Source organism: Rutidosis leptorrhynchoides, chromosome 8, assembly GCF_046630445.1.
Source record: "Rutidosis leptorrhynchoides isolate AG116_Rl617_1_P2 chromosome 8, CSIRO_AGI_Rlap_v1, whole genome shotgun sequence".
NCBI classification, from domain to species: Eukaryota; Viridiplantae; Streptophyta; class Magnoliopsida; order Asterales; family Asteraceae; genus Rutidosis; species Rutidosis leptorrhynchoides.
Window position 1 is genome coordinate 247,800,309 of NC_092340.1, and position 72,089 is coordinate 247,872,397.

General features: G+C 34.2%; 2 protein-coding genes across 2 annotated transcripts; both read right to left on the reverse strand.

The window, feature by feature from the left end:
- Positions 1-17,575: 17,575 nt before the first annotated feature.
- LOC139864085 (uncharacterized) lies at positions 17,576-18,010 on the reverse strand. The gene has a single exon (XM_071852669.1). It carries the CDS (start codon positions 18,008-18,010, stop codon positions 17,576-17,578), a length of 435 nt encoding a protein of 144 aa, XP_071708770.1.
- A 3,283-nt stretch (positions 18,011-21,293) lies between these two features.
- Positions 21,294-22,475, reverse strand: LOC139864086 (uncharacterized). The gene is made up of 2 exons (XM_071852670.1): positions 21,894-22,475; positions 21,294-21,815 (listed from the first exon to the last, which is right to left on the reverse strand). Exons 1-2 carry the CDS (start codon positions 22,473-22,475, stop codon positions 21,294-21,296), a joined length of 1,104 nt encoding a protein of 367 aa, XP_071708771.1.
- Positions 22,476-72,089: the final 49,614 nt, after the last annotated feature.

Below are 72,089 nucleotides of genomic sequence, written 5' to 3' on the forward strand. Positions count from 1 at the left end.
TTGTTAATGTTGTTAGTAAGTGTTTAGATGCAATGTATGCTTAATTACCTTCGAAACGGCATATCGTATGTGTAAATTGGATTCCCGAATCATAAAATACGTTTTACGAACTTGAAACTTTGAAAATAAACCTTTCTTGATCAATTGACGAGTTTTCGGTTATTGTAATTGATGTTTTTGCTTGATGAAAAGTGGTTAGTTGTATTCCTTGTCAAAATACCTTTCCAACGATATAAGATACTTGTTTTGGATGTTTACGGTTTAGGATTTATGGGTATTTGAAGTTGGATTCGTGCTTGAGTGTGAAAACTGCCAGAATTCTCTGCACAGGTAATGGCGCGGCGCGCCATACACCCGCGCGGCGCGCCAAAGTGGGCTGTCCAATTTTGTCAATTTTCGAATAATGTTTGCTATGCTACGCACCCCCGATTCACATGAGACTTGTTCTAACATGCTTATACATGAATAAAAACCTCAGAAAAATAGTTCGGGACCGAACCCGAACGTGTTGACTTTTTCATTGACTTTGACCGACCAAAGTTTGACTTTTTGTCAAACTTAACCAAATGATTATGCAATCTTTCTAACATGATTCTTTACTTGTATCTTGCATGAAACTTGATAATTTGATTCACATGCTATATAATCGAGTCATAACGAGCCATAGGACTAATTGAACACATTTCACCCGACCTTGTGTCGTAACCGGTTAATTGATACAACTTATTTGTTTAGGTCAAGGCTAAACAACTATCATGCACACGTTTACTTTGTGAAGTACTTTTATACTCGTGCACTCGAGGTGAGATCATAGTCCCACCTTTTCAACAACTTTTTATACTTTTAAATTGTGGGCTGAGAAACATATACTTTGTTACATTTTGTACTACTTACTTTTATACTTTGAACACAAGTACAAGGAAAACAAACATTCCACAGCGAGTTAGAACAAAAATCCTCAATTCGATTATCATTAGTTACACTTGCAGGGTGTAAGCGAGAACTTATATTGTGTGGCCATACGGGTTTGACAAACCCTCATTACGGACGGTTCGCTACCGTCTACGGATGAAATATATTTTCGAGAAACTGTGTATGTTCTAACACTATTGTGATGGGGTTCTATGGAAGGAAACGTTAAGTCTTGATAATTGGGTGCTCGTGAACAATACTTTTGGGATGCAAACGATTTTGATAATCAACTATGGGAATACTAAATCTTGTGGTTCAAAAACAACGTTTATTACAAACACCTATGATTTCACCAACGTTTTTCGTTGACAGTTTTCTATATGTTTCTCAGGTTCATACATGGCCATTTGATACATGCTTCCGCGTACACTCATACTTGCTTGGGGTCAAGCATACATGCATACACTCTGATTTCTTGCTTGGAGTCAAGCATACATACATGCATACGCTAGTGATAGCACCTTTGGATTCAAACATATTGTTTACATACTTACGCTATTTATAGCAACCGTGTCTTTCAACTTATATTATGTCGCAAGTTTATTTCATTTATACATTATACTTTTGTAAACTTAAACTTGTTGTCGATCCATTTGGTAAACTAAACTTTGTAAGTCTTGTACTTTTCAAATGAATGCGACATAATTTTGGTCAAACGAGTCTCATATAGGGACTACGACCACGTAATGGGACCTAAGTTAGCGGCGCCGTCAATGACGATTTTGTCGGGTCGTTACAGATGGTATCAGAGCGTTGGTTGTAGGGAACTAGGATATGCATTAGTGTGTCTGACAGAGTCGTTAGGACGCATTAGTGAATCTAGACTACAACCAGATAGTTAACCATTGCATTCTGACATACATTTGCTATAGATAGCACTTACTTGACTACTTGTGCATTATACTTGAATCATTCTTAGGCAAACTTCTTAATGGTACCAAGTTTTCATCTTACGAACTCGTATTCCGCCACTTTTTGGTAACACACGTAAATTCATGATTCATACACGTATGGATGACGATGACTTCATTAGTCACACTTGTTCGGGAACTCTGTCTCCCGAATTGTTATTTGCCACCGTTTCAACTTACTATCGGTTTCCCACTGGTGTTTCTTACTATCTACTTTTTGGTGTTACTACCATCACTACTCTAGGTGAGTATCGTCATCAACATTTATCACTGCGGTTGCGTGCTACTCGTTATCATGACTCGTTACTCTTTTCATACCTGAATACCTTATTGTCTGACTCGAACCACATTGACGTGAACAATCATTTATACACTTCCCTCGGAAAATGCATCTTCAGAGTTGCACAAATTCTTTTGATTAATACGAGTCACGTTAGAGACGTCGTTACACTTTGTTTATTTTAAATTTTCACGATTACACGAACTTGATTCTATGGAGTGATGTGGGAATGGAGGTATGATTTAGCGTAATATAACATCATTTGATCAACGTAGTTATATTACGGTAAGTCATACCAAAGTTCTAATGACACGTGATGGTGGTTGGACTCGATCAACCTAATCACCACCATGTGCCATGTACATGACTTCACTTTTCTTGTTTGGATATCCGAAAACTCCGAGAATATTGATAACAACCATACCCGGGACACATCTTCGATTATTGTCGAACCATATTTATGCTTCCGAATGAATGGAAAATTCTTTCAACTTCAAACATATGTTATATGCGTATACTATCTCGTCTTCGCACGGTTTCATCGAAGAACTACAATATGCTTGATATGCCCACATCGAGACGGAAATTTCTCTCGTATTACACTCGTACTTCCGTTTAAGGAAAATATTTTATCTAAATTCTCAATGGAGGGAGAGACTCTTCACGTTATACTAGTATTCGCCACGAGGGTGAATAGTCCTAACGAACGTTTTCGGAAACCGATAAATCTTTCGCGGCGTGAAATTCTCGAGAAACAGAAACTTGTTCTAACAAACATTTTCAAGTCCTAACAAACTTATTCAAATATACCTTAAAGAGATGTACCTCGTTTCGGATCGAGATCCTCGTTTCACTTCTAGATTTTGGAGTGCCTCACAAAAAGTCTCGGGACCACGTTTAGACATGAGTACCGCACATCAACCACAACCCGACGGACCGAGCAAACATACGATTCAAACCTTGGAAACCGTAATACGAATTTGTGTTATCAACTTCAAATTTACTTGAGAAAAGTTTTTGCCTTTAACCAAATTCTCTTACAACGATGGTTATCATTCAAGTCTTAACGTCACACTTTTCGAGGACCCGTATAGCCGTAATTGTCGTTTTCTTAAATTGTTGAACCGAAGTAGTTGACATGCAAACCACCGGACCCGGACTCATTCATGAGATAACCGTTATGATCGTTCAAATCCAAGAAAGGCTCAAGGCGGACCGTAGTCGCCAAAAGAGCTATGCCGATGTTAGACGTGGACCTCTCGAATTCCAAGTGGTTAAAAGCGTAACGTTAAAAGTCGCACCTTAGGAAGGTGCAATCCGTTTCGGGAAACGTAGGAAGCTAAATCCGCGATACACAAAACCTTTTAAAATCCTGGGGCGTTTCGGACTCGTTACTAGCCGTTTAGACTTTTCAACTCATTCGAGTCTCCGTACATCCCACATTCTACGTATCAAACTTAAAGACGTGCCTTGCAAAACCAGGACTTGTTACCCTCTTCGACGAACCTACTGTCGATGACAAACTTTCCTTCCTAGGAGAACCGGTTGAAATTTTGAATCATGAAACCAAACTCTGAAACAACGTAAAATCGCGACTGTCGAAGTTCGTTGAAATACCCGAAGGAGTACCTTCACTTATTCGTAGAACCGACAACGCAAGATCTCGAGGAAGAAACAACGACTACTACTTTCAACTAAATTTCGGGACGAAATTTCTTTTAAGGTGTAGGTAATGTAACATCCCGCATTTTTCCGTTAAATTATTTTAACGACCGTCTTTTTTTTTAGATAATATCTCCCGTTATCTAAATTCGTAGTTTCCGTTGACTAACGTTCATAATATTTCCGTTACTTAATTATAACATCACTCGTTTACTCGAGCGTTTTCAAAATATTCGTTTGGTTAATTCCCGCACCCGCTTTGAAACTTGAGGGACCAAAGTTGGCTAGTGGGCAAACTAGTTGACTAGGTCAACTAGTCAACCCACCACTACCACCACACATTCAATCCCACCTCTCTTTCTCTTTTTCTCTCTACTTCCATTATTGGAACTCAAACACCAAATTCACAAATTCATCATCCAAATTCGATCTAGGAGGCCAACATCAAAACAAATTACATTTTCGTGATTCTCTCTTCATCCTCTACATTTTGGTACCAATTTCATCAAGTTTGGGTAACATTTCTAAAACTCTAGATTTTCTCTAAATTCGTGTTTTATACTTGAAATGGTGTTAGTTAGTGTCTATGGCTCGTGTGTAACATGAATATATATTTTGTTTGCTCGATTTGTTGTTTTGAGTAACTAGTTTGAACATTTGAAATGGGTTTGCTTAATCTTGCATTTTGGAAGATTAAATGTTGTTTGATTGTTAAAGTTCATGTTCTAATTGTGTTACTAGTATCACTAGCTTCGTTTTGATGCGTAGGTTGATTAAGAAAACTTCAAACACATGATTATTGATTTTTGTGAATTTTGGTTAGGGTTTGATAGACTTTGAAATGAACTTTTGATGCGTTGAATGCTTGTTAATGTTGTTAGTAAGTGTTTAGATGCAATGTATGCTTAATTACCTTCGAAACGGCATATCGTATGTGTAAATTGGATTCCCGAATCATAAAATACGTTTTACGAACTTGAAACTTTGAAAATAAACCTTTCTTGATCAATTGACGAGTTTTCGGTTATTGTAATTGATGTTTTTGCTTGATGAAAAGTGGTTAGTTGTATTCCTTGTCAAAATACCTTTCCAACGATATAAGATACTTGTTTTGGATGTTTACGGTTTAGGATTTATGGGTATTTGAAGTTGGATTCGTGCTTGAGTGTGAAAACTGCCAGAATTCTCTGCACAGGTAATGGCGCGGCGCGCCATACACCCGCGCGGCGCGCCAAAGTGGGCTGTCCAATTTTGTCAATTTTCGAATAATGTTTGCTATGCTACGCACCCCCGATTCACATGAGACTTGTTCTAACATGCTTATACATGAATAAAAACCTCAGAAAAATAGTTCGGGACCGAACCCGAACGTGTTGACTTTTTCATTGACTTTGACCGACCAAAGTTTGACTTTTTGTCAAACTTAACCAAATGATTATGCAATCTTTCTAACATGATTCTTTACTTGTATCTTGCATGAAACTTGATAATTTGATTCACATGCTATATAATCGAGTCATAACGAGCCATAGGACTAATTGAACACATTTCACCCGACCTTGTGTCGTAACCGGTTAATTGATACAACTTATTTGTTTAGGTCAAGGCTAAACAACTATCATGCACACGTTTACTTTGTGAAGTACTTTTATACTCGTGCACTCGAGGTGAGATCATAGTCCCACCTTTTCAACAACTTTTTATACTTTTAAATTGTGGGCTGAGAAACATATACTTTGTTACATTTTGTACTACTTACTTTTATACTTTGAACACAAGTACAAGGAAAACAAACATTCCACAGCGAGTTAGAACAAAAATCCTCAATTCGATTATCATTAGTTACACTTACAGGGTGTAAGCGAGAACTTATATTGTGTGGCCATACGGGTTTGACAAACCCTCATTACGGACGGTTCGCTACCGTCTACGGATGAAATATATTTTCGAGAAACTGTGTATGTTCTAACACTATTGTGATGGGGTTCTATGGAAGGAAACGTTAAGTCTTGATAATTGGGTGCTCGCGAACAATACTTTTGGGATGCAAACGATTTTGATAATCAACTATGGGAATACTAAATCTTGTGGTTCAAAAACAACATTTATTACAAACACCTATGATTTCACCAACGTTTTTCGTTGACAGTTTTCTATATGTTTCTCAGGTTCATACATGGCCATTTGATACATGCTTCCGCGTACACTCATACTTGCTTGGGGTCAAGCATACATGCATACACTCTGATTTCTTGCTTGGAGTCAAGCATACATACATGCATACGCTAGTGATAGCACCTTTGGATTCAAACATATTGTTTACATACTTACGCTATTTATAGCAATCGTGTCTTTCAACTTATATTATGTCGCAAGTTTATTTCATTTATACATTATACTTTTGTAAACTTAAACTTGTTGTCGATCCATTTGGTAAACTAAACTTTGTAAGTCTTGTACTTTTCAAATGAATGCGACATAATTTTGGTCAAACGAGTCTCATATAGGGACTACGACCACGTAACGGGACCTAAGTTAGCGGCGCCGTCAATGACGATTTTGTCGGGTCGTTACCTTGTAAGACCCAAATATTTATTGTACATAATGTATTTTGGTGTACGATGTGTGTATGAAGTGTACGTGTTGCTTGCTCGAACGCTGAAGGAAACTGGACGTTGTCTGAAGTGGCAAGGTGTGTACGTATCTTTTCAACCCTAAATAAAGTTTGTGTTGATGTTTCAAAGCCTTACCATTGGAAAGGAAATCTTATTACGTTTCCAACAATATTTGATTCATCGAAAACGGAGCTACGGTCAAAAAGTTATGGCCAAAACAAGTTTCTGAAAACTGACCTGTATGTTGGAGCGGCGCTCCGAACCCGTCTGATGCAATTTTCAGCCTTTTTAATGGGCTTAAATGAGGGGTACTTTGGTAATTTCATTTAGGGTCGGTTTAGGGTCACCAAAACTGATCTAGAACTCCATTGGAGCTCATTTTCACTCATCAAACACTCTCATCTTCAAACCCTAGAGTGAGAGGAGAGTTTTAGAGAGAGAGAGAGCTCCAATTGGAGAAGAAGAAGGGTGTTTCGGGTCAAACCTCGGGTATTAAAGTTGTTCTACTCGTTAACGGCATCATTTTGGCGGTATTGGTATGTTCAAACTCCGAACTTCATCTTTGTAATTTGATATTCAAGTTTAGGGTTTTGAACTAGTTAGTTATAAAACTCATTTAGGAGGTGAAATGGGTAATTGTAACTAGTTATGGTTGATGTTGGTGGGTTTGGGTTGGTTAATGATTTAACCGTGTTTAAGACTTGTAAATGGTGTATAATCACTAGTGTTAGTGATTATTGGTGTTTTGGAAACCATTAGGGTTCTTATGGTTGACTAATTTTGACTAGAGTCAAAATTAGGGTTTGTTGGTGATTATGACTCAATTGCCGATTTAATAAGGTTTATAAACTTAAAAAGGATTAAGTTGAAGCATAGAACCGAGTTAAATATGTTTTGGTGTCAAAACTTGCTAATGGCGTGGTATTGACTTCTTATGGGTCAAATTAGGGTTTAAGTGTCATTTTGGGCAAGATAGGTGTTTAACACCTATGATTGGGTTTGATTGGCATATTAGGACCATTCTCACTTGTGTTAGTGATTATTGGTTAGTTTGGGCGCGGTTTGCGCTTGAAAGTGCATTTGGGTCGAAATTGCACTAGTTGTCAATTTGGATTGATTTGTATATCCACCCTAATTGTGTTACTTGTTATGTGATAAATGGATTAGGTACATTCCATCGGCGATTGCGGATTATTCGGTGGCATTCTTCAAGGAGACAAGGTGAGTGGAATATTTATACATGTATGTATGTGGTTTATTTACTCGTACGCGATGTGGGCCTTAGGCGCCACATCGTGAGTATTGGGCGTTGTGTCACGAGACGGTGACTTATTGAGGTTATGTGTGAAGAGGATTGTAGTGACCCGAACTTTTCCATGTTTATATATATTAATTGAGATTGATATTTACATGATTAAATGTTTCCAACATGTTAAGCAATCAAACTTGTTAAGACTTGATTAATTGAAATATGTTTCATATAGACAATTGACCATCCAAGTTGACCGGTGATTCACGAACGTTAAAACTTGTAAAAACTATATGATGACATATATATGGATATATATATATATATATATATATATATATATATATATATATATATATATATATATATATATATATATATATATATATAGTTAACATGATATTATGATAATTAAACATATCATTAAGTATATTAACAATGAACTACATATGTAAAAACAAGACTACTAACTTAATGATTTTTAAACGAGACATATATGTAACGATTATCGTTGTAAAGACATTTAATGTATATATATCATATTAAGAGATATTCATACATGATAATATCATGATAATATAATAATTTAAAATCTCATTTGATATTATAAACATTGGGTTAACAACATTTAACAAGATCGTTAACCTAAAGGTTTCAAAACAACACCTACATGTAACGACTAACGATGACTTAACGACTCAGTTAAAATGTATATACATGTAGTGTTTTAATATGTATTTATACACTTTTGAAAGACTTCAATACACTTATCAAAATACTTCTACTTAACAAAAATGCTTACAATTACATCCTTTTTCAGTTTCATCAATAATTCTACTCGTATGCACCCGTATTCGTACTCGTACAATACACAGCTTTTAGATGTATGTACTATTGGTATATACACTCCAATGATCAGCTCTTAGCAGCCCATGTGAGTCACCTAACACATGTGGGAACCATCATTTGGCAACTAGCATGAAATATCTCATAAAATTACAAAAATATGAGTAATCATTCATGACTTATTTACATGAAAACAAAATTACATATTCTTTATATCTAATCCATACACCAACGACCAAAAACACCTAAAAACACTTTCATTCTTCAATTTTCTTCATATAATTGATCTCTCTCAAGTTCTATCTTCAAGTTCTAAGTGTTCTTCATAAATTCTACAAGTTCTAGTTACATAAAATCAAGAATACTTTCAAGTTTGCTAGCTCACTTCCAATCTTGTAAGGTGATCATCCAACCTCAAGAAATTTTTGTTTCTTACAGTAGGTTATAATTCTAATACAAGGTAATAATCATATTCAAACTTTGGTTCAATTTCTATAACTATAACAATCTTATTTCAAGTGATGATCTTACTTGAACTTGTTTTCGTGTCATGATTCTGCTTCAAGAACTTCGAGCCATCCAAGGATCCGTTGAAGCTAGATCCATTTTTCTCTTTTCCAGTAGGTTTATCCAAGGAACTTAAGGTAGTAATGATGTTCATAACATCATTCGATTCATACATATAAAGCTATCTTATTCGAAGGTTTAAACTTGTAATCACTAGAACATAGTTTAGTTAATTCTAAACTTGTTCGCAAATAAAAGTTAATCCTTCTAACTTGACTTTTAAAATCAACTAAACACATGTTCTATATCTATATGATATGCTAACTTAATGATTTAAAACCTGGAAACACGAAAAACACTGTAAAACCGAATTTACGCCGTCGTAGTAACACCGCGGGCTGTTTTGGGTTAGTTAATTAAAAATTATGATAAAATTTGATTTAAAAGTTGTTCTTCTGGAAAAATGATTTTTCTTATGAACATGAAACTATATCCAAAAATCATGGTTAAACTCAAAGTGTAAGTATGTTTTCTAAAATTGTCATCTAGACGTCGTTCTTTCGACTGAAATGACTACCTTTAAAAAACGACTTGTAAATTATATTTCTGACTATAAACCTATACTTTTTCTATTTAGAATCATAAAATAGAGTTCAATATAAAACCATAGCAATTTGATTCACTCAAAACGGATTTAAAATGAAGAAGTTATGGGTAAAACAAGATTGGATAATTTTTCTCATTTTAGCTACGTGAAAATTGGTAACAAATCTATTCCAACCATAACTTAATCAACTTGTATTGTATATTATGTAATCTAGAGATACCATAGACACATATACAATGTTTCGACCTATCATGTCGACACATCTATATATATTTCAGAACAACCATAGACACTCTATATGTAAATGTTGGAGTTAGCTATACAGGGTTGAGATGGATTCCAAAATATATATAGTTTGAGTTGTGATCAATACTGAGATATGTATACACTGGGTCATGGATTGATTCAAGATAATATATATATCTATTTATTTCTGTACATCTAACTGTGGACAACTAGTTGTAGGTTACTAACGAGGACAGATGACTTAATAAACTTAAAACATCAAAATGTATTCAAAGTGTTGTAAATATATTTTGAACATACTTTGATATATATGTATATATTTGTTATAGGTTCGTGAATCGACCAGTGGCCAAGTCTTACTTCCCGATGAAGTAAAAATCTGTGAAAGTGAGTTATAGTCCCACTTTTAAAATCTAATATTTTTGGGATGAGAATACATGCAGGTTTTATAAATGATTTACAAAATAGACACAAGTACGTGAAACTACATTCTATGGTTGAATTATCGAAATCGAATATGCCCCTTTTTATTAAGTCTGGTAATCTAAGAATTAGGGAACAGACACCCTAATTGACGCGAATCCTAAAGATAGATCTATTGGGTCTAACAAACCCCATCCAAAGTACCGGATGCTTTAGTACTTCGAAATTTATATCATATCCGAAGGGTGTCCCGGAATGATGGGGATATTCTTATATATGCATCTTGTTAATGTCGGTTACCAGGTGTTCACCATATGAATGATTTTTATCTCTATGTATGGGATGTGTATTGAAATATGAAATCTTGTGGTCTATTATTATGATTTGATATATATAGGTTAAACCTATAACTCACCAACATTTTTGTTGACGTTTTAAGCATGTTTATTCTCAGGTGATTATTAAGAGCTTCTGCTGTCGCATACTTAAATAAGGACGAGATTTGGAGTCCATGCTTGTATGATATTGTGTAAAAACTGCATTCAAGAAACTTATTTTGTTGTAACATATTTGTGTTGTAAACCATTATGTAATGGTCGTGTGTAAACAGGATATTTTAGATTATCATTATTTGATAATCTACGTAAAGCTTTTTAAACCTTTATTGATGAAATAAAGGTTATGGTTTGTTTTAAAATGAATGCAGTCTTTGAAAAACGTCTCATATAGAGGTCAAAACCTTGCAACGAAATCAATTAATATGGAACGTTTTTAATCAATAAGAACGGGACATTTCAAGGATTATTTGTCGGTAGTGTCTCGTTAGGAGACTCTTAAGTCGGTGACACCTCACGGTGGTTCACGAGGCGGTGACCCTTAGTAGTTGGTTGGTGTTTCACAAGTCGGTGGCACCATAAATTGGGGAAGTGATTCACGAGACGGTATTACTTCATAGTGTCCACAAGTCGGTGACACTAGGTGGTGCTTCACAAGTCGGTGATGCCACATGGAGGTTCACAAGTCGGTGACCTCGTATGTATTGGCGGGTGATTCACAAGTCGGTGACACCCTATAGTGCTTCACAAGTCGGTGACACTTATTGGTGGCGCTTCACAAGTCGGTGATGTCACATGGCGTTCACAAGTCGGTGACCCATAGATATTGGTGGGTAGTTCACAAGTCGGTGACACCCTTTGGTGATTCACAAGTCGGTGACACCTTATGATGAGTCACAAGTCGGTGACATCATTAGAGTGAGACTCGACATTATTGGTCATCTACAAGTCGGTAGTGCCATAGCGGGGAACGGTATGTTATATTTATGCATTGTTGTGATTTAGTATATTATTGTGGCGATTTATATACTAACGTTGTTGCTAGTCGTATGTTTGGTGTTGCTAGCTCGTCTATGCATTTTGTTTGCATGGTATTGTAAGTGGATGCGTGTAGGTAAATTACATATGTATATGTATAAGTATTGCATTCACTAAGCGTTAGCTTACCCTCTCGTTGTTGACTTTTTTATAGATTGCATGGATGCGGAGGCTCGGGTAAGCAGGGACTAGTGGACTTGCGTAGTTGCTTTAGAAGGCTTGCTTTTGGATTGATTAGGATTGGGTAGCGTATCCCCAATCGCCATGCTCGGCCTTTATTTTGTATTACAAATCATGTGGTTGAAAACTTGTATTTTCGTACGAAAGTCGTAAAACTGCCGATGTGGGCCCGGTCTTCGTAAAACTAATTTTATTAATGGAAGGTGTTAGTTCTACATATATTAATGTATGGTTAAAATCGTTTTGTCTAAATACGTCAGGAAGTGGTCAAACATTTTCGCATTTCATGACTTTTTGGACAGGCCACTTTGGCGCGCCGCGCGGCCATATGGCGCGCCGCGCCATATGCTGTTCCAGCAAAAAAAAAATTTAATTGATATTTTCGTGTGATCGTTTGTATTAAGGGTTGGGATGTTACAAGTGGTATCAGAGCATGGTCTAAGGGATTTAGGTGACTTGAGATAGGTGCCTAGACTTAGACTTTTGTGTGTGCTAAATTTGTTGCGGGACTTGTAGGATTACGGATCGGAATGGGTTTAGTTAGTGCCTTGTTTATAGGTTAACTAACATTTATATTAGTAATGCGGATATTATTAATATGCTGTTGTGCTGTGATAATGATTCTTGTGTTATGTTTTGTTTGTGTTTGCGGTTGCATATATCATCAAGAGAGGCGGTCGTTGTACTAACGAGTCGATACGACGTGTATGCATAATAAGGACTTGCAAACCTTATTACGGGTGCAAATCGTGTCTAGCAAGTGATGTACGACGAGTGTTTAGCAAGATGGGGTGGTATTGTATGTGTGCTTTATACGTTCGTGATCTAATCGCTTTGCATTCCTTAGAATGGCGACGGGAAATGGGATCAAGACGAACGACGCTGAGTTTAATGCTAGAGTTACACGTATGTTAGGCGATTGTAGTAGTATTCGGATGTTAGAGCGTGTTCGCTTTCGTGTTGAAGTTGATGATCCATGAGGTTCGTCGGGTGGATGAAACCCCTGAGATCAAGTGTTTGATCTAGATGAAGGTTGGTAATGGAGTCTACGGGATGCAACGTTAGGTGCCTCTTTCATACCTACTAGCGTGGTATTCGACTTCGATGGTGTTACGGTTACATTGAGCATAGGGTACCGGCAAGAAAACCCTTAGGTGTTCGAGTGGCGGTGTGGAAGTTACAAGCGATAGCAACTCGATGATTGCTAGAGTAATACCCGTACGGTTCGGTAAGTGCTTCGGTTGAAGTAGCAAAGGATAATCCGAAATCCTTCGTATGCTCAAAGTTGGAGCAAGGTTTGTTGACGTGCGTATTAAGAGATGCAAGACGGGTGAACCTCGTATTTCTTTTAGGAGTTATGATAATGCGATTGGCGCATTAGTTGTCGGATTAGTGGTCACTCTTTCCGTGAGAGTGAGCATGTGTTTATCGTCGGGAGCTATTGTTGGAGACGAATTCGTGAGAATTCGAGGACTATGACCAATGAGGATATTGGTTATGTATGTTGATGAGTGGCCATTCCATGGGATGCTATTATTTCGACGATGTGTTTATGGAACGGAGTTCTAGGTGGGGGAGTTTATACTCTCGCACGAAAGTATTCTAGTGTGATGTAGTGGCTAGCTAGGTTGAGTTAGTCCATTGCAGTTTGACTAACCGAGTCGGGTTAATCAATTAGATATTAGGTGTTGACCGAGGCGGGTTAACCAAGTGAGTTTGACTAACCGGGTCGGGTTAATCAATTAGATGATAGGCATTGACCGAGTCGGGCTGACCTAGGGTATTTGACTAACCAAGTCGGGTTAATTAATTAGATGTTAGGTGTTGACCGAGGCGGGTTAACCAAGCGAGTTTGACTAACCGAGTCGGGTTAATCAATTAGATGTTAGGTGTTGACCGAGGCGGGTTAACCAAGTGAGTTTGACTAACCGGGTCGGGTTAATCAATTAGATGATAGGCATTGACCGAGTTGGGTTGACCTAGGGTATTTGACTAACCGAGTCGGGTTAATCAATTTGATGTTAGGTATTGACCGAATGCGTTTGACTAACCAAGTTGGGTTAATCATTTGTCGTTAGAGGTTTGACCGAGGTGGGTTAACCAAGCAAGTTTGACTAACCGAGTCGGGTTAATCAATTAGATGTTAGGTGTTGACCGAGGCGGGTTAACCAAGTGAGTTTGACTAACTGGGTCGGGTTAATCAATTAGATGTTAGGTGTTCGGGTTGACCAAGTAAGTTTGACTTAACCAAGTCGGGTTAATCAATTAAGTGATAGGTGTTGATCGAGGCGGGTTGACCAAGTGTGTTTGACTAACGAGTTCGGGTTAATTGTTTTGGTGTGGAGGCTTAACCAAGTCGGGTGTAACCATGAGGTGATTAGAGGGTTACTTGTATTGTTCTCCATAATGGTTAGCGTAGAAATGGTATGCCGTTCGAGAGGCGTTTACGTTGACCAAGTATGTGTGCAAGAAGAGTCACGGATGTTGACTATCTTTGATGTGTGTAGTTTTCGGCCAGTCTTCATGATTGTTGGATGTGTGATCTATTGGTGGTTTTATACACCGAGAGTGGGGTCGTGAGGACCACGTCGTGGGATTAGTGAGGCGATAGCCGTGTTTCGCTCACATGTTGTTACGGATGTGACAATAGTCGATTTTGTACACCTTAGGTTTAGCGTAGCCATAGTCATTTTGGGCGCTTTTGGTTTTAGCCGTTGCTTATGATGTTAGGATAGTGGCGTATTGGTTGTATTGCCCACTACAAAGGATGTTTAGTGGTAAGTGTAATCCGTAAGGATTCATGTGGTTCGATCTTCAACGTTCGGATCGTTGACTTTAGGTTGAAAATTGGTCACTTTTAGCGTTGTCCTCGGTAAAGGTACGCTAAGAAATTGATATCTCGGTACGAGATTGGTTTTGTTTTTCCCGATATGGGGAAAAGAGCTGGTTTTAGTGCTCGGAGGGTGGTTTTGATAAATCGCGGGTGACGATTTTAGTTGTTAAAGGTGATTCATTGGGAAGAATTGTCCAGGAAAGTTCAGATTGGAACTTAGGATTGAGGGCTGTTGAGTAGTTCCGGATTGGTTAAGTGGAAAGATCACGAGGACGTGATCGAGTTTAAGTGGGGAGAGTTGTAAGACCCAAATATTTATTGTACATAATGTATTTTGGTGTACGATGCGTGTATGAAGTGTACGTGTTGCTTGCTCGAACGCCGAAGGAAACTGGACGTTGTCTGAAGTGGCAAGGTGTGTACGTATCTTTTCAACCCCAAATAAAGTTTGTGTTGATGTTTCAAAGCCTTACCATTGGAAAAGAAATCTTATTACGTTTCCAACGATATTTGATTCATCGAAAACGGAGCTACGGTCAAAAAGTTATGGCCAAAACAAGTTTCTGAAAACTGACCTGTAGGTTGGAGCGGCGCTCCACCTTTAGGCGCGGCGCGCCGAACCCGTCTGATGCAATTTTCAGCCTTTTTAAAGGGCTTAAATGAGGGGTACTTTGGTAATTTCATTTAGGGTCGGTTTAGGGTCACCAAAACTGATCTAGAACTCCATTGGAGCTCATTTTCACTCATCAAACACTCTCATCTTCAAACCCTAGAGTGAGAGGAGAGTTTTAGAGAAAGAGAGAGCTCCAATTGGAGAAGAAGAAGGGTGTTTCGGGTCAAACCTCGGGTATTAAAGTTGTTCTACTCGTCAACGGCATCATTTTGGCGGTATTGGTATGTTCAAACTCCGAACTTCATCTTTGTAATTTGATATTCAAGTTTAGGGTTTTGAACTAGTTAGTTATAAAACTCATTTAGGAGGTGAAATGGGTAATTGTAACTAGTTATGGTTGATGTTGGTGGGTTTGGGTTGGTTAATGATTTAACCGTGTTTAAGACTTGTAAATGGTGTATAATCACTAGTGTTAGTGATTATTGGTGTTTTGGAAACCATTAGGGTTCTTATGGTTGACTAATTTTGACTAGAGTCAAAATTAGGGTTTGTTGGTGATTATGACTCAATTGCCGATTTAATAAGGTTTATAAACTTAAAAAGGATTAAGTTGAAGCATAGAACTGAGTTAAATATGTTTTGGTGTCAAAACTTGCTAATGGCATGGTATTGACTTCTTATGGGTCAAATTAGGGTTTAAGTGTCATTTTGGGCAAGATAGGTGTTTAACACCTATGATTGGGTTTGATTGGCATATTAGGACCATTCTCACTTGTGTTAGTGATTATTGGTTAGTTTGGGCGCGGTTTGCGCTTGAAAGTGCATTTGGGTCGAAATTGCACTAGTTGTCAATTTGGGTTGATTTGTATATCCACCCTAATTGTGTTACTTGTTATGTGATAAATGGATTAGGTACATTCCATCGGCGATTGCGGATTATTCGGTGGCATTCTTCAAGGAGACAAGGTGAGTGGAATATTTATACATGTATGTATGTGGTTTATTTACTCGTACGCGATGTGGGCCTTAGGCGCCACATCGTGAGTATTGGGCGTTGTGTCACGAGACGGTGACTTATTGAGGTTATGTGTGAAGAGGATTATGTGTCGGTAGTGTCTCGTTAGGAGACTCTTAAGTCGGAGACACCTCACGGTGGTTCACGAGGCGGTGACCCTTAGTAGTTGGTTGGTGTTTCACAAGTCGGTGGCACCATAAGTTGGGGAAGTGATTCACGAGACGGTATTACTTCATAGTGTCTACAAGTCGGTGACACTAGGTGGTGCTTCACAAGTCGGTGATGCCACATGGAGGTTCACAAGTCGATGACCTCGTATGTATTGGCGGGTGATTCACAAGTCGGTGACACCCTATAGTGCTTCACAAGTCGGTGACACTTATTGGTGGCGCTTCACAAGTCGGTGACCCATAGATATTGGTGGGTAGTTCACAAGTCGGTGACACCCTTTGGTGATTCACAAGTCGGTGACACCTTATGATGAGTCAGAAGTCGGTGACATCATTAGAGTGAGACTCGACGTTATTGGTCGTCTACAAGTCGGTAGTGCCATAGCGGGGAACGGTATGTTATATTTATGCATTGTTGTGATTTAGTATATTATTGTGGCGATTTATATACTAACGTTGTTGCTAGTCGTATGTTTGGTGTTGCTAGCTCGTTTATGCATTTTGTTTGCATGGTATTGTAAGTGGATACGTGTAGGTAAATTACATATGTATATGTATAAGTATTGCATTCACTAAGCGTTAGCTTACCCTCTCGTTGTTGACTTTTTTATAGATTGCATGGATGCGGAGGCTCGGGTAAGCAGGGATAAGTGGACTTGCGTAGTTGCTTTAGAAGGCTTGCTTTTGGATTGATTAGGATTGGGTTGCGTATCCCCAATCGCCATGCTCGGCCTTTATTTTGTATTACAAATCATGTGGTTAAAAACTTGTATTTTCGTACGAAAGTCGTAAAACTGCCGATGTGGGCCCGGTCTTCGTAAAACTAATTTTATTAATGGAACGTGTTAGTTCTACATATATTAATGTATGGTTAAAATCGTTTTGTCTAAATACGTCGGGAAGTGGTCAAACATTTTCGCATTTCATGACTTTTTGGACAGGCCACTTTGGCACGCCGCGTGGCCATATGGCGCGCCGCGCCATATGCTGTTCCAGCAAAAAAAAAATTAATTGATATTTCTGTGTGATCGTTTGTATTAAGGGTTGGGATGTTACAGGTGTCCTGGATCTATTCATTCAGAAATATGATCTAGCGGGTTAATATCTTCCATGTATGCCGACTTGTACGTTTCAGTGTGGAAATACTTCTGAATGTGTGTAGTAATGTTACGTAGGACAAAATACCTTGCTACTGCCATTACATGTCCACAGGGTATACCGGAAAACTGCCATTGTTTACATGTGCAAGTTTTATCTTGTAGATTGACTTTACCACCTTTTTTCATATCCAATACCTCAAATTTAACTTGTGATATCGGTTTGACAGTCCAACTAATAGACTTACGATTTCTTTTACAAAGCTTACGCTCTGTATATGATGTGACAGGGGTTGTTAAACCATCGGCAGTGTTTCGGTGTTCCCAAAACCATTGTTGAATTGAAGCTCTAAAGAATTCAAGAAGCATTGTAATCGGGAGTTTCCTCGCATGAACTGACAGTGCGTTCATTGACTCTGCACTATCAGAAGTTAGGTAAGCATTGTAGTGACCCGAAATTTTCCATGTTTATATATATTAATTGAGATTGATATTTATATGATTAAATATTTCCAACATGTTAAGCAATCAAACTTGTTAAGACTTGATTAATTGAAATATGTTTCATATAGACAATTGACCACCCAAGTTGACCGGCGATTCACGAACGTTAAAACTTGTAAAAATGACATGACGATATATATATGGATATACATATGGTTAACATGAGATTATGATAAGTAAGTATCTCCATAAGTATATTAACAATGAGTTATATACATATAAACAAGACTACTAACTTAAGGATTTCGAAACGAGACATATATGTAACGATTATCGTTGTAACGACATTTAAATGTATATATATCATATTAAGATATATTAATATATCATAATATCATGATAATATAATAATTTAACATCTCATTAGATATAATAAACAATGGGTTAACAACATTAATTGAGATCGTTAACTTAAAGGTTTCAAAACAACACTTACATGTAACGACTAACGATGACTTAACGACTCAGTTAAAATGTATATACATGTAGTGTATTTAGATGTATTAAAATACTTTTGGAAGACTTCAAGACATATATCAAAACACTCATACTTAACGAAAATGGTTACAGTTACTTTCCCATTCTTTTCTTTCATCAAGAATTCTAGTCGTATTCTTACCCGTATTATACACAGCTTCAAAACGTACTTACTATGGGTATATACCAATAGGAACTAGCATGGGATTCCACTCTTGATTAAATCATGTATGACTAATCAATTTTAACTTCTACCATGAGCTAGTCAACTAACTAGAACTCCTTTTAACCCCACTCACCACTCACCAATTACCACTCATCATTCACTCCATTTCACTTCCAATTCTCTTTCTAATTCTCTCTCAACACACACACACACTATTATGAACGTATTTTTTCAGTAGTTAATCATCATCTTCATCAAAAATCACTTCAAGAATCAAGCTATAATCATCATAGGAAGAACACTTCAAGAACACTTCAAAAATCCCTTCAAGTTTACTAATTTACTTCCAAGCTTTCTAATCCATTCCAAGTAATCATCTAAGATCAAGAAACCTTTGTTATATACAGTAGGTTATCTTTCTTATTCAAGGTAATATTCATATTCAAACTTTGATTCAATTTCTATAACTATAAACTATCTTAATTCGAGTAAAAATCTTACTTGAACTTGTTTTTGTGTCATGATCCTACTTCAAGAACTTTCAAGCCATCCAAGATCCTTTGAAGCTAGATCATTTCTTGTCACTTCCAGTAGGTTTACCTACTAAACTTGAGATAGTAATGATGTTCATAACATCATTCGATTCATATATATAAAACTATCTTATTCGAAGGTTTAAACTCGTAATCACTAGAACATAGTTTAGTTAATTCTAAACTTGTTCTCAAACAAAAGTTAATTCTTCTAAATTGACTTTTAAAATTAACTAAACACATGTTCTATATCTATATGATATGCTAACTTAATGATTTAAAACCTGGAAACACGAAAAACACCGTAAAACCAGATTTATGCCGTCGTAGTATCACCGCGGGCTGTTTTGGGTTAGTTAATTAAAAACTATGATAAACTTTGATTTAAAAGTTGTTATTCTGAGAAAATGATTTTTATTATGAACATGAAACTATATCCAAAAATTATGGTTAAACTCAAAGTGGAAGTATGTTTTCTAAAATGGTCATCTAGACGTCGTTCTTTCGACTGAAATGACTACCTTTACAAAAATGACTTGTAACTTATTCTTATGACTATAAACCTATACTTTTTCTATTTAGATTCATAAAATAGAGTTCAATATGAAACCATAGAAATTTGATTAACTCAAAACGGATTTAAAATGAAGAAGTTATGGGTAAAACAAGATTGGATAATTTTTCTCATTTTAGCTACGTGAAAATTGGTAACAAATCTATTCCAACCATAACTTAATCAACTTGTATTGTATATTATTTAATCTTGAGATACCATAGACACGTATACAATGTTTCGACCTATCATGTCGACACATCTATATATATTTCGGAACAACCATAGACACTCTATATGTGAATGTTGGAGTTAGCTATATACAGGGTTGAGGTTGATTCCAAAATATATATAGTTTGAGTTGTGATCAATACTGAGATACGTATACACTGGGTCGTGGATTGATTCAAGATAATATTTATCGATTTATTTCTGTACATCTAACTGTGGACAACTAGTTGTAGGTTATTAACGAGGACAGCTGACTTAATAAACTTAAAACATCAAAATATATTAAAAGTGTTGTAAATATATTTTGAACATATTTTAATATATATGTATATATTGTTATAGGTTCGTGAATCAACAGTGGCCAAGTCTTACTTCTCGACGAAGTAAAAATCTGTGAAAGTGAGTTGTAGTCCTACTTTTAAAATCTAATATTTTTGGGATGAGAATACATGCAGGTTTTATAAATGATTTACAAAATAGACACAAGTACGTGAAACTACATTCTATGGTTGAATTATCGAAATCGAATATGCCCCTTTTTATTAAGTCTGGTAATCTAAGAATTAGGGAACAGACACTCTAATTGATGCGAATCCTAAAGATAGATCTATTGGGCCTAACAAACCCCATCCAAAGTACCGGATGCTTTAGTACTTCGAAATTTATATCATATCCGAAGGGTGTCCCGGAATGATGGGGATATTCTTATATATGCATCTTGTTAATGTCGGTTACCAGGTGTTCACCATATGAATGATTTTTATCTCTATGTATGGGATGTGTATTGAAATATGAAATCTTGTGGTCTATTGTTACGATTTGATATATATAGGTTAAACCTATAACTCACCAACATTTTTGTTGATGTTTAAAGCATGTTTATTCTCAGGTGAATATTAAGAGCTTCCGCTGTTGCATACTAAAATAAGGACAAGATTTGGAGTCCATGTTTGTATGATATTGTGTAAAAACTGCATTCAAGAAACTGATTTCGATGTATCATATTTGTATTGTAAACCATTATGTAATGGTCGTGTGTAAATAGGATATTTTAGATTATCATTATTTGATAATCTTCGTAAAGCTTTTTAAACCTTTATTTATGAAATAAAGGTTATGGTTTGTTTTAAAAATGAATGCAGTCTTTGAAAAACGTCTCATATAGAGGTCAAAACCTCGCAACGAAATCAATTAATATGGAACGTTTTTAATCAATAAGAACGGCACATTTCAAGCATACCGAACATGATCTGCATGATGTCTAGACCATCTGTTGAACCCAACAGTAGTGAGTGTACGTGCACTGTCAGGGATACGTCGTGCTAGTATACCATAGTGGTGATCAAAATCGGATTTTCTATACGCTTTGTACATTTTCCAGTAGTGCCACTCGTAACTTTTAACCCTTTTAGACACACTTTTGAGGTTTCCCAACAAATGTCTAGCACATAGTGCATTAAATACTTCTAGAAATACGTTTGATATGCCAGCAGCTATTGCAGGTGCCCTGTCAGATATAATGGTAAGATTAACAATACAACACCCCAAAGACTGTAGAGAGTCTCTTAGATTACCAAAAAACCTTGTCCAATGATCGGTGGTCTCTCCTGCTCCAATACCATAGGCTAATGGAAGGATTCCATTGTTAGCATCCATAGCGATAGCAATCAAGTTAGTCCCCAAGTAACGACTTTTTAAATGAGCCCCATCGACTATGATTACTGGTCGTGCATAATTAACAAACGAAAGTGTCTGCATATTAAAGTATTGAAACATTATTTTTAAATACGAGTTGAATTAATAAGTAAATAAAGAAAGCATTAAACATACCGTTGCACCAATGGACATGTAACTCATAACAAATCTGCCTTTGTTGTCCGTTCGAATGTTGGTTACACTACCTGGGTTAGACAATCTAAGATTATATAGATAATTAGGTAGTATTTGAAAGGAATCTTCAAGACTACCCCTCAACATCTCAATTGCGTAACATTTGGCTTTCCATGCTTGGTGGTATGATAGACTTTTTTTAAATCGCGCCGACATATCAGTCCTTATATCATTTGGTCGATAGACACGACCTTCTTGTTTCATCACCTCTTTTAGTATATTACCTAGGACCTTCTTGGTGGCATGCTTATTGTTCGGAAGAATTTGGGTATTTGAGCACGTGTGTAGATCATTCAACTTCCGTACTTGAAAGTTGTTGCTATCTTGTATACACCTAGCAGTAATTTGCCATGAACAATTTGGTGATATGCATGTAGCTGTATACCTTGACTTGTCTGAGTACTTTGGTTTTATCTGGAACCCTTCAGTAACACACTTTGTACGTAATTGCATAAGAAAATCTTCCTTGTTTTCGAAAGTCTGATTCAATTTAACTAGATCTGAGGTTTCATATATTGTCATTGATCTAGGTTTCATTTCGGGTTAGGTGTTCGACAGTAACGGTGGCATGTTCCAAAAGATATCATCTGGTTGGGGATTATACTTAATTGGCTGGTCATAAGTTTGTGTTTGGTCGACGTATTCATCTTCGTATTCATCATCACTATCAGGAACATCATCCTTATCAACTATGTAGTTAGAAAAAGGGTGTTTTGTTGGTTTGATTAGATTCACATTTTCCATATCATCATGCTCAGATCCGCTTTGATCAGATGTAGGTAAGTCAACCATGTAATGATCTTCGTTACCTTCAAACGGTGGTTGTTTATCATTCAACAAATTGGTGTATTGTATTTGTTGGTTGATTTCATCTGTGTTTTGAGTTTGTAAGTTGATCTGATTTACAGATTGATTTTGTAGGTTCGAATTATTTGTGTATGGATGTGGTTGGTTGTACTGATCAGTGTATGGGTGGTGTAGGTTGAACTGATTGTTACTTTGGTGTTCTAGGTCGTACTGATTGATGGTTGACTGTTGTAGGTTGAACTGATTGATGGATGACTGTTGTCGGTTGAACTCATTATTGTATGGATGATGTAGGTTGAACTGTTAATTGGATTGCTGAGGTAGATTGAACTGATTATTGGATGGATGATTAAGGTTGTACTGATTATTGTAAGGATTTTGTAGGTTGAACTGATAATTGGTCGGATGTTGTAGGTTTAACCGATTATTGTATTGTTGTTGTAGGTTGAACTGATCATTAGGATTAGTAAGGTTTCGACCTAAAACATGCATTGAATTCGTAATATCTTCTAGATATATGTGAACGGGTTGATTTGAGATGGCGAAATTCATAAAATCATTAAAATCATCTTCATCATCAGTGATATCCAAGACACAGTTATCGACAACGTATTTCATAGATATAACTAAATCTTGTGAAACATCGATTTTTTTTAACACATATTTTAACAAAAACGTACGATTTAAGGGTTTGTTTGGCGCGATTGTAAGTTTCAAAGGTACTCTGGGACAATTAAGTGGCATATAAACTATATGATTATTGACATGTTCAAAATAACCTCCTGAACAAATATATATCTTTAACTTACTCATCACTAAATATGTAAAGACATATAAAAGTAGGGATTACTCACCAATAAGTGATGACCTCAAACTGCGCAAAGAGTTAACTGCAACTACTAAGTTGTTGTGAATATGAATCTGGTGTGTTTGAATATCGATCAAGTATGGTGTTTTGATAATGCTAAAAACGAACATATATTTCATAGCATTATTCCTCAAGAAAGACAAGCTTTTAGTTGCAATTGTCCTATTTACAAGTGATATTCGTTTAAATAATAAAAGGTGAAGACAAAAGACAGATTCGACGAATTGAAGACGCAAACGACCAAAAAGCTCAAAAGTACAAAATACAATCAATGAGGTTCCAATTATTGATAAGAAACGTCTCAAAATTACAAGAGTACAAGATTCAAAACGAAAAGTACAAGATATTAAATTGTACGCAAGGACGTTCGAAAATCCGGAACCGGGACCAGAGTCAACTCTCAACGCTCGACGCAACGGACTAAAAATTACAAGTCAACTATGCATATGAATATAATATAATATATAATTAATTCTTAAAATTAATATATATATTATATTATATTTAAATAAACGTCGGTAGAAGAAAACAACCAAAAGTGGCTCTCTCCAGCTGGCCATGCGATCGCATGGCCTGGAAGGCATAAATCCATGCGATCGCATGAGCCCCTTTTCCAGATCACAGGCCTATAAAAATCGAGCTTTGGTGCACCATTTTTCCATCCATAATATCAATCTCTCTATCTATATACGTAGTATATATTTATATTTATATTTTAGTTTTAATTTTAATTTTAATTCTAATAATAAGGGTATGTTAGCGAATGTTGTAAGGGTGTAAGTCGAAATTCTGTCCGTGTAACGCTACGCTATTTTTAATCATTGTAAGTTATGTTCAACCTTTTTAATTTAATGTCTCGTAGCTAAGTTATTATTTTGCTTATTTAATCCGAAGTAATCATGATGTTGGGCTAAAAATATTAAAATTGGGTAATTGGGCTTTGTACCATAATTGGGGTTTGGACAAAAGAACGACACTTGTGGAAATTAGACTATGGGCTATTAATGGGCTTTATATTTGTTTAACTAAATGATAGTTTGTTAATGTTAATATAAAGATTTACAATTGGGCGTCCCTATAAATAACCATATACACTCCATCGGACACGATGGGCGGGGTATTTATATGTACGAATAATCGTTTATTTAACCGGACACGGGAATGGATTAATAGCCACTAGAATTATTAAAACAGGGGTGAAATTATGTACAAGGACACTTGGCATAATTGATAACAAAGTATTAAAACCTTGGGTTACACTCAGTCGACATCCTGGTGTAATTATTAAACAAAGTATTAAAATCTTGTTACAGTTTAAGTCCCCAATTAGTTGGAATATTTAAACTTCGGGTATAAGGATAATTTGACGAGGACACTCGCACTTTATATTTATGACTGATGGACTGTTATGGACGAAAACCAGACGGACATATTAAATAATCCAGGACAAAGGACAATTAACCCATGGGCATAAAACTAAAATCAACACGTCAAACATCATGATTACGGAAAGTTTAAATAAGCATAATTCTTTTATTTCATATTTAATTTCCTTTATTTTATATTTAATTGCACTTCTAATTATCGCACTTTTATTTATTGTTATTATATTTAATTGCAATTTTAATTATCAACTTTTTAATTATCGCAAGTTTATTTTATCGCACTTTTATTTATCACAATTTCATTATCGTTATTTACTTTACGCTTTAAATTAAGTCTTTTATTTATTTAATATTTTACATTTTGTTTTAACTGCGACTAAAGTTTTAAAATCGACAAACCGGTCATTAAACGGTAAAAACCCCCCTTTAAACTAATAATATTACTTATATATATATTCGTATTTTTATAAATTAAACTAATATAGCGTTAAGCTTTGATTAAAAGATTTTCCCTGTGGAACGAACCGGACTTACTAAAAACTACACTACTGTACGATTAGGTACACTGCCTATAAGTGTTGTAGCAAGGTTTAAGTATATCCATTCTATAAATAAATAAATATCTTGTGTAAAATTGTATCGTATTTAATAGTATTTCCGGCTAAAATTTAATAGTATTTTATACCCCTTAGCTTTAACCATCAAGTATTTTTGGCGGCACTGCCGGGGAACCATCTAGCTTAAAAGCCGGAAACGCAACGCTAATATAAAAAAAAATAAAAATTACGCTGTTGTAAAAATACGGTTTAATATATTCAAAAATATAAAAAGAAAACAAAAAAATAAATATTTTTAAGAGTTTGTTAAATATTTAAGTTCTATAAAAGTTTATTTATCTTTATTTTATAAAAATATAAGTTTTATTTAATTTATATAAATATATTACATAATTATATAAAACAGAAAATTCAACACAAAAAAAATAATAATAAAAACACTCGAGTCGGTACTGTAGCAGCCCACTCTGTGGCCCGAAACCCTAGCCCATGCGATCGCATGGCTGGATAACTTAGGACTCATGCGATCACATGAGCCCGTCTGACACGCCACAGTTGACTGAGTACTGCATTAATTACGGTTTATAATTATTATTATTATATTTAAACCCTAATTAGGTTAGATTAGTTAAATATTTAATTTAGTTATTTATTTAATTTGTGTTTTTAAGTTTAATTAGTTTTATAAAATATAAAATTAATAGTTTTATAAAATAAATAATATAAAAATAATATTTTTATAAAAATTGTACTTTTTACAACTTTTAGTATATTTTTATATTTTATCCCTTTTTAATTGTTTTAGCGTAACTTTTGTAATTTTTGCTCGTATTTATTTTTAATTCATAGTTTTTGCCATAGTTATTTTTATTTCTAGATTTTTAGGCTTTGCCGTAAAATCCCTTAAGTGCTTTTTCTTTAGACTAAGATTTAAGTGCTTTAGAATTCTGCGACGTTTTTTTTTAAGTTTTAATACCTTTTTGAGATATTGTCATTTGGGATATAGTTTTTCCTGTAAGCTTTAATATTTTTAGACACATTTTACCTATGTATCAATTATCATTCCAATTAGTAATCTCAATTTGCGATTATAATTTTAAGTTAGTGATAGTAATAAGGTTGGGTTAGTCGAGTTTTTTTTTAGTTTTATAGTCAATTTTTTTTCTTTCTTATTTTTCGACGCCTTTTATTTTTCGATCTTTTCTTTTTCGACCTTTTTCGACGCGCTCTTTTTCTTTCTTATTTCTCGTCATTCTAGTTTTTAGGACTTAGAATTTTTTCTACTTCTTATCTATACTTCTTAAAATTACGAAAATTTATTTTAAGTGGTTAAATTGATAGACATCAAAATTTTCTGGTTCGTAGTAATAGTTGGATTTGTACGTAGACCGGGTTATTGGAGCCAAACAGTCCTCAATTATATTGAGACCAAACGAATCCTGCCCCTCTGCTGCATCTTTTGGTTATTCGAAACGTGGGCAAAATCAGAAAAGTCTATTAATTGGATAACTTATATAATTTTTCTTTCCTTTTAAAAACTAATAGGATATTCAGTGAATGCACCAAGCAAGGCGTTCACCACCTTTTGTACGTTCACCACCTGTAACTAGATCAAGACATCTAGCAAATATTATAGCCGTTGATTTTCCTCTAGAATCATCATCCAGTCGACCAAGTACTCCAATTCAAATTTCCGATAATCCATTTTTTGAACCCGACCTCACAATTGAGAATCCGGATAATATTCAGGGACAATTCATAGATCCTGAACCATTAAATTTTCCTCCGGAACCACCAATCATTCAAACAGAGATTATTGAGGAATGAACCATTAAATCAGAATCCTCTAGTGATTCGGATTCAACAAATTCAATCATGGAAAATCTGGAACCTTTAAGTATGGAAGACCGAATGAGAGCTAAACGCACTGGCCAAGGTCACGCAATTACTTATCCAGACATTAATGCGCCAGATTATGAAATCAAAGGACAAATTCTACATATGGTGACTAATCAATGTCAATTTAGTGGTGCGCCGAAGGAAGATCCAAATGAACATCTTCGTACCTTTAATAGGATCTGCACACTATTTAAAATAAGAGAAGTTGAGGATGAACAGATATATCTCATGTTATTTCCCTGGACTTTAAAGGGAGAAGCCAAAGATTGGTTGGAATCGTTACCTGAAGGGGCGATCGATACATGGGACGTTTTAGTTGAAAAATTTCTTAAACAATTCTTTCCGGCATCTAAAGCCGTAAGACTTCAAGGAGAAATTGTTACGTTCACACAGAAGCCAAATGAAACTCTATATGAGGCGTGGACAAGATTTGGAAAGTTATTAAGAGGATGTCCGCAACATGGTTTAGATACCTGTCAAATAGTACAAATATTCTACCAAGGATGCGACATCACTACAAGGAAAGACATAGATATTGCAGCTGGTGGTTCCATTATGAAGAAAACCGAAACTGATGCTTACAAAATTATTGATAACACTGCTTCCCACTCACATGAGTGGCACCAAGAAAAAGATATCGTTAGATCATCTAAAGCAGCTAGAGCCGATTCTAGCCATGACTTAGATTCCATTTCCGCAAAGATAGATGCTGTCGAGAGACGAATGGAAAAGATGACTAAAGATATTCACTCAATACGAATTAGTTGTGAGCAGTGTGGAGGACCACATTTGACAAAAGATTGTCTCAGTATTGAATTAACAATGGAACAAAGAGAGAATATTTCATACATAAACCAAAGGCCTGGAAATAATTATCAGAATAATTATCAACCGCCAAGACCAATTTACAATCAAAACCAGAATTATAACCGAAATATTTCATACAACAACCAACAAGGTCCTAGCAATCAACAAGTATCCAATAATACTTACAATCAGCAAAGACCTAATTTTCAAAACAAGCCACCACAACAAACCGATGATAAAAAGCCGAATTTAGAAGATATGATGACGAAGCTAGTTGAAACTCAAACGCAGTTTTTCACATCTCAGAAACAAACCAATGAACAAAATGCTCAAGCATTTAGAAATCAACAAGCTTCTATTCAAAATCTAGAACAAGAAGTAAGTAACCTAGCAAGGTTAATAGGTGAAAGAAAACCGGGAAGTTTACCTAGTGATACAAATGCTAACCCCCGGAATGAAACAACTAAAGCCATTACCACAAGAAGTGGTACAACACTTAAACCACTTGAAATACCTGTAACTTCTGATGAAGCTATTCCTACTCCACAAGAACCACAACCTGAACAAGATAAGGAAAAAGAACCGGTAGTTGAAAAGGTTAATGAAGATAACACAGCTAAGGATAAACCTTATGTTAAACCATACCAACCACCACTTCCTTACTCGAGTAAAATGAAAAAAGAGAAACTTGAAGTCGAGCAATCCAAATTCTTGGATATGTTTAAACAGATAAATGTAAATCTTCCTTTCATTGATGTGATTTCAGGAATGCCTAGATATGCTAAATTTCTGAAAGATCTAATCTCGAATAGAAAGAAAATGGAAGAACTCTCGGCTGTTACTATGAATGCTAATTGTTCAGCAGTGCTGTTGAATAAGATACCAGAAAAACTATCTGATGCAGGAAGTTTCACAATTCCATGTTTTCTGGGTAGTCTTAGTTCAATAGAAGCATTGGCAGACTTAGGTGCTAGTATACATTTAATGCCGTTTTCACTATACACTAAACTAGACCTTGGAGAATTGAAACCAACAAGAATAAGCATACAACTAGCTGATCGATCAATAAAATATCCTAGAGGGATAATGGAGAATATGCTAGTTAAAGTTGGTACTTTAGTATTTCCAGTAGATTTTGTTGTTCTGGACATGGAAGAAGATTCTCAAGTTCCTCTCATATTAGGAAGACCATTCTTAAACACGGCTAAAGCAATGATAGACGTGTTCGGTAAGAAATTGACCCTAAGTATAGAGGACGAGAGTGTTACCTTTTCAGTTGATAGAGCAATGCAACAACCGCAATCTGCAGATGATACATGTTATTATATTCAAACTATAGATTCACATGCAGAATTGTTAGAAGAATTTCCAGAATTACAAGGAACAGGAGAATGTTCTTTAGGAGAAGGAACTGAACAAATTGATGAAGCTGAAATGTTAGCTACACTTATAGCTAATGGATATGAACCAACAACAGAAGAAATTCAAATGCTAAAAGAAGAAGACAGATATCGATATAAATCATCGATAGAAGAACCTCCGAAATTAGAGTTAAAGCCACTTCTAAACCATTTGGAATACGCTTATTTACATGGTGAATCTGAATTACCTGTAATAATATCGTCTTCTCTTACTGAAAATGAGAAATCACAACTCATTTCTGTGTTGAAAGCTCATAAACCAGCCATTGCATGGAAGATTCATGATATTAAAGGAATAAGTCCTTCGTATTGCACACATAAAATCCTTATGGAAGAAGGTCATAAAATGTATGTGCAACGCCAATGAAGACTAAATCCGAATATGCAAGATGTAGTTAAAAAAAGAAATTATTAAACTGCTAGATGCAGGTTTAATTTATCCAATCTCTGATAGTCCATGGGTAAGCCCAGTTCAATGAGTGCCTAAGAAGGGTGGCATGACTGTCATTACAAATGAAAAAAATGAGCTTATTCCTACAAGGACTGTAACAGGATGGCGTGTATGTATTGATTATAGAAAATTAAATGACGCCACCAGAAAAGATCACTTTCCCTTACCTTTCATTGATCAAATGTTGGAAAGATTAGCCGGAAATTGTTATTATTGTTTTCTTGATGGATTTTCCGGATACTTTCAAATTCCAATAGCACCCGAAGATCAAGAGAAAATCACATTCACGTGCCCTTATGGTACTTTTGCTTACAAACGCATGCCATTTGGACTTTGCAATGCCCCTGCAACCTTTCAAAGGTGCATGATGGCGATTTTTCACAACATGATAGAAGAATGCATGGAAGTTTTCATGGATGACTTTTCAGTCTTCGGTGATACATTTGAATCATGTCTAGTTAATCTGGAATGAATGCTTATTAGATGCGAACAATCAAATCTAGTACTTAATTGGGAGAAATGCCATTTCATGGTTAAAGAAGGCATCGTTCTTGGACATAAAATTTCAAAAGAAGGAATTGAAGTGGATAGAGCTAAAGTAGATGTAATTGCTAAACTTCCACATCCCACCAATGTTAGAGGAGTTAGGAGTTTTCTAGGGCATGCCTGTTTTTACCGACGTTTCATAAAAGATTTTTCTAAAATTGCCACTCCTATGAATAAACTCCTAGAAAAGGATGCTCCATTCATCTTTTCGGATGAATGTATCAAATCTTTTAATATTCTTAAATAGAAACTCACTAATGCACCGATCATGATAACACCAAATTGGAATCTACCGTTTGAACTAATGTGCGATGCAAGTGATTTTGCAATGGGAGCCGTTTTAGGACAAAGGATTGAAAAACGATTTCAACCTATATATTATGCTAGTAAGACGTTACAAGGAGCACAAACAAATTATACAATTACTGAAAAAGAACTCCTTGCTATTGTCTTTGCTTTTGACAAATTTCGTTCATATCTCGTTCTAGCAAAAACGATGGTCTATACCGACCATTCTGCTCTTAGATACCTATTTTCGAAACAAGATGCCAAACCAAGATTAATCCGTTAGATCTTACTCTTACAAGAATTCGATATTGAAATCCGAGATAAAAGAGGAGCAGAAAATCTCGCTGCTGATCATCTTTCTCGTCTTGAAAATCCTGAATTAGAAGTTCTAAATGAATCGGCCATACAAGACAACTTTCCTGATGAATATCTATTGAAGATAGATTATAATGAAATACCATGGTTTGCAGACTATGCAAACTACTTAGTATGTGGATTCCTTGAAAAAGGATTATCGTACCAAAAACGAAAGAATTTCTTCAGTGATATAAAACACTATTTTTGGGAAGATCCACATCTGTTTAAAAGTTGTCCCGATGGAATAATACGCCGATGTGTATTCGGAGATGAAGCTAGTAAAATTTTAAACCATTGTCACACAGGACCAACAGGAGGGCACTATGGGCCTCAACTAACAGCAAGAAAAGTTTATGATGCTGGATTCTATTGGCCTACAATTTACAAAGACGCACACCTTCTTTGCAAATCCTGTGATGCTTGTCAAAGGGCCGGAAAAATAAGTCAACGTGATGAAATGCCACAAAATGTCATCCAAGTATGTGAAGTATTTGACATTTGGGGTATTGACTTTATGGGTCCATTTCCAAAATCTCATAATAATCTCTATATTCTCTTAGCCATTGATTATGTATCTAAATGGGCGGAAGCACAAGCTCTCCCAAATAACGATGCACGAATTGTAGTCAACTTTTTAAAACGTCTTTTTGCAAGGTTTGGAACACCAAAAGCTTTAATAAGTGATCGGGGTACTCATTTCTGTAATAATCAACTTGAGAAAGTTCTCAAAAGATATGGAGTAACTCATAAAATCTCCACCACATATCATCCACAAACAAGTGGACAAGTTGAAAATACCAACCGAGCTTTAAAACGTATTGTAGAAAAAACCGTAGGATCAAATCCGAAGGAATGGTCCATTAAATTGGAGGATGCACTCTGGGCTTTTAGAACAGCCTACAAAACTCCAATTGGAACCACACCTTTTAAACTCATCTACGAAAAAGCATGTCATCTTCCAGTAGAAATTGAACACAAAGCATTTTGGGCTTTGAAGACATGTAATCTTGATTTACATGAAGCTGGACGTCTACGATTAAGTCAACTAAACGAATTAGAAGAATTAAGACATGAAGCATACGAAAATTCGTTAATCTATAAAGAAAGAACGAATAAATGGCATGATAAAAGAATCAGAAGTTCAAAAGAATTTAAAGAAGGAGACAGAGTTCTTCTTTTCAATTCACGATTCAAGCTATTTTCTGGAAAATTGAAATCAAGATGGTCTGGACCATTCATAGTTAAAAGAGTTTTCCCATACGGAATGATAGAATTAATAAATTCAAATGGAATTGAATTTAAAGTTAATGGTCAGAGAGTTAAACATTACATAGATAGTCCGATGGAAGTCGACAACGAAGTTAATCACAATTTCGATACCACAGCTAACTAAGTGTGAGGAGAATCAAGTCTTTTAAGGATTTTATGTATTTCTGTTAGAGTTAGATTGTCTGTTTTTGTGTAGTTCTCGAAAATGGAACCCGAATGGTCTTTCCCTAGCAGACCCTAAAGAACTTGTCTTCTCCCCCCATTCTGAATTTTTATTTTTTTTAGGAAATGAAGACTGCCTGTGAACTAAACCATGGTCTAATGCTACACCCTTTGATCACTAAACGTAATAATGACACACTTCCGAGTGAAATAGTATCAGTAATCAGAGAAAGATTGGACGGAGTAAGAAAAGAATCCAGATGCGAAGATAATAAGTTACAATTTGGTAAAGGAAAATCAAAATCCGCAGCGAAAAGAAGAGCACGACACCTTGAAAGATGTCACAAATGCGGAAAATGGTCACATGGAGGTAAATGTTCAAATAATCAAACCTATTCAAATACCGAATTTGTTACTTTATGCAGAGACGGACCGTTCATATGTTTAGAAGAAAAAACACTGAATGCTCGAGGTTACGCCTATGTAGCTATGGAAAACCAATTAAACCGACTATCTTATGAATGGGATAGATCATATAACTAAGAATACTATCTCACAGGTAAGTCTGTACAGTTTTTATTTTTTTATTTTTATTTTTAACCTTTTGATAATAAAAGCTAATTTGTTCGCTATAAAGTATTAAATTGGTATTGAATAAAATTAGGTTTGGCGACCGAAATTTTTGATATCATACAAAAATTTATTACATCACTGCGAAATTTAACGTTTATTCTTAAGGTATAAATATCTTTAATCAATCAACCCAAAATATTTCAAAAATTCGTCATGAGTTAAATTAGGTCATGGAACCGAAATTACTTTACCGAAAAGAGGGGCGCATATTTTTGATAATATTTGATTGATTAAAGTGGGATAAAAGCCAAAAAGATTTTTAATTTTATTTTTTTACCATGTTTTTAAAATTAATATATAAATATTAAATTAATATTTTGAACTTTGTAAAATCAATATATTTAAAATTGTAAATATTTGAAAAATTATTCTTTTTAATATAATTTTGTATGTATAAAAACAAAAATATAATATAAGTTTGGTGTGAATTTATAATATGAATTTTTATTTAAGTTTGGTGTGAATTTTTAATTTTATGCATATTTTAAATTTAAGTTTGGTGTGAATTTAAAAACAAAAATTAACTTTATTTCGCTAAGTTAAAAATATGATTTTTAAAATTCGTCGTGAGTTGAAGACTAGGTCGTTGAACCGAAATTGCTTTACCCGAGGGAGGGACGAGAACTTTTATTATCATTATTTTTAATCTTATTGAATTAAAGTATGCCAAAAACATTAAAAAATCCAAAAATCTTTACTTTTAAAACCGCGCTTTGATTTGACAAATTTTAAAAATTTTGTCGACGGACAGACTAGGACATCGATCCGAAACGCCCTCATCCTAAAAAGAAACAAATTTCTAAAATTTTATTAATTTTATGTTTTATAAAGTATAAGGTTTTATTTATTAAAAAAAAAAATAAGGCAAAACACTGTAGCCGGCACCCCATGCGATCGCATGGGGTTTGCACTTGGAACCCATGCGATCGCATGGGGACCAAATGCAGGTCAGACTCAAAACTCCCAGCGGGTCTGTCTTCTCCACACAACACACACACAAACACGAACCAACCCCAAAATCACCTCTAAAATTCGCAATTTTCCACCGTAATTCGTCATTTTTCTTGCTCTAATCATGCCTAGATTCTCATTCTTCAGCAAAATGGTAAAAATTACACTCCTAAACTCATAAATTTGCTAGTTTTTGTGATAAATTCCAATTTTTTACCTAATGCAATTTTGTTAATTTCTAGTGTAATTAGTGTTAAATTGTTAGTATTTTATGCATGTATAACCTAGATTGATGCTATTTAACATGATTTGAAGCCAAAAACTTCAAAATTTTTAGAAATCTAGGGTTTGTGTTCTTGAGCAATTTTTGATATAAACAGGTTATGGCCAATTTTTGTCATGAATTATTGCTAAATTGAGTAGTGTAACATGTTTAGATAGTTAAATGATCCAAACATTGATCCTAAACATGATTTTTGGAGATTAAAGTGGACTTTTTAAGTCCAAAATTCATGAACTTGATTAATTTGATATATTTGCCATTTGAGACTTGTTTAATTATTAGTAATGAATATTTTGACATGTTATTTGAGTTAAAAGCTTATGAACTTTGTATACATTCTCATATTTGCTTATTTGAAAAGTGTAGAATTGTGAAAAATTGTGAAAATGTGTATAAGTTTAATTTTGATTTAACATGTTATAGTGATTGTTTTAAGTTGTTATTTTGCTAACACTAATGCATATTTGGATGCACAAATTTTGTGTTTAATGTGTTTTGCAGAAAGCCGATACTGGAGGTTCAGGAGCATCATCATCTAGACGACCAGCACCAGAACCAGAACCAGAAATGCAACACGAACAAGAACCACAACAGGAACAACAACAACAGCCTGATCAGCACGTACCTTATTATGATCCGGTACAGTTTGTTGATGAATTCATAGTATTCCCAATGAGGCAGCCAGTAGAATTCCCAACGATTCCTGAGCACACTCTGCATCCTAATCTGAGATTTGATAGGAGATGGATGTGAAGACCCGTCCTAAACCATCTGGACGAAGTCACCAACAACTGGTTCCATTACGATGATCGACTCCAAATACTGTCTTTAAAATGAGCAAATGCACAGCGGAACGTTTCTTTCATACCTGAGAATAAACATGCTTTTAAGTGTCAACCAAAAGGTTGGTGAGTTCATTAGTTTATTGTAAATAATCATTTCATAATTTTAATAGACCACAAGATTTCATATTTCCATTTCTCATAAACATACGTCCCATGCATAGAGACAAAAATATCATTCATATGGATTGAACACCTGGTAACCGACATTCACAATATACATATAAGAATATCCCCATCATTCCGGGATCCTCCTTCGGACATGATATAAATTTCGAAGTACTAAAGCATCCGGTACTTTGGATGGGGCTTGTTGGGCCCGATAGATCTATCTTTAGGATTCGCGTCAATTAGGTGTCTGTTCCCTAATTCTTAGATTACCAGACTAAAAGGGGCATATTCGATTTCGATCATTCAACCATATCATGTAGTTTCAATTACTTGTGTCTATTTCGTAAAACAGTTATAAAAACAGCGCATGTATTCTTAGTCCCAAAAATATATATTGCAAAAGCATTTAAAAAGGGATTAATGAAACTCACGCATGTAAATATTGTAAAATAGTTAATAAAGCATTTGCATGTATTCTCAGCCCAAAAACGTAAAGAGTAAAAGGGAGCAAATGAAACTCACCGTATTGTATTTTGTAGTAAAAATACATATAACGACATTGAACAACTAAACAATGCAAGGTTGGCCTCGGATTCACGAACCTATATCAATTATATTTCTATTAAAACATATAATAGAAATCTCATAATTTTATTTATTTATATATATTATTTATATATATATTTCGTAGTTATATAAGATTTATACTATATTCTATTTAAAAAAAACATATACTTTATTATATAGTTTAAATTATATGTTATATATATTTATTTTGTATTTGTATATAAAGTGATCAATATAGTTAAGTTATGTTTGTTAAATATATTTATATATATACCATTTGTTTTGTTGAAACTAGTAATTGTAGTAATACTAAATTAATATTTGTAATGATAAAAATGATAACACTTAATATTACAAAAAAAGTAATAATGTTAATAATCTTATTAAAAGATGTGATGGTATAATAATAACTATAAAATATTAATCTTTTCTGTTAGGATAGTTTTAATACAAAATCTTTTAATAGTGATAATTATAGTAGTTTTTAATAAAATGAAAAATTTTGTAATGAAGGAAATAATCATTTTGATAACAATACTTAATACTTAATATTAAAATAATTTTAACCATTTTATTACTACTCATGATATTACTAATAATACTTATGTTTATAATAATAATTTTAATATTTATAATGATACTAGTTTTAATATTAATCAATATGATAATGAATTTTGTTAGGTTCATAATATTACTAATCAAAACCATAATAATGATATTAATACAAATAACAATCTTCATAATAATAATAATAATAATAATAATAATAATAATAATAATAATAATAATAATAATAATAATAATAATAATAATAATAATAATAATAATAATAATAATAATAATAATAATAATAATAATAATAAAAAAACAAATAAAAGACTACCTTTAAGAAAACAGTTAAAAAGAATGTTCCTGTCAGGGCTCGAACCCGAGACCTCTAGTTCACCCGCCAACATCCCTAACCACTGGACCGTGTTTGTTTTTTCTAAGATAGTACCTGCCTCAAATATATTTATTACAGTCTTTCTGTCTTCTGTGTTTCCCCTTCCTCGTTCCAATTCTCACAGACCATCGAGTCTTAATTTCTTTTTCTTTTTTTTCTTTTTTTTCTTGATAGTAATTACAATGAAACGAAATCAACCTATATCAGGTGTTTAAACTAACTCAGCAAACAAAAAAAAAAAAAAAATTTAACTGCTACTGTAGTTCATCGAGATAGAAGGAAAAAAAAATTCGTGATTTTGATTTTTAGAGTGTTATGGCCTATGATCATAACATGAAATAGTTTCCAAATACCTCCTATAAACTTTCTAATTCATCAATTTAACATGAATCATCAAAACAGATTCAAATTTCGCGAAGAACACAAAAGTTTGACTTTTTAGATGAACACTTTGACTCCAAAATTAAAGCTCGATACTACGAATTGGGATTTGAGGCTTTAAGGGAAATTTTAGTGAAGGATTCCTAACAACTTGGCATTTATATTTTTTGAAAAACATTTGAAATTGAGTTTTTGACTTTAAAAGTGAAATAACAGAGGTACCGAGCTTTTGTTTCTAATTTTTCTGATTTAAGCCTAACAATTGTTAGCGATTGATGCAGTGTATAAGTGATTGTGATATTAGGGATTCGAATAATTTTTATTTATCACTAAGGAATGATCGGTTGCCATATAATGGAAGGGAGAATGTCGGCTTGCAATAGAGACAACAGAAAAAAATGAAAGCATAGAAAGTTGATTTAGATCTTTAACTGATTTTGTCATGTATTATGAATAAATCGATTGTTTTTACAGGAATCCTTCAATTAGGCCGACAAATTAAAAAAAGTAGATAGTGATCTATAAATGATAATTAATTTATATTTACTAAATAATAATTAATGTTAATAATAATACTAATGATAATTATATTAATAATAAATAATAATGATGATGATATTAACTATAAAAATGATAATAATAATAATATTAGTAATAATAATATTAGTAATAATAACGTTATAAAAATTTATATTTATCACACTTCATATCTATAATTTAGTAATACTGATTTTTAATATTACTGAAAGTAGTCATAGTATTATTAGTATAATAACTATATTTTTAACTTGTAATTACATTTAACATGTTAAGATTACACATTATAATTATACATTATATATTATATGATAGTATGTGTTTTATATCTATTATAAATACTTTATATGATATGTGTATATGCCTATTAAATATGAAAATATTATTGTCTTATATATATATATATATATATATATATATATATATATATATATATATATATATATATATATATATATATATATATATATATATATATATATATATATATATATATATTTACAAACAATTGTTCGTGAATTGTCGGGAATGGTCAAAAAGGCAAATGCATTCATGTATTGTTCAAAAGTTTTTGAGACTCAACATTACAGACTTTGCTTATCATGTCGAAAAAATATAAAGATTAAGTTTAAATTTAGTCAAAAATTCCCGGGTCGTCACAGTACCTACCCGTTAAAGAAATTTCGTCCCGAAATTTGAGTGAGGTGGTCATAGTTAACAATAAAAATGTTTTCATGACGAATATGAGTTGATAAATAGAGTTTTATCATTATTGAATAATACAGATAAAATAATTCAATTATTCGAAGAGCACGAATGAAGTTATCACGAAAGAATGAAATGAAGAAATAGAGTTTCGTCTTAGCTTTTGACATAACCAGGGTTGAATTTAGAATTTAAGGTGAGTCTTAACTTTTGACGTTGTCAGAGTTGAATTCAAGGGATTTCAAAGAAAATCTTCGAAATCTAAAAGATATGATTCTTCGGTAGATGAGGAAGTTAGGATCTCTTTAATTAAATGCGATGATCTGCCTTGATTGCTCTGTCTGATATTTCCACTATAAATTTATCTTTTCCATTCCATTAGTTTCCACCACTTCTATACCTTCTTTCTCAGTTCATATATCTAAAAGATTATAATAATGCTTAATCCGGTTCTAATCCTTGTTCTTATTCTGACTATCACAATGATCATTCTTCTTTTCCAACTCCCATCGAAAGAATCTATTTATTTCTACTATGGTCTAGGGATTATTGTATTTATAATTCTCCCGTGTCTTTATATTGCTATACGCACTGATATCCACAGTTTGTAATTTCGGTGGTGTTGTTGGGCTTTATATTTTTCTTATATATCGGAGCTTCATGCTCTTGTTTTCCCTTCCCGACTTTAAATCAAGCGAATAATGGTCCAGAATTTGTAGATATAGAGTTCTAAATGATTATAATGTTCTAAGCAGGGTGGAACGTGATAGCACGATTTGATTTTCAAATTTATCAAAAATACAGACGATAGAACTATCGAGAACATATTCTTCTTGATATGTTCGGAGGTTATGTAGAATGAAAGAGTTATGTAACATGACACATGATGATGGTATAATCTACTGTGAACCATCATCAGGTTTCATTAGAAACTCAGCATGACTTACTGTAATATAATTACGTTGATCAAGTGTCATTATATTATACTAACTCATGCATCAGTTCCCAACACTACTTCCAAAAACATTCATATTTTAAGCTCGAAAGTTTACAGAATATAGAAACTAACAGTTTCTATATGATGTAACATTGATAGCACGAATAGATTATTGATTTCAGATAAGAATAATTATGAAAATATCTTCAGAAATATGGAGGATATTTATAATGAAAGATACGATGATATCTTGGAATTTCTAATATCGATGGATGATGAAGAAGATTTATTCGTAAAGGTTTAGATTCGGAAGCAAGGTATTCGTTAAGGGTTTCATCAGAAACAGAATCATTTGGATTCTTTGAAGTCAAACTTATTCTTTACGATTTGTCCATGGCGTTCTTCATAGTTTCGCATAATCTGCTTTTCGGTACTAAATTTTCTATTGAATGTTTTCCAATATAATGATACACAGGAAGCACGAAGAGGTATATAATTTCGGACGAGAATATTTATAAAAATATCCTCAGAAATATCGAAGATATTGATAATGATATTTTGGAATTTCTAAGTTCGATGGTTGATGGAGAAAGATTTTCCGCAAGATTTTAACATGACTTCAAAGCAAGATATTCTCTAAAGATCTCAACGGATCTAGATTTATCTGGGTTCTATGAATTTAGGGTATGTTTCTTGTATTTTTTTCCTTGGTTTCCTTTATGGTTAGCTCAATCTGCTTTCCAGTTTCAACTTTTCTGAGCTTTTCCAACATACTAATCTTTATCATCAAACTTTCGATGATTATGGTCGTTTACTGTTATCTACAGTTTCTGCTGCTTCATTCAACTTTTCAACATTCAGAGTATTGATTTGTGACTGAGTGCTTTTCAGAATTTCAGAATGAGAGATCATAATTCTAAGAGATAAATGTCATATATATAACTGTTGATGTAGATATGCTAAGAGTTTTCAAAGTACTGATTGTTGATTCCCAGTAATTGTTATGGCAGTTCTCGTTATGAGATGCGGATGAGTATATGATAGGGTTTCAATGAATAAATATAATGATGTATCAGAGAGATTTAAGCCAAAAAGCAACGAGGTTGCTGGTACGTCTGCTGGTAATATGGTGGAATATAAAAGAATTCTCCAGTATCAAAAGGATAATTGTATATATCAGGATTATAGTAAGGCTATTTTGAATGAAAAGTCGAAGTTGACTTGCTGAAGCTGTGATAAAATTGGCTACTTTAAAAAGGGATTGCAAAGTTATTTTTGCTAATAAATGTCAAAGGATCTGACGCGGCTACGTGTTAAACTTTTACTCAGTTGCCGAGAGTTTCTCAGGTGCATAACTATATGCACAAATGTTTCCTTCCGTAGATGAAGTGCGGTTGATTCATCCTCTCGGTTGAGGTGTTTTCAAGAATCATGAAAGGTTTGAACGCAGAATGTAATCGTGAAGATACAAATGAGGTTTAAGATGAATTCAAGTGGCAAACTTGAAGAATTGTTTAGTTTCATATGTTATAGTCAATATTTTAATTCATTTTAATTGTCCAATGTTGGTAGTCCACAGTTGATAGTCCACAGTTAGCAATTCAATAATTCATATATAGTTTAATATATAATATTCGAATTAATTAATACGTATCGTGACCCGTATTTGTCTCAGACTCGATCACAACTCAAAGTATATATATTATTGTAGAATCAACCTCAACCCTGTATAGAGAACTCGATCATTACTGCATATAGAGTGTCTATGGTGATTCCAAATAATATATATAGATGCGTCGATATGATATGTCAAAACCTTGTATACGTGTCCCGACATTTAGAGTGTGTAAAATTAATAACAGAAAATAAATGACGATAAATAAAGTGCATAAATTAAATAACAGAAATTAAATGACGATAAATAAAATTGCGATAATATAAATTGCGATAATTAAATTGCGGTAAATAAAAATGTAACCAGTTAGCTAGGAACAGTTAGCTAGGAACAGTTAGCGTGGATTCTTAACAATATTTCAATTAGTTAATTCGTTTGTCTCTAACAAATTTTATTTTGTTCACTGTTTTCTTCATTATGCCACTTGTTGGATTCCGATAAGTCAAAACCCGAATATGAATTGAATGGAAATGGTTATCCTGTGGCTGTGGTGGACGGATTCGTATATCGGTATATGTAAATAGGATAGTAAATAACTGTTGAATCATATTCGAATGATGTACAGTGTAACTTATTAATGTGAAATATAAATATTCCTCGGGTGTTACCTACCCGTTAAAATATTTTCACCATCAACAGTTTGTACAAAAGAATTTTTAACTACAATCTTTATGAAAATATATATACATATATATTTTCTTCAGATATAATCACGGATTTAATGAGTTAATGTGATATTAATCTCATTTGATTTATTGTTAGAACAAGAATATATAATCTCTAAAACATTAGAGATTATATAATCGCCATACTGAACGAAGATAATTGATGTAGAACGATCATTATACTCGAGGTACAGAATGAGATGTTGTGGCATGGATTGTTGATGGTACTGGTGCTGTTATTGATGGTACTGTAGATACTGGTGATGTTGCTGAAGCTGGTACATTTTGCACCATACTCTCCAGATTGATTACTCGAGCGCGAAGTTCGTTGACTTCTTCCATTATTCCGGAGTGATTGTCGGTCAAAACGAGCGCATGAATAAAATCTAGAATTGTGGATAGAATACAATCGTTGTGGGATATCCTGGCAATAAGGGTGAATATGGTGTTTCGAATAGATTCGCCGGTAAGTGCTTCAGGTTCTTCACTAAGAGGTGAATTCGGTTGATGAAAAGGATCACCTTCTTCTTGTCTCCAATGATTATGTAGACTACGAACTCATCAGATGAATTGATGATGGCTGATTGATTGATCCATTCTGGTTATACTACTTTCGGAGCTCAAGTGTGTTTCCATATCGGAATAACTGTCGGAATAATTATCGGAATAGTTATCGGAATCTGAAGGACTCGAACTGGTTGAGGGATTCATCTCGTACGATCAGATGAAGGATTTTCGATAATAAATAGATTATAGGATGTAGATTAGTACCCTGCAATACATAATTTACATATGCATATATAATACTAAAAATCTCACAAGTTGCGGAGGAATCTACGGAATATGTCAGGCAAAGTTACAGTAACAGATACGCTAAGATATGAAGTAGCAAACACGTTAAGATATGAATTTTGTCTATACACTATTCATGCAATCCAGGCAGCAAGATATGTCGAGATTAAGAATGATAAGCAGGTAATTTTCGACACGAAATGATAAGCAAAACTTTTGACATGCAGACACGGTCGAAGTCCAGACTTACTAATGCATCCTAATGACTTATCAGTTAGACACACTAATGCAGACCTGGTTCGCTAAGACCACCGCTCTGATACCAACTGTGAAGACCCGTCCTAAACCATCTGGACGAAGTCACCAACAACTGGTTCCATTGCGATGATCGACTCCAAACACTGTCTTTAAAATGAGCAAATGCACAACGGAACGTTTCTTTCATACCTGAGAATAAACATGATTTCAAGTGTCAACCAAAGGTTGGTGAGTTCATTAGTTTATTGTAAATAATCATTTCATAATTTTAATAGACCACAAGATTTCATATTTCCATTTCTCATAAACATACGTCCCATGCATAGAGACAAAAATATCATTCATATGGATTGAACACCTGGTAACCGACATTCACAATATACATATAAGAATATCCCCATCATTCCGGGATCCTCCTTCGGACATGATATAAATTTCGAAGTACTAAAGCATCCGGTACTTTGGATGGGGCTTGTTGGGCCAGATAGATCTATCTTTAGGATTCGCGTCAATTAGGTGTCTGTTCCCTAATTCTTAGATTACCAGACTAAAAGGGGCATATTCGATTTCGATCATTCAACCATATCATGTAGTTTCAATTACTTGTGTCTATTTCGTAAAACAGTTATAAAAACAGCGCATGTATTCTTAGTCCCAAAAATATATATTGCAAAAGCATTTAAAAAGGGATTAATGAAACTCACGCATGTAAATATTGTAAAATAGTTAATAAAGCATTTGCATGTATTCTCAGCCCAAAAATGTAAAGAGTAAAAGGGAGCAAATGAAACTCACCGTATTGTATTTTGTAGTAAAAATACATATAACGACATTGAACAACTAAACAATGCAAGGTTGGCCTCGGATTCACGAACCTATATCAATTATATTTCTATTAAAACATATAATAGAAATCTCATAATTTTATTTATTTATATATATTATTTATATATATATTTTGTAGTTATATAAGATTTATACTATATTCTATTTAAAAAAAACATATACTTTATTATATACTTTAAATTATATGTTATATATATTTATTTTGTATTTGTATATAAAGTGATCAATATAGTTAAGTTATGTTTGTTAAATATATTTATATATATACCATTTGTTTTGTTGAAACTAGTAATTATAGTAATACTAAATTAATATTTGTAATGATAAAAATGATAACACTTAATATTACAAAAAAAGTAATAATGTTAATAATCTTATTAAAAGATGTGATGGTATAATAATAACTATAAAATATTAATCTTTTCTGTTAGGATAGTTTTAATACAAAATCTTTTAATAGTGATAATTATAGTAGTTTTTAATAAAATGAAAAATTTTGTAATGAAGGAAATAATCATTTTGATAACAATACTTAATACTTAATATTAAAATAATTTTAACCATTTTATTACTACTCATGATATTACTAATAATACTTATGTTTATAATAATAATTTTAATATTTATAATGATACTAGTTTTAATATTAATCAATATGATAATGAATTTTGTTAGGTTCATAATATTACTAATCAAAACCATAATAATGATATTGATACAAATAACAATCTTCATAATAATAATAATAATAATAATAATAATAATAATAATAATAATAATAATAATAATAATAATAATAATAATAATAATAATAAAACAAATAAAAGACTACCTTTAAGAAAACAGTTAAAAAGAATGTTCCTGTCAGGGCTCGAACCCGAGACCTCTAGTTCACCCGCCAACATCCCTAACCACTGGACCGTGTTTGTTTTTTCTAAGATAGTACCTGCCTCAAATATATTTATTACAGTCTTTCTGTCTTCTGTGTTTCCCCTTCCTCGTTCCAATTCTCACAGACCATCGAGTCTTAATTTCTTTTTCTTTTTTTTTTCTTGATAGTAATTACAATGAAACGAAATCAACCTATATCAGGTGTTTAAACTAACTCAGCAAACAAAAACAAAAAAAAAAAAAAATTAACTGCTACTGCAGTTCATCGAGATAGAAGAAAAAAAAAATTCGTGATTTTGATTTTTAGAGTGTTATGGCCTATGATCATAACATGAAATAGTTTCCAAATACCTCCTATAAACTTTCTAATTCATCAATTTAACATGAATCATCAAAACAGATTCAAATTTCGCGAAGAACACAAAAGGTTGACTTTTTAGATGAACACTTTGACTCCAAAATTAAAGCTCGATACTACGAATTGGGATTTGAGGCTTTACAGGAAATTTTAGTGAAGGATTCCTAACAACTTGACATTTATATTTTTTGAAAAACATTTGAAATTGAGTTTTTGACTTTAAAAGTGAAATAACAGAGGTACCGAGCTTTTGTTTCTAATTTTTCTGATTTAAGCCTAACAATTGTTAGCGATTGATGCAGTGTATAAGTGATTGTGATATTAGGGATTCGAATAATTTTTATTTATCACTAAGGAATGATCGGTTGCCATATAATGGAAGGGAGAATGTCGGCTTGCAATAGAGACAACAGAAAAAAATGAAAGCATAGAAAGTTGATTTAGATCTTTAACTGATTTTGTCATGTATTATGAATAAATCGATTGTTTTTACAGGAATCCTTCAATTAGGCCGACAAATTAAAAAAAGTAGATAGTGATCTATAAATGATAATTAATTTATATTTACTAAATAATAATTAATGTTAATAATAATACTAATGATAATTATATTAATAATAAATAATAATGATGATGATATTAACTATAAAAATGATAATACTAATAATATTAGTAATAATAATATTAGTAATAATAACGTTATAAAAATTTATATTTATCACACTTCATATCTATAATTTAGTAATACTGATTTTTAATATTACTGAAAGTAGTCATAGTATTATTAGTATAATAACTATATTTTTAACTTGTAATTACATTTAACATGTTAAGATTACACATTATAATTATACATTATATATTATATGATAGTATGTGTTTTATATCTATTATAAATACTTTATATGATATGTGTATATGCCTATTAAATATGAAAATATTATTGTCTTATATATATATATATATATATATATATATATATATATATATATATATATATATATATATATATATTTATTTATTTATTTATTTACAAATAATTGTTCGTGAATTGTCGGGAATGGTCAAAAAGGCAAATGCATTCATGTATTGTTCAAAAGTTTTTGAGACTCAATATTACAGACTTTGCTTATCATGTCGAAAACATATAAAGATTAAGTTTAAATTTAGTCGAAAATTCCCGGGTCGTCACAATGGAGAGATTACGAGACATATCAAAGGAACAAATTCAAATTGGTAACAAAAAATGTAGAGGTGCCAAGGGTAATCGATTGGGCCCCTTTGGAAACGGTCCATCTAGCTGACCGTGTTAGACAGCTTTTAGTTCAAAGGTATGACAGTTCTTCTTTTACAGATTGGGAACGTCTTTTCACCATTCGTAGACCTGTATATAAGGAATGGTGTGTTGAGTTGATGAGTACTGTATCACTTGATACAAATATAGTTAGAATAGATGATAGAAGATTTCTTAGGTTTATCCTTGGCGGTAGGATGTACAGAATGTCCATGCTGGACATGGCCAGGGCCTTACAGATATATACTCCTGGTGAGTTGCTATTACCCGATTGTAAAAATTTGATTCATTATGGTGAAAAGGTAGATAGTAACTTTGACGCTGACGCCATTTGGAGGCGTATGTCACATTTTGATGTTTTTACACGAGTAGGAGGACACTCCTATACACATATTGACAGAGCCGAGCTTCGTATTATTCATAGATTTTTAGCTAACTCGATTACACAGAGAGGTCATAATAAAGAAAAAATTACCTTACATGATTTATTCTACCTAAAGTGTATTCAGGATCCTAGAAGCTTTGTCAATATCCCTTACTGTGTTGCTTTTTATTTATCTAAAATGGTAGAGGGAATGCAGGACGGGAGTATAATAGGAGGAGGTATTTTTGTTACTCTCATTGGAGAGTATTTAGGTGTTGATAGGAACCAAGGGGGTCCATTACAGCTTTGTAGAGAACAGGTTGAGCCCTTAGGATTGAAAGTTTATGTGGGTGCTAAGGTATTGAAAAGTAGACGTAACCAGGCAGTACTCTATGAGGGATCTCATCCTCAGGTAGAGAGAGGCTCAGACGAGGAAATGGAGGAGGCGGAAGACATTAGGGATGTCTTTCGAGATGCTATTCTTGACGTCCACGTTCGTATAGATGAGGAAGCAATGATGAACGCGGCCAGACATAGTATGTATGAGCAGTGGAACTCCGAGCGAGTATACGAGGATTATAGGTGACGCCAACACGATAGCTGGTTAGTTCATCAGCACAAAATCATGAGCCAGCTATCATATCAGGTACCAAATAATTACGTACCTACTCGACCTGCTCATTTTCCGCCACACAGCCCCGATATCCGACCACCCTTTAACCGGTATGACTATAATCAAGCCTATCAGAACACCTATAATCAACAATGGAACCCACCTGACGAGATGAACTGGAACCCATATCCAGACTGATTTAGTTCCATTTGGTTATTTATATGATTTTTATGTTTTTATCTTTTTACATATTCATGTTTAAACTTATGTTATTGAATATACTTATGTAATCTTTATCATTTTTATTATTATTGTGTACTAATATTTCACATTTAGGATTTGAAAGTGGGATATTAAGTCTCATTTCAAATTGCCATGCATGTTTATATTTGTATGTATGTATATGGTAAATTGTACAAAACAGGGTAAAACAGCGCATTTTCAAAGACTGGCATTAAGTTCAGCAAAAGCTACTAATTTTGACAACAAGATAAATGTGATGTAACAACAGACAGAATGGACAAATGATATGTACCATTTATCATTCAGCAAACAAACGCCAATATGTTTGGAAACTTTGGTAAAATTTAATCATTTCTACGCTAATCACCCTCAATAATTTAAATTGTTACTGATTTCTTGCAAATGAGGGCATTGCAAGATCTTAAGTGTGAGAAGGGGTTAAATTCTTTCGGATTTTTTAAATTTTTTTACTTTAAACACTTGGTTACCATTAGAAATACTAGTAAAGTAGTAGTTATATTAGAATCTAGTGCTCTCTGATAATAAAGAACAGCCCCAGTCTTATATACTGACTACCCAATTCTAGTAAAAATTTTCAAAATTTTCAATTAAATGAACTCAAAATCATGTTTATACATATTTATGAACGATAAAACTAGGTGTTAACACCGAAATTATTGTTACCTCGAAAAGGACATAAATTGAGAAACAAACCAAAATGTTAAAATTCATTTAAAATGGAATAGAGGACAATAAAAAGGAAAATAAAAGCCAAGTGTGAGAAATTTTCACCGAGTTATTCAAAATACATATCACATATTTTTGTACAAATAATTGAAAATACTTTTGTTTTGGATGATAATTAACTGTTTTACCCGATGAAAGAAAAGAAGAGATAGATCTACACGATGAATCAATTCCATCGTTAAAAGGAAGTAAAGTCTTTCGAAAAAGACACGCGCTTCTTGATTTAGGTCATGAAGTTGTCGTCCAGACCAGCTGTAGGTTGATGAAAAATCTAGAAAAGTCATCTCTAAAATCAGCAGGAAATCCACGGACCTCAGCATAAAACAGGGTCGCCAAGTGGTCAGATTTATCCTAACCATGAGAAGAATTTATCTCGTACAATGGGGGCACAGTGCAAATTAGCTTGATAAGACTAATAAATCAGATCCCCAGAAAGGATAATGTAGTGACCCGAACTTTTCCATGTTTATATATATTAATTGAGATTGATATTTACATGATTAAATGTTTCCAACATGTTAAGCAATCAAACTTGTTAAGACTTGATTAATTGAAATATGTTTCATATAGACAATTGACCACCCAAGTTGACCGGTGATTCACGAACGTTAAAACTTGTAAAAACTATATGATGACATATATATGGATATATATATAGTTAACATGATACTATGATAAGTAAACATATCATTAAGTATATTAACAATGAACTACATATGTAAAAACAAGACTACTAACTTAATGATTTTTAAACGAGACATATATGTAACGATTATCGTTGTAAAGACATTTAATGTATATATATCATATTAAGAGATATTCATACATGATAATATCATGATAATATAATAATTTAAAATCTCATTTGATATTATAAACATTGGGTTAACAACATTTAACAAGATCGTTAACCTAAAGGTTTCAAAACAACACTTACATGTAACGACTAACGATGACTTAATGACTCAGTTAAAATGTATATACATGTAGTGTTTTAATATGTATTTATACACTTTTGAAAGACTTCAATACACTTATCAAAATACTTCTACTTAACAAAAATGCTTACAATTACATCCTCGTTCAGTTTCATCAACAATTCTACTCGTATGCACCCGTATTCGTACTCGTACAATACACAGCTTTTAGATGTATGTACTATTGGTATATACACTCCAATGATCAGCTCTTAGCAGCCCATGTGAGTCACATAACACATGTGGGAACCATCATTTGGCAACTAGCATGAAATATCTCATAAAATTACAAAAATATGAGTAATCATTCATGACTTATTTACATGAAAACAAAATTACATATCCTTTATATCTAATCCATACACCAATTACCAAAAACACCTACAAACACTTTCAATCTTCAATTTTCTTCATCTAATTGATCTCTCTCAAGTTCTATCTTCAAGTTCTAAGTGTTCTTCATATATTCTACAAGTTCTAGTTACATAAAATCAAGAATACTTTCAAGTTTGCTAGCTCACTTCCAATCTTGTAAGGTGATCATCCAACCTTAAGAAATCTTTGTTTCTTACATTAGGTTATCATTCTAATACAAGGTAATAATTATATTCAAACTTTGGTTCAATTTCTATAACTATAACAATCTTATTTCAAGTGATGATCTTACTTGAACTTGTTTTCGTGTCATGATTCTGCTTCAAGAACTTCGAGCCATCCAAGGATCCGTTGAAACTAGATCCATTTTTGTCTTTTCCAGTAGGTTTATCCAAGGAACTTAAGGTAGTAATGATGTTCATAACATCATTCGATTCATACATATAAAGCTATCTTATTCGAAGGTTTAAACTTATAATCACTAGAACATAGTTTAGTTAATTTTAAACTTGTTCGCAAAGAAAAGTTAATCCTTCTAACTTGACTTTTAAAATCAACTAAACACATGTTCTATATCTATATGATATGCTAACTTAATGATTTAAAACCTGGAGACACGAAAAACACCGTAAAACCGGATTTACGCCGTCGTAGTAACACCGCGGGCTGTTTTGGGTTAGTTAATTAAAAACTATGATAAACTTTGATTTAAAAGTTGTTATTCTGGGAAAATGATTTTTATTATGAACATGAAACTATATCCAAAAATTATGGTTAAACTCATAGTGGAAGTATGTTTTCTAAAATGGTCATCTAGACGTCGTTCTTTCGACTGAAATGACTACCTTTACAAAAATGACTTGTAACTTATTTTTCTGACTATAAACCTATACTTTTTCTGTTTAGATTCATAAAATAGAGTTCAATATGAAACCATAGAAATTTGATTCACTCAAAACGGATTTAAAATGAAGAAGTTATGGGTAAAACAAGATTGGATAATTTTTCTCATTTTAGCTACGTGAAAATTGGTAACAAATCTATTCCAACCATAACTTAATTAACTTTTATTGTATATTATGTAATCTTGAGATACCATAGACACGTATACAATGTTTCGACCTATCATGTCGACACATCTATATATATTTCGGAACAACCATAGACACTCTATATGTGAATGTTGGAGTTAGCTATACAGGGTTGAGGTTGATTCCAAAATATATATAGTTTGAGTTGTGATCAATACTGAGATACGTATACACTGGGTTGTGGATTGATTCAAGATAATATTTATCGATTTATTTCTGTACATCTAACTGTGGACAACTAGTTGTAGGCTACTAACGAGGACAGCTGACTTAATAAACTTAAAACATCAAAATATATTAAAAGTGTTGTAAATATATTTTGAACATACTTTGATATATATGTATATATTGTTATAGGTTCGTGAATCAACCAGTGGCCAAGTCTTACTTCCCGACGAAGTAAAAATCTGTGAAAGTGAGTTATAGTCCCACTTTTAAAATCTAATATTTTTGGGATGAGAATACATGCAGGTTTTATAAATGATTTACAAAATAGACACAAGTACGTGAAACTACATTCTATGGTTGAATTATCGAAATCGAATATGCCCCTTTTTATTAAGTCTGGTAATCTAAGAATTAGGGAACAGACACCCTAATTGACGCGAATCCTAAAGATAGATCTATTGGGCCTAACAAACCCCATCCAAAGTACCAGATGCTTTAGTACTTCGAAATTTATATCATATCCGAAGGGTGTCCCGGAATGATGGGGATATTCTTATATATGCATCTTGTTAATGTCGGTTACCAGGTGTTCACCATACGAATGATTTTTATCTCTATGTATGGGATGTGTATTGAAATATGAAATCTTGTGGTCTATTGTTACGATTTAATATATATAGGTTAAACCTATAACTCACCAACATTTTTGTTGACGTTTGAAGCATGTTTATTCTCAGGTGAATACTAAGAGCTTCCGCTGTTGCATACTAAAATAAGGACAAGATTTGGAGTCCATGTTTGTATGATATTGTGTAAAAACTGCATTCAAGAAACTGATTTCGATGTAATATATTTGTATTGTAAACCATTATGTAATGGTCGTGTGTAAACAGGATATTTTAGATTATCATTATTTGATAATCTACATAAAGCTTTTTAAACCTTTATTTATGAAATAAAGGTTATGGTTTGTTTTAAAATGAATGCAGTCTTTGAAATACGTCTCATATAGAGGTCAAAACCTCGCAACGAAATCAATTAATATGGAACGTTTTTAATCAATAAGAACGGGACATTTCAGTTGGTATCAGAGCGTTGGTCTTAGAGAACCAGAATTTTGCATTAGTGTGTCTTATCGAGTTTGTTAGGATGCATTAGTGAGTCTGGACTTCGACCGTGTTTACTTGAAAAATGATTGCTTAACAAATTTTGTTGGAAACTATATATTTTTAACATGTGAATATTATGTGATATATTAATCTCTTAACGCGTTTGATATTATGTGATAGATGTCTACCTCTAGAACAAGTCCCATTGACTCACCTAATAATAATGAAGAGTCAAATGTAAATTGGAATGATTCGTGGACTGATTCACAAGTTCCCGAAGAGGAACCGGAAGAAGAGTCGGAACCGGAAGAAGAGTCGGAACCGGAAGAAGAGTCGGAACCGGAAGAAGAATCGGAACCGGATGAAGAAATAGAACCGGTGGGGGAAATAATAAAATGGTTAAGTAAAAGAAAATCCTCAACCAACCGACCAAGGTTAATTATGGTCAATGGTGTTTCCGCCAAGGAAGCAAAATATTGGGAGGATTACCAATTCTCCGATGAATCGGATTTCGACGAGAATTCCGATGATGTTATAGAAATTACCCCAACTGAATTTAAAAAGGCAAAAGAAAATAATAAGGGAAAGGGCATAAAAATAGAGAAATCTAATTCCAACCCCAATGAACTTTATATGTATCGTCAACCCCCGAAGTCCTTAAGTTGTAACAATGACCCGGGAACCTCTAAACCACCAGGTTTTTCTAAACCAATGTGGAAAATGACGGCTCGTATTAGGGGAACATCATATATCCCTAGAAACTTGGCAAAACGAACCAAAACCGAAGAAGAAGAAACAAGCGAATCGGAATAAGATAGTTGTATTCGTGTGGTGTAATATATGTAATATAGTGTGCTTATGCTTTATGATATATGTAAAAATTGCTTGTATTAATAAGTAATTTTTTTTATGAATCTAACTCTTGTCTATTTTACAGTATAAAAACACAAAATGGATAGACAACCCAATATTTTAAGAGACCTTCCCGGAGACATGATTGATGAAATCTTGTCTAGAGTCGGTCAGAATTCTTCGGCACAACTATTTAAGGCGAGATCAGTTTGTAAGACATTCGAAGAACGTTCCAAGAATGCCTTGGTTTATAAAAGGCTTTCATTCGAAAGATGGGGGATATCACATTGGGAAATCCATAAGTTACGATGTGTTTACTTTGACGCATATATTGCGGGGAACCCAAATGCTATTTTACGCAATGGGTTAAGAAATTATTTTGACTCAATATATCCGAATATTGGACTTCGTGATTTAGAAAAAGCGGCTAACATGCAACATAAAGAAGCATGTTATGCTTACGGATTAGTAATGTTCGCTTCTCACCAAAGTGAGAACAAGAACATCGGGCTACAACTATTAAACAAAACGTTCCCACAAGTGACGGAGTCGGTAATTGGGGTAAGAAATGAGATTTTTAGATTGTTACGGGACTGTTGGACATTACGTAACCCTCGTCCCTTTGACGACGTTACAACACACTGTCTTATCAACAGCCATAACGGTTATGTTCCACAAGACCAAGGATGGGAAGTAATCCTAGTAAAACCAGAATGCATGACTTGTTTCTGGACGTATGAATTACGTGTCTTTATTGCCTTTGCTGAACGACTTGTGTACTAGCTAGAATTATCTTCACAACCATCTTGTATCAAATTTATTGTGTGCTATATTTCATGCTATATGTAAAATAAGTGGTAAAAGTTTGAACGCGAAATATTATTATAATCAGTTTTTCATATAGAATTGTAGTAGTTGAATTGTATATTAGCTACTAAGTATGAACTTAACGGGTACTTACTACCCGAATTTAAACTTATAAAACGCTAATATGAAGAAAAAGCTTTTATAAATGAGTTCATATTATGCTACGAAATACTATTAACTACTCTTAATATTCTGTATGATTAACTTGTTCCATTTGACTATTTTGAAGGAAATGTCACCGACTACTCGACATACCGTGAATATGAATGAAGAGGAATTCTGTACTTTTCTAGCTTCAAACATAGCCGCAGTACAGGCTGCGCTACATACCAACAATAACCTTGGATCTAGCAGTACAGGAAATCGTGTAGGATGCACCTATAAAGAATTCACTGCCTGCAAACCTTTAGAATTTGATGGGACCGAAGGACCGATCGGATTGAAACGGTGGACCGAGAAGGTCGAATTGGTGTTTGCCATAAGTAAGTGTACTGAAGAGGACAAAGTGAAGTACGCTACGCATACCTTCACAGGTTCTGCGTTAACATGGTGGAATACCTACCTAGAGCAAGTGGGACAAGATGATGCGTACGCACTACCGTGGTCAGCATTCAAGCACTTGATGAACGAGAAGTACCGTCCCAAAACCGAGGTCAATAAGCTCAAGACAGAACTTAGAGGGTTACGAACCCAAGGATTTGATATTACCACGTATGAAAGACGATTCACAGAATTGTGCCTATTGTGTCCGGGAGCATTCGAAGATGAGGAAGAGAAGATCGACGCGTTTGTGAAAGGATTACCGGAAAGAATCCAAGAAGATATAAGTTCACACGAGCCCGCCTCCATACAACAGGCATGTAGAATGGCTCACAAACTAGTGAACCAGATTGAAGAAAGAATTAAAGAACAGACTGCTGAAGAGGCCAATGTGAAGCAAGTCAAAAGAAAGTGGTAGGAAAACGGTGATAAGAATCACCAATACAACAACAACAGCAATTACAACAATAATCGCAACAATTATCCCAACAATCGCAACATCAATCGCAACTACAACAAACGGCCCAACAACAACAACAACAACAACAACAACAACAACAGCAACTACAACAATCATCCTAACAACAATAATAACCGCAACAACAACAACAATCAGAAGCAGCTATGCCAAAGGTGTGAAAAGTATCACTCGGGGTTCTGCACCAAATTTTGCAATAAGTGTAAAAGAAATGGTCATAGCGCGGTGAAGTGTGAGGTCTACGGACCAGGGGTTAATAGAACGAAAGGAACAAATGGTGTCGGAACGAGTAATGGTGGAGCAAGTAGTGTCGGAGCAAGTTATGCCAATGTAGTTTGTTATAAATGTGGAAAACCGGGCCACATTATTAGAAATTTCCCGAACCAGGAGAACACGAATGGACAAGGCCGCGGAAGAGTTTTCAATATTAATGCGGCAGAGGCACAGGAAGACCCGGAGCTTGTTACGGGTACGTTTCTTATTGAAAATAAATCTGCTTACGTTTTATTTGATTCGGGTGCGGATAGAAGCTATATGAGTAGAGATTTTTGTGCTAAATTAAGTTGTCCATTGACACCTTTGGATAGTAAATTTTTACTCGAATTAGCAAATGGTAAATTAATTTCAGCAGATAATATATGTCGGAATCGAGAAATTAAACTGGTTAGCGAAACATTTAAGATTGATTTGATACCAGTAGAGTTAGGGAGTTTTGATGTGATAATCGGTATGGAATGGTTGAAAGATGTGAAAGCAGAGATCGTTTGTTACAAAAATGCAATTCGCATTATACGAGAAAAAGGAAAACCCTTAATGGTGTACGGAGAAAAGGGTAACACGAAGCTACATCTTATTAGTAATTTGAAGGCACAAAAACTAATAAGAAAAGGTTGCTATGCTGTTCTAGCACACGTCGAGAAAGTACAAACTGAAGAAAAGAGCATCAATGATGTTCCCATTGCAAAAGAATTTCCCGATGTATTTTCGAAAGAATTATCGGGATTACCCCCACATCGATCCGTTGAATTTCAAATAGATCTTGTACCAGGAGCTGCACCAATAGCTCGTGCTCCTTACAGACTCGCCCCAGCGAGATGAAAGAACTGCAAAGCCAATTACAAGAACTTTTAGAGCGTGGTTTCATTCGACCAAGCACATCACCGTGGGGAGCTCCTGTTTTGTTTGTCAAGAAGAAAGATGGTACATTCAGGTTGTGTATCGACTACCGAGAGTTGAAGAAACTTACCATCAAGAACCGCTACCCACTATCGAGAATCGACGACTTATTTGATCAACTACAAGGCTCGTCTATTTATTCAAAGATTTACTTACGTTCCGGGTATCATCAAATGCGGGTGAAAGAAGATGATATTCCAAAGACTGCTTTTAGAACACGTTACGGTCATTACGAGTTTATGGTCATGCCGTTTGGTTTAACTAATGCACCAGCTGTGTTCATGGACCTTATGAACCGAGTGTGTGGACCATACCTTGACAAGTTTGTCATTGTTTTCATTGATGACATACTTATTTACTTAAAGAATGACCAAGAACACGGTGAACATTTGAGAAAGGTGTTAGAAGTATTGAGGAAGGAAGAATTGTACGCTAAGTTTTCAAAGTGTGCATTTTGGTTGGAAGAAGTTCAATTCCTCGGTCACATAGTGAACAAAGAAGGTATTAAGGTGGATCCGGCAAAGATAGAAACTGTTGAAAAGTGGGAAACCCCGAAAACTCCGAAACACATACGCCAGTTTTTAGGACTAGCTGGTTACTACAGAAGGTTCATCCAAGACTTTTCTAGAATAGCAAAACCCTTGACTGCATTAACGCATAAAGGGAAGAAATTTGAATGGAATGATGAACAAGAGAAAGCGTTTCAGTTATTGAAGAAAAAGTTAACTACGGCACCTATATTGTCATTGCATGAAGGGAATGATGATTTTGTGATTTATTGTGACGCATCAAAGCAAGGTCTCGGTTGTGTATTAATGCAACGAACGAAGCTGATTGCTTATGCGTCTAGACAATTGAAAATTCACGAACAAAATTATACGACGCATGATTTGGAATTAGGCGCGGTTGTTTTTGCATTAAAGACTTGGAGGCACTACTTATATGGGGTCAAAAGTATTATATATACCGACCACAAAAGTCTTCAACACATATTTAATCAGAAACAACTGAATATGAGGCAGCGTAGGTGGATTGAATTGTTGAATGATTACGACTTTGAGATTCGTTACCACCCGGGGAAGGCAAATGTGGTAGCCGATGCCTTGAGCAGGAAGGACAGAGAACCCATTCGAGTAAAATCTATGAATATAATGATTCATAATAACCTTACTACTCAAATAAAGGAGGCGCAACAAGGAGTTTTAAAAGAGGGAAATTTAAAGGATGAAATACCCAAGGGATCGGAGAAGCATCTTAATATTCGGGAAGATGGAACCCGGTATAGGGCTGAAAGGATTTGGGTACCAAAATTTGGAGATATGAGAGAAATGGTACTTAGAGAAGCTCATAAAACCAGATACTCAATACATCCTGGAACGGGGAAGATGTACAAGGATCTCAAGAAACATTTTTGGTGGCCGGGTATGAAAGCCGATGTTGCTAAATATGTAGGAGAATGTTTGACGTGTTCTAAGGTCAAAGCTGAGCATCAGAAACCATCAGGTCTACTTCAACAACCCGAAATCCTGGAATGGAAATGGGAAAACATTACCATGGATTTCATCACTAAATTGCCAAGGACTGCAAGTGGTTTTGATACTATTTGGGTAATAGTTGATCGTCTCACCAAATCAGCACACTTCCTGCCAATAAGAGAAGATGACAAGATGGAGAAGTTAGCACGACTGTATTTGAAGGAAGTCGTCTCCAGACATGGAATACCAATCTCTATTATCTCTGATAGGGATGGTAGATTTATTTCAAGATTCTGGCAGACATTACAGCAAGCATTAGGAACTTGTCTAGACATGAGTACTGCCTATCATCCACAAACTGATGGGCAGAGCGAAAGGACGATACAAACGCTTGAAGACATGCTACGAGCATGTGTTATTGATTTCGGAAACAGTTGGGATCGACATCTACCGTTAGCAGAATTTTCCTACAACAACAGCTACCATTCAAGCATTGAGATGGCGCCGTTTGAAGCACTTTATGGTAGAAAGTGCAGGTCTCCGATTTGTTGGAGTGAAGTGGGGGATAGACAGATTACGGGTCCGGAGATTATACAAGAAACTACCAAGAAGATCATCCAAATTCAACAACGGTTGAAAACCGCCCAAAGTCGACAAAAGAGCTACGCTGACATTAAAAGAAAAGATATAGAATTTGAAATTGGAGAGATGGTCATGCTTAAAGTTGCACCTTGGAAAGGGGTTGTTCGATTTGGTAAACGAGGGAAATTAAATCCAAGGTATATTGGACCATTCAAGATTATTGATCGTGTCGGACCAGTAGCTTACCGACTTGAGTTACCTCAACAACTCGCGGCGGTACATAACACTTTCCACGTCTCGAATTTGAAGAAATGTTTTGCTAAAGAAGATCTCACTATTCCGTTAGATGAAATCCAAATCAACGAAAAACTTCAATTCATCGAAGAACCCGTCGAAATAATGGATCGTGAGGTTAAAAGACTTAAGCAAAACAAGATACCAATTGTTAAGGTTCGATGGAATGCTAGTAGAGGACCCGAGTTCACCTGGGAGTGTGAAGATCAGATGAAGAAGAAATACCCGCATCTATTTCTAGAAGATTCGTCAACACCTTCAACTGTTTAAAATTTCGGGACGAAATTTATTTAACGGGTAGGTACTGTAGTGACCCGAACTTTTCCATGTTTATATATATTAATTGAGATTGATATTTACATGATTAAATGTTTCCAACATGTTAAGCAATCAAACTTGTTAAGACTTGATTAATTGAAATATGTTTCATATAGACAATTGACCACCCAAGTTGACCGGTGATTCACGAACGTTAAAACTTGTAAAAACTATATGATGACATATATATGGATATATATATAGTTAACATGATACTATGATAAGTAAACATATCATTAAGTATATTAACAATGAACTACATATGTAAAAACAAGACTACTAACTTAATGATTTTTAAACGAGACATATATGTAACGATTATCGTTGTAAAGACATTTAATGTATATATATCATATTAAGAGATATTCATACATGATAATATCATGATAATATAATAATTTAAAATCTCATTTGATATTATAAACATTGGGTTAACAACATTTAACAAGATCGTTAACCTAAAGGTTTCAAAACAACACTTACATGTAACGACTAACGATGACTTAATGACTCAGTTAAAATGTATATACATGTAGTGTTTTAATATGTATTTATACACTTTTGAAAGACTTCAATACACTTATCAAAATACTTCTACTTATCAAAAATGCTTACAATTACATCCTCGTTCAGTTTCATCAACAATTCTACTCGTATGCACCCGTATTCGTACTCGTACAATACACAGCTTTTAGATGTATGTACTATTGGTATATACACTCCAATTGTGACGCCCCATACAAAATCATCGTATACGGTACATCAACAATAGGATCATTACAAGGTCAAACACTATATGCTGTTTGAAAACCAGTTTTGCATTCATGAACAGATAATGTTTTACAAAAGATGAATAGGAAACATTAACATGAGTACATGATACTAAGGTCATTACAAAGCTATTGTTTTGAAAATAACATAAGTTGGGAATGCAAAGTAAAAGTTTCATGTTTGAGACATCTCTAAGTAATGCAGCGGAAGTCTAACACAGCAAGTCTGTAACAGCAAGTCTATACACCGAGACTAGAACGGCAAGGCTAACAGCAGAAGCAACAACGTCTAAACGCCTGAGAAATACATGCTTAAAAAGTCAACACGAATGTTGGTGAGCTATAGTTTGTTTATATTCAGTAATGTAATATAGGCCACGAGATTTCAGTGCTTCAAATAAGCATTTCAAATCAGTAATTCAAATCAGTATGATTAAGTATATGCTCAACCGTGGGCACTCGGTAACTAACTTAACGTTTATACCCCCTGAAAGTACACTTGGCAAGTGCGTATGTTTACGAAGTATTAAACACTCGTTAAATGCTAGTGCTACTAGCCCGAGTGGGGATGTCAAACCCTATGGATCCATATCTAAGATTCGCGTTCACGGTTCAAAAACCAATGATTAAACGTTACCGAGCTAAAGGGAATGTTTCTGCCGTTATATAACCCACATATATATAAGTTTAAGTACTCGTGCCTAGTATGTAAAACATAAAATCCGCATGTATTCTCAGTTCCCAAAATAAGTTAAAGTAAAAAGGGAATGCTATAACTCACAGTGATAAAAGCGGTAAAGTCGGTAATGAAAGTACGCAAGTAGTAAGTCGGTCCGAAAGGTCGTCAACAAGCAATACTAGAAAGGAAAGAAAGAAAGAACAAGTGTGTGTGAAAACCAAATGAGCAAGTGATTTGAATGAGAGGTAAATGGCTAGTATTTATAAGCAAGGAATTTGACAAGGATTGATGACATGGACAAAGGCTAGTATTTATAAGCAAGGAATTTGACAAGGATTGATGACATGGACAAGGGCTAGTATTTATAAGCAAGGAATTTGACAAGGATTGATGACATGGACAAGGGCTAGTATTTATAAGCAAGGAATTTGACAAGGATTGATGACATGGACAAGGGCTAATTAATTGGGTCACTAGCTAGAGTAGGGTGGGCTTGAGCCCAACAAGGTAGAAAGTCCAACAAGACTAACTATTGTGCATAATTAAATTACTACGCGTAATTAAGCATCCAAAAATCCAGGTAATTATTATTATAAAATAATAATTAATATTTCGCAGTCATAATATTCCGATTATGACAAAAGTTAAACGTGCGCACAAGTTCGCGGTTTATTCGAAACGTCAAATAACACTAACGGTTATAAAGGCTTCCAATGATCAAGTTATGTCTCCTACGTACTCTAAGGCACGTTTTAACATATAAATGGAAGTAAACCACGTAAATCAAGTTTCCAGAGTATAAAGTAACACAGTACGCACAAATACGCAGTTTCGCAAAAATACAAGGCACAAAAGCAAGTCAAAAAAGCCGGGTCGTTACATTACCCACCTGTTAATGAAAATTTCGTCCCGAAATTTGAGGAGTGAAAAAAAAATGGTACCGTATTTAAATAAGAAGTAGCGTATCAAAGTTCCGAAAGATTCGTGGGCTAAAAAGTGAGCTATTTACCTTGAAAGGTACTCTGGCGTATAAAAGTAAGAATAGGTATATGCTATTAATTAAGACTCTTAGGAGATCAACAAATTGATTTCGTTTCTGGTTAACATGAGTATGTTGTCTGAATATATCCACAAAAGAAAAGATGATGTTTTTAGCCTTACAGGCATCTTTAGTAAGCTGGATGCATGAAATACATCATGAATGTTACTAAACTCATCTAAAACATTGAGCGCTTATGTTGCAATACAAAGCTGACAGGTAGGATGGAAAACATGGTGATCATAACCATGCGATTTGATGTCTGGATAGTGTTAGCCACGGATTTTACTAACCCCTTGATTTCGGAAAGAGACCATAGGCATAAAGAACTCGATATTTAAGAACGTTTCATTTGACTATATGAATTGAAACTTTTGCTGAAAGTGAATAATCGGACTTATATGCAATGCAAGCCATAATTATCTATAGTGCCTTCAGGACGGTCTGAACGAACAATGAAGGATATCACCCAGTTTACCATACTGCAGGTGAACTTATCCTTAGATGGAATGAAAGAACAGTTCCATAATGTAACTTTATCCTTTCAGTTACATGTTGAAGTTAGGGTTAACATTAACTAGAACAACATATAGTTGCAACCAACGAAGAAAGGAATGTGTAGAGTAACCATATCCGTATTACAGATGTTTTAAGCAGTCCCTTCCAAGAGGATAACAAGATTCATAGATTCCTAAAGTATGTTACTTTACATTTCCGAAAGAGAATCGCACGAAAGGTGTGATCTTTGAACCAGGGTGAACTCTTCGAGCGGTTTGTTCTGAATTTATCCTTATACTTAAGGAGATGCGCGGACAAGAAGATACGTGGACCCTTGGTCGTAAAGAACAGTTTACTCTAAGTGAAAAGAATCTCAAAACGATTCCTTGTACCTCAACCTACTAATTCATAGAGATAATTTTTACGAGGATGTTGCGATTAGCCGTGAAATATTGAGAATAGAAACCCACCTAGTGCCCTTCCTACAATGGGGTGACCATTGAGTGTACCTCAGAAAACTGATTTATCGGCCCACGATTTTGCCATGTTTAACCTTAAAAGGAACATTTTTCGAGTACAAAGACTTCCTAACAAATTTTTTTTTTAAAAAATCTGCCACCCAAAGTGGCTCAAGCATTTTTAACAAGGATTTTAATAGTAAGCTTCATCCCTAACGGAGGGAGAGAAGAAGTGTGATCCCTACATGGTGTAGTCTAATACGGAAACCTTTAATAAAATCAACCGAGGAAGTTTTGAAAAACCTTTAAATTATTTGCACAAAATTTAGAAGTATGTATTACGAGTACCATTTGCACAAAATTATTTGACTTAAAACAACTCAATAAAGGAGCGATTTTTAATCATCTTGAAGGTATAACTTAGTATGTACTAACCCAAAATAAGTAAGGGTAAATTTATACATATATGATTTTATAAATCGCGTAAGTGATAGAAAAGTTTTTAGTACTTTCATTTGTCCATAAATCTCGTGAGCACTGCACAAATAAGCAACGTGTAAATCAACGTGTAAAAATTTTGATAAACATAGTTTTTCGTATTTCAGAGGTTACGAGTTGAAAAAGGTCGAGTGAAAAATCTTTGAATCATCGGTTGACATGTTACTAGGTAATGAAAACTAATGAATTAAATGTAGTTTTGATGATTATCTGAACTTAAGTCTTTGGCCCAAAAATGTTTACGTGCGAAGCCGTTGCTAAAAAGTGAGGTATGAAGGATAGAGCATGAGGATGAGAAGTTAATCGCTTCTTGACTTTGCAGAGTGCCACACAGGTTATGGCTAATATTAAAGTCGGAATACTGATGATGTTAATATCGCTAGATGAGAATTTCCTTGGAATAGGTCAGGACTTTGAGTTATGTAAGATAGAGCATCGCTTCGACAGGTGTGAAGAATAAGATCCCTGGGGTAACGCAGTAATTTTGAATGGTTTAAGTGTTTGTGGATGCCCGAAGGCTCTGCATGACGTGGTAGTAAGTGCCTTCATCACATACACACACATGAATCTCTTAGTTTCGACAGTTGTCTGTCTTCATGATGACTTGGATACAAATAAGCAACGAAAAATTTTATATTGACAAGTAACGAAAATTTTATAGAATTCATTTAAGGTGACGATGTAAGAAAAGAAATTAAGTTCTTAGCAAACTAGGGTTATGTACAACACGTACCATTCAAGGTAAAATATCCTTTGAATAAAAGATTTGATTTGTAAAAGTGAAAGTAAAATTTCATATGTATTTGTCAAAAAGAAGTAATTATTTACTTTATTTTATATAACGTATACGATTTCAAAAATTTGCACGAATGGCAAATAAAATAAATTTATTTTTATTAAGTTTTGAGAGGATCGCACAGTAAAATAGTGTAAGTAAAATTTTGGCAAACAAAATTTTCATATTTCGGAGGTTACAAGTTGAAAAAAGATTGATGAGAATCGAGTAAAAGACTTTTGAAAATCTCGGGTGATATTTGAGCAAAAATATTACTAGGTAATGAAAACTGTTGAATTTTAATGTGGTTGATGACTATTAGTAGGGCATAAGTCCTTCGACCAAAAATGCTTAAGTATAAAGTTGTTGCTTATAAGTGAGAAACGAAAGGGAGAGTATGAGGACGGGGATTAACTACCCATTGATTTTGGAAATTCCGAACTGGTATGACTAATATCGAAGTAAGAAGGGTGATGGTATGATTATCATTGATTAAGAATTCTCTCGGAATATGTTAGGATTTAGTGTCGCATAAAAATGAGTATCAAATACGATTCTTGGGTAGTATAGAATTTGAATTGCTAAAGTAACGGGATACAATTTCCTTTATGTATCGTTGTCCATTGTATCGGTTTCTTTCATGGCTAGAAAGTGAGCAGATTTGGTGAGGCGATCAACGATAACCCCGATAGTGTCATAACTGCCGACTGTTTTCGGTAGTTTCAGAATGAAATCTATCGTCATCCCTTCCCATTTCCATTGTGGGATCTCGGGTTGTTGAAGTAATCCAGATGGCTTTTGGCTCACCATTCTCGCGAGGTATACGAATAATCTTCTTACTATAAATAACTTTCGCTTTCGTCCTTGAAAGTCAGTCCGTTCCAACTATTTCCTCAAAGCTTTCTAACTCGATGAGTATTAGGTTAATTTTAAGGTCCATTCCAACCAAATCTTATTATAATGCCGTGAAAATTTTTATCAACCTTCTCAAATAACATCTTCTTGTGTGTAGGTAACTAATCCTTTCTAACTACTACTATAAAACTTCCAAGTTTTGTTGGCATGAGGTCATCTCCAAATGACCCACCTATTAATTTTTAAGGTACTATCTTAAATTACTCCTCTATCTCTGCCAACTTACCATTAGCTTGTCCTATAGAATACTTAACTCTCATGATTGTTAATGGCTTATTAGTCATCACACTAGGATTCTTAGATATAAGGTTTCTATCACTCTAGTATTAAACAATTCCGAGACGATAAATCGTTGTGAAGAAACGTACCCTAACTAAAATCAGGATCCATGCGAGTCTCCAAAGCTGAGATAACGATTGCTCTATCGTATGTGAGTCCAAAGTTTTTTTTATTTTATTTGAGAACTTTTTCCTTAAGTATCCAGGGTGTCTATATCTATAAAAATTTTCGGGTTATCAATTCTGCAGTCCAGGCCCTTCTCGTACAGTATCTAGACCATGTGGTTATTCCTGCCTTTATCAGACCATAATGCGTATACTCAAGTGGTTTCTACCAAAATTTCCTTTGAATCGCTTCATATTCCTTATGTAGTAACATTGGGACTTCTGCATAATTCACTTCAATATAATTACTCTGGCCTGGCGTCATTATATTGTACTAAATCGTACGTTCATTCCAATATCACTCCATATGGTCAATGTAACGTGATCACTTTCAGTTCTACTCAATTTCATCCAACGGTGCTTTATCTATGCTATCTCAAAACAAAATCTACATAATTAATCTCACGGTTTCTCGGTGTGGGTGCGTAAGTTCCGTAGGTCATGCACCAATGCCTAAATGTCCTGAAATTTCTTCAAAATGTTCAGGTTCAGGTAACATCGTTAGGTTCCTTTCTAGAAATTCAATCTGGGTCTCGCGTCGAGTTGTATGTGTAGCAAGTAGTAGTACGATATGTCTTGAGGCGACTCCCAAGTCTTTGGGTATGGTTGAGCATCAGTAGAAGGCACTCTGACCTTGTGAAAGGAGATGTCCTCCCAACTTCCCCAATGCCTAAGAGTGTTAGGGTACTAAATCCAGAAATGTCGTCAGATCGTCGAGCAGTGGTGAAGAACAAAAGAGATAAGTGACGGTCATGAAAGCGTATGAGATACGAGCCATCTTGCAGGAACTGAACAACCTTCGAATGTTCACACGTCGTACGTGGCTATTTAGAGTGAGCTCGGGGTGCTGTTACTCCGACAAATCCTCCAATATCTCCTCCTCCAAGGATCGAATTTAGTGGGCGTGTAATCCGAGGGGTACTCCTCCTAGATTGCGTGAAGAATCGTTTCGATCTCTGGAACGGTGGAACAGTAGTAACAGGTGGATTACAATACTAATCCTTAGGGTTAGACGTATGGGAAATGGGTTCAGAAGAACATCTGAACTAGAAAAGGTAAGTTTTTCCAAGTCGGTGCAGCGAATAGCAGGCATGAAGCAAGCACGTAATCAGGCACTACAGCAACCTAGCTCGTTTACAGCAATATATAGCATGGCAATATTAACAGTACTAAACAGAAGTAACATGCAATCGAAAGCAGATAGTAGCATGCAGTAGCTAGAATAAGCAAAAGCATGCAGCGAGTTTACATAGCAGTAAAAGGAAACGGTAGCATGCAGCAAGTTCATACGGTAGTAAAAGTAAGCAATGGCATGCAGTAGTAGTAAGCAGTAACATGTAGTAATATAACACAGTAGCATGCAGCAGGTTTCGCAGAAACAAGTAAACTAGCAAGTTGTAGATTAGTCCTATTAGTGAATCCTACTCGGGTTGGTCCTAGAATCACTAATGCAACCTAATTCCCTACAACCAATGCTCTGATACCAACTGTGACACCCCATACAAAATCATCATGTACGGTACATCAACAACAGGATCATTACAAGGTCAAACACTATATGCTGTTTTAAAACCAGTTTTGCATTCATGAACAGATAATGTTTTACAAAAGATGAATAGAAAACATTAACATGAGTACATGATACTAAGGTCATTACAAAGCTATTGTTTTGAAAATAACATAAGTTGGGAATGCAAAGTAAAAGTTTCATGTTTGAGACATCTCTAAGTAATGCAGCGGAAGTCTAACACAGCAAGTCTGTAACAGCAAGTCTATACACCGAGACTAGAACGGCAAGGCTAACAGCAGAAGCAACAACGTCTAAACGCCTGAGAAATACATGCTTAAAAAGTCAACACGAATGTTGGTGAGCTATAGTTTGTTTATATTCAGTAATGTAATATAGGCCACGAGATTTCAGTGCTTCAAACAAGCATTTCAAATCAGTAATTCAAATCAGTATGATTAAGTATATGCTCAACCGTGGGCACTCGGTAACTAACTTAACGTTTATACCCCCTGAAAGTACACTTGGCAAGTGCGTATGTTTACGAAGTATTAAACACTCGTTAAATGCTAGCGCTACTAGCCCGAGTGGGGATGTCAAACCCTATGGATCCATATCTAAGATTCGCGTTCACGGTTCAAAAACCAATGATTAAACGTTACCGTGCTAAAGGGAATGTTTCTGCCGTTATATAACCCACACATATATAAGTTTAAGTACTCGTGCCTAGTATGTAAAACATAAAATACGCATGTATTCTCAGTTCCCAAAATAAGTTAAAGTAAAAAGGGAATGCTATAACTCACAGTGATAAAAGCGGTAAAGTCGGTAATGAAAGTACGCAAGTAGTAAGTCGGTCCGAAAGGTCGTCAACAAGCAATACTAGAAAGGAAAGAAAGAAAGAACAAGTGTGTGTGAAAACCAAATGAGCAAGTGATTTGAATGAGAGGTAAATGGCTAGTATTTATAAGCAAGGAATTTGACAAGGATTGATGACATGGACAAAGGCTAGTATTTATAAGCAAGGAATTTGACAAGGATTGATGACATGGACAAGGGCTAGTATTTATAAGCAAGGAATTTGACAAGGATTGATGACATGGACAAGGGCTAGTATTTATAAGCAAGGAATTTGACAAGGATTGATGACATGGACAAGGGCTAATTAATTGGGTCACTAGCTAGAGTAGGGTGGGCTTGAGCCCAACAAGGTAGAAAGTCCAACAAGACTAAATATTGTGCATAATTAAATTACTACACGTAATTAAGCATCCAAAAACCCAGGTAATTATTATTATAAAATAATAATTAATATTTCGCAGTCATAATATTCCGATTATGACAAAAGTTAAACGTGCGCGCAAGTTCGCGGTTTATTCGAAACGTCAAATAACACTAACGGTTATAAAGGCTTCCAATGATCAAGTTATGTCTCCTACGTACTCTAAGGCACGTTTTAACATATAAATGGAAGTAAACCATGTAAATCAAGTTTCCAGAGTATAAAGTAACACAGTACGCACAAATACGCAGTTTCGCAAAAATACAAGGCACAAAAGCAAGTCGAAAAAGCCGGGTTGTTACACCAATGATCAGCTCTTAGCAGCCCATGTGAGTCACCTAACACATGTGGGAACCATCATTTGGTAACTAGCATGAAATATCTCATAAAATTACAAAAATATGAGTAATCATTCATGACTTATTTACATGAAAACAAAATTACATATCCTTTATATCTAATCCATACACCAACGACCAAAAACACCTACAAACACTTTCAATCTTCAATTTTCTTCATCTAATTGATCTCTCTCAAGTTCTATCTTCAAGTTCTAAGTGTTCTTCATATATTCTACAAGTTCTAGTTACATAAAATCAAGAATACTTTCAAGTTTGCTAGCTCACTTCCAATCTTGTAAGGTGATCATCCAACCTTAAGAAATCTTTGTTTCTTACATTAGGTTATCATTCTAATACAAGGTAATAATTATATTCAAACTTTGGTTCAATTTCTATAACTATAACAATCTTATTTCAAGTGATGATCTTACTTGAACTTGTTTTCGTGTCATGATTCTGCTTCAAGAACTTCGAGCCATCCAAGGATCCGTTGAAACTAGATCCATTTTTGTCTTTTCCAGTAGGTTTATCCAAGGAACTTAAGGTAGTAATGATGTTCATAACATCATTCGATTCATACATATAAAGCTATCTTATTTGAAGGTTTAAACTTGTAATCACTAGAACATAGTTTAGTTAATTTTAAACTTGTTCGCAAACAAAAGTTAATCCTTCTAACTTGACTTTTAAAATCAACTAAACACATGTTCTATATCTATATGATATGCTAACTTAATGATTTAAAACCTGGAGACACGAAAAACACCGTAAAACCGGATTTACGCCGTCGTAGTAACACCGCGGGCTGTTTTGGGGTAGTTAATTAAAAACTATGATAAACTTTGATTTAAAAGTTGTTATTCTGGGAAAATGATTTTTATTATGAACATGAAACTATATCCAAAAATTATGGTTAAACTCTTAGTGGAAGTATGTTTTCTAAAATGGTCATCTAGACGTCGTTCTTTCGACTGAAATGACTACCTTTACAAAAATGACTTGTAACTTATTTTTCTGACTATAAACCTATACTTTTTCTGTTTAGATTCATAAAATATAGTTCAATATGAAACCATAGAAATTTGATTCACTCAAAACGGATTTAAAATGAAGAAGTTATGGGTAAAACAAGATTGGATAATTTTTCTCATTTTAGCTACGTGAAAATTGGTAACAAATCTATTCCAACCATAACTTAATCAACTTGTATTATATATTATGTAATCTTGAGATACCATAGACACGTATACAATGTTTCAACCTATCATGTCGACACATCTATATATATTTCGGAACAACCATAGACACTCTATATGTGAATGTTGGAGTTAGCTATACAGGGTTGAGGTTGATTCTAAAATATATATAGTTTGAGTTGTGATCAATACTGAGATACGTATACACTGGGTCGTGGATTGATTCAAGATAATATTTATCGATTTATTTCTGTACATCTAACTGTGGAAAACTAGTTGTAGGTTACTAACGAGGACAGCTGACTTAATAAACTTAAAACATCAAAATATATTAAAAGTGTTGTAAATATATTTTGAACATACTTTGATATATATGTATATATTGTTATAGGTTCGTGAATCAACCAGTGGCCAAGTCTTACTTCCCGACGAAGTAAAAATCTGTGAAAGTGAGTTATAGTCCCACTTTTAAAATCTAATATTTTTGGGATGAGAATACATGCAGGTTTTATAAATGATTTACAAAATAGACACAAGTACGTGAAACTACATTCTATGGTTGAATTATCGAAATTGAATATGCCCCTTTTTATTAAGTCTGGTAATCTAAGAATTAGGGAACAGACACCCTAATTGACGCGAATCCTAAAGATAGATCTATTGGGCCTAACAAACCCCATCCAAAGTACCGGATGCTTTAGTACTTCGAAATTTATATCATATCCGAAGGGTGTCCCGGAATGATGGGGATATTCTTATATATGCATCTTGTTAATGTCGGTTACCAGGTGTTCACCATACGAATGATTTTTATCTCTATGTATGGGATGTCTATTGAAATATGAAATCTTGTGGTCTATTGTTACGATTTGATATATATAGGTTAAACCTATAACTCACCAACATTTTTGTTGACGTTTAAAGCATGTTTATTCTCGGGTGAATACTAAGAGCTTCCGCTGTTGCATACTAAAATAAGGACAAGATTTGGAGTCCATGTTTGTATGATATTGTGTAAAAACTGCATTCAAGAAACTGATTTCGATGTAACATATTTGTATTGTAAACCATTATGTAATGGTCGTGTGTAAACAGGATATTTTAGATTATCATTATTTGATAATCTACATAAAGCTTTTTAAACCTTTATTTATGAAATAAAGGTTATGGTTTGTTTTCAAATGAATGCAGTCTTTGAAAAACGTCTCATATAGAGGTCAAAACCTCGCAACGAAATCAATTAATATGGAACGTTTTTAATCAATAAGAACGGGACATTTCAGATAATCTCCTTAAAAGATCAAAAATCAGCTTTTAAGCCTGATATTACTCAATCCTAGAGATTGACCTTAAAGATTGAGAATTCAAACTCATGGAATTCAATGATATCTAAACTCGAGCTTGAACGAGAAAATATTTTGATCAAATTATAAACCGATTTGTTTTCTGAAAACCCATTTTCAATGCGTTCATTACCATTAAACGTAAAATCCTAGGAATTTACCTGGAATTCATTAGGTCATCTGAACCAAATTGGGTGTCAACCGTAAGAACGGTGGTTGCATAGCATGATCGAAGACAGGACCTTGTGCCAGACCAAAAAATCATAAGGGTGAGCTTTACTATTGCTCCTACAAAGGATAGTAATTGCGTCCGACACGTTATAGACCATAATTAAAAGCATGTCAGGGGACATTGCCTTAACAGTTGCTTGTTCAACGCTTTCCTTTATAACCGGACGGTAGTTTACCGAAAGGTAATATACGGAGCAAGTATACTGGATGTGTTGCTTTCCTAATACAAGGTTAGCAAGTGGGTGACACAAAACCACAAGTTTTGAGCTAAAATTTTCAAATCTGAAACCCACCAAGCCCACAAAAATATTTTGCAAACACCGGTGAAGGGTTATTCCGGAAAACTTATCTAGGGTAAAAACTAGATTTAATTTTCAAAAGATCAAATGTTTTCATAAAGATCCAATTTCCTTAATGGATCTAAATTTTATAGTCATGTGGGACTTGTAAACCACGTCGTTACTACCATTGTTTATACCGTCGTAAAGAAATCACTGATGTACAAAGTGTGAAGAATAAAGAAGTGATTCTAGTATTTCAAGACTATATTGCTTGAGGACAAGCAATGCTCAAGTGTGGGAATATTTGATAATGCTAAAAACGAACATATATTTCATAGCATTATTCCTCAAGAAAGACAAGCTTTTAGTTGCAATTGTCCTATTTACAAGTGATATTCGTTTAAATAATAAAAGGTGAAGACAAAAGACAGATTCGACGAATTGAAGACGCAAACAACCAAAAAGCTCAAAAGTACAAAATACAATCAATGAGGTTCCAATTATTGATAAGAAACGTCTCAAAATTACAAGAGTACAAGATTCAAAACGAAAAGTACAAGATATTAAATTGTACGCAAGGACGTTCGAAAATCCGGAATCGAGACCAGAGTCAACTCTCAACGCTCGACGCAACGGACTAAAAATTACAAGTCAACTATGCATATGAATATAATATAATATATAATTAATTCTTAAAATTAATATATATATTATATTATATTTAAATAAACGTCGGCAGAAGAAAACAACCAAAAGTGGCTCTCCCCAGCTGGCCATGCGATCGTATGGCCTGGAAGGCAAAAATTCATGCGATCGCATGAGCCCCTTTTCCAGATCACAGGCCTATAAAAATCGAGCTTTGGTGCACCATTTTTCCATCCATAATATCAATCTCTCTATCTATATACGTAGTATATATTTATATTTATATTTTAATTTTAATTCTAATAATAAGGGTATGTTAGCGAATATTGTAAGAGTATAAGTCGAAATTCTGTCCGTGTAACGCTACGCTATTTTTAATCATTGTAAGTTATGTTCAACCTTTTTAATTTAATGTCTCGTAGCTAAGTTATTATTATGCTTATTTAATCCGAAGTAATCATGATGTTGGGCTAAAAATAT

Excerpts from the sequence above, each read along its gene's own strand:
- LOC139864085 (XM_071852669.1), bottom strand. The coding sequence starts at position 18,010 with ATGAACGCACTGTCAGTTCATGCGAGGAAACTCCCGATTACAATGCTT.
- LOC139864086 (XM_071852670.1), bottom strand. The coding sequence starts at position 22,475 with ATGACAATATATGAAACCTCAGATCTAGTTAAATTGAATCAGACTTTC. Across the intron at positions 21,816-21,893 it reads ACATGTCCATTGGTGCAACG|ACACTTTCGTTTGTTAATTA; the intron begins GTATGTTTAATG and ends TTTAATATGCAG.